Below are 72,089 nucleotides of genomic sequence, written 5' to 3'. Positions count from 1 at the left end.
AAAGTTTGGCCATCATTTTCATTTCCATTTTTTTTTTTTTTGGTAAGAGCTAGTTACATGGACATACCTAACTGTAAGGATTAGAATTTATAATTCTCTGTGTAAGCAAAGTTAGGGGAGAACTAGATACTGGCAAACATTGATTTTGTGGACCATGTAGACCAAGGTTTTCTTGATTAAATAAAGAGTTCCATCTGGCTAACCTGGGTGCTTTTCTCTTTGGATTAGTCAGATTCAGGATCATGGAGTATTGGTGAGAAATAAATTTGAAAGCTACAAGTTCAATTTAAGTCAGGATGTTTGACATGAATCCTAACAAATGACCATCAAGCCTCTCTTTTGCTCTTCCAATATTGGAGTCTTACGACCTCAAGAGCCTAAAATTCCATGCTGAGACAGCCTGACTGGAAAATTCTTTCAGTTCCCAGAACTACTTTCTGCCTTTAAATGGAGCTTGCTCTGTCCACACAGCCTCTTCTATGAACCTTCAAAATGCCTGAGGTCATCACCATGCCTCCTTTCAGTCCAGGATACACAGCCTCAGGTACCATCAGTGGCCCTGACGTGACTTCCATTACTCACTGTCCTAATCACCACTCTCTATATCCTCTTATTTCAGTGTGGAGCTCCAAAGTCTTACCATTGCCAAATAAGGTTATCACTGCTCTTTTCTGGACTCTGCACAGTTCTAGCAATGCCGCTAAGACAACAGTAGTTTTTAGAGCAAGTACATCATGCTCTGAGCTATCCATCTGGACCTATTGGGAACTACAGCCTAACACTTACCCCTCTTCCCTTCCAGGGTTCTGTCCAGTGGTTTGTAGACAAAAAAAGATGAAAATTAAAATGAAAAGCCCTTATTAGTGGTTGGGCATGCATCCCAAGATTGACAAAAGGCAGGCGTCTTTGATCTAAACTGGAACAGAAAATTCATTTTGGTTCTCCAGTGCTGAAGGATGACCTCAGCTCTCTCCATCTGTATTGAAGACAACTAAGAAAGAGTGTGAGGTTGACTTAACTCACTCATTCATTTTAACATAAAGAAGCTGAAAAATACAGGCATACACACACATTCTGTACGACGGTCAAGTGTGCTTACCATGAGGTGACCATTCAGACTTAGGAGAGAAGAGAGATTTCTAGTTCTTCTGCTAGCTGTGAAACAAGTTGTGAAAGTAATGAGTGAAGGAGAGTAAGGGGCCCTGTCCACTGGTTAAGGTTCTCAGTGAATGTGCTTTATTTCCTCTTCAGACCATTTCCTAATTTAACAGGATCATTTCAAATTATGATTCGATGATACACCAGACTAAGTGTGTTGTGTTAATTACTTAGTGGGAAAGGAACCATCACAGAGAAATGAGACATGCATCAGATTGCTAGGATTTTGAGATTACTTATAATCACAGCATAACCTAGGATACCCCACTAGTAGTCTTTCTAAGACAATGATTAATATATAAAAGTGGTCACATAATTATGAATTTCTTGGATTTAAAAGAAATTTTTACCTTTGTTTATATTATTTCCAAGGTTTTATTTTTATATTAATAATCAAATTTTATCAAATTCTATCAAATACTAATAATCTTAGGAGACCCTAAACTACATGTATGCACAGCATTTCAGAAGAGAAGGGGTCACAGATTCTGATTAAGGACTAGTTTGTATAGTCTACAGTGATCTAAACCAAATCACTGGCTGAGTTCCTTTTGATAATGAAGTTCTATTTGTTATATCCGGACTTAAGCCCCTGCCTTTTAAAATCTAAATCCAAAGATTTAATTTTTTGAAACTTGGTGTCATTCCCAGAAATGATGTATTTTTGAAAGTTTCTTATGGTTGGCAATACTTACACTATTGTCCCGTCATTATGATAAATTGACCTGGTCTATAAATATTAATTGGAAGCTTATGCATGCCTTATCAATATTGGATTATAATGAGTAGGGCCATCTCAAGGTTCCATACACTCAGAGATGAGAGATGGGGTGCATGCAACATTTGGCTAATTAATCATCTTGGAGCACTCTGTGGGATTCTCTGCTTAATTGCTTGCTGTGTAGACCACGAAAGCAATCAGTTGCTTCATTTTTCCTCCATCTGCTTGTTACATAATGCAGAAGCCATGTTTGGGGAATTATTTTAGTTTATTTATAGTTCCCTGTGTTTATTCTTTCTTATCTACAGAGGCAATGAGAAATATAACTCTGTACTTTGAAAACATCACAGGAAAGAACACTTTCTGCTTATTAAAAAGCAATAAAAATTTTAAAAATTCTAATGCATGGATTCTTTTATACATACATTTATGTTAACTTTCCTCTTTTGAGTATTGTTATGAGTTCATGGTCTTCCACAAAATCAATTTGTTTCAAGTAAGCTTCATTATTATTTTTGTTTTTATGCTCAGCTTGGTGGCTGTGATTTCTTCAAAGTGGTTCCTTTCTCCTTTCAACTACAGTTTTACCATCGTTTTTTTTAAAAACAACCGTATTTATCATCATTACCAATATCTTCCATATTCATTAATACTTTTCCTACCCTAAGATTTGAGAACAATAGCCGTGATGCCACTTGGTGGAAATTAGTATTGAAAACCCAAATCTGGCCCTAACGGTAAACAGGAGCTGTGGTAGGCCTTGATACCTAGCCTGTATCCTTTAGCATCTCCCTCTTTAGGACTCTGATGGCATTCAGGAGACAGTAGGCTCAGCTAGACACATTCACTCCTATAGATTTGCAACTGAGGATGGCCCAGTCTGGCCCTGTCTGGGCCACCATCATCTCCTGCCTTGATTATTGAAGTAGAATTCTGTTTCTTCCTGGTTCTCCTACTCAATTTTTCTCCTACAGAGTAATTCTCTCACAATGCAAGCCAGGTCATACAGCTCTTCTTTCAAAAATTTCAGTGGCCTCTGTCCTACGAAGTCAGAGCAACATCCACGTAGTGGCCTTCAAAGCCCTGTGTTATCAGAGCCTCACTACCTGTTTGACCTTCCGGCCCATTGTTTCCCTTCTTGCTCACTCACTTCCAGAACAACTGGTTTCTTTGCTTCTGGTCCTTGGCAGCCCAGCATGTTGCCGCACAAGACTTCTGTACTTCCCATTCCTCTGAAGGGACTTGCTGAGATGCCCCTCTCCCCGTGATTCCCAGCTGTATGTCTTCTCTAAAGAGATTTTCCCATGCTCCCTCCTTTCCCCTTAGCCTGCTCTGTGTATCTTTACAAAACGCGTCGCCATTTGTTTACTGATGCGTCCCCCAGATAGATGCTGAGCCTCAAGATGATAAATACACGTCTGATTTGTTCCCTGCCCTGGCCCCAACCCTAATGACAGTTAACACCCGATGTGTGGTAGGTCTTCCAAAAATATTTGTTGAATGAATGACCAATTAAATGAATGAATAAAGCAATGACATTTCATGGTTTTGTGCTGGAAGTGTGTTTTGAATATTCAACAACTCTGAGAATAATCTTCTCACCAAGTTCTGGGTTTTGTCGCTCTTCAGCCAAGACTCTGCCACGGCTTCCGCTGTCTACAGAGCAAGAGCTGCGTCCACCCAGAGTCCTCCAAAGTCCTGCAAGATCTGAACAGTGACAGCACTCTTAAGCATTGAAAAACACCTAATTGTCATCCTTAATTTCCTTCACTTCATTGTTCTTCAGCAAAGCGGCAGTGTGTGGGGAACCCTTTCCATGTCCTGAGGGCTCACATGGTTCTCCTCTACTACAGTGAGCAAGGTACTGGCTAACTCCCTCCGGATTTCACATTTCATGCTCACAGCACCCTGGAGCTTGTCTTGGTTAAGACTGTCCCTGTCTGCTGGTCCTGTATCTCTGGTGCCTCAGCAGAGAAGCACGCATGTGGAGAATGACCCACAGGCAAGGCTCATCCATCTGTTTTACTGCTTTGGTCCCCTTCTATGAGGGAGCACAGCACCGCCAGTGGGTAAAAGGGAGTTCAGCTTGGTTTCTTTCTTTCCTTTTATCCAGTGACTGATTGGACGGGGCTGCTTAGTATTATGGAGAGCTGCCCAATATAGGCCCCTAATGGAATAGGAGATTTTAAGTGGCAATGAGTTCCCCATCTTAGTGAGTATTCAAGTGCAATCTGAAGGATGGATTATGGAGGCTGCTGGAATAAGGTGCACCAAGAGCAAGATATGCCATGTGCTTCAACAGCTTTTCTCTCTAGAGTCCTTCTCAAGCCTGCCTCCTTTTGTGCTCCATTGTCTAAGCTAAATGGTAGTGTTGTCTCTCAAGAAATCCTAGAGAAACCAAAGCCCCCCTCAATCACCACAGGCACTCTCCTCAATGAAAGATAACTTCATGGCTTCCACAAACTCATTTGTTGACAGTGATGGAGCAATGTGGAGGGAAGCTAGAGAAAGGTACCTCTTGATCACATTACATTAGCATCACAAGATGCATTAGAGGTTAGGCTGCTCTCCAATAAAATGAGTTTGCTCTTTCCATCGTTTCTGAAGAAAGCCTCCCTCTCCATCACTTATTCTAGAGGACTGGTATTTAAAAGTTATTTTTGGTATTTGTTGACATACATGCCTTCCAGATGTTACCCAAAGGTCCCATCTTCTTTCCAAATGACATGGAATACTCAAATAAAGTCATACAACTTTGAAAACAGATTATATTGGTGGTAAGTCAACCCTGTGTCTTGAACAGAGTTTTATTTGCTAAAGGCAGCAAAGCAGTTTTAGCCTGTCCTCAACTCTCTACTGGCCAAAAATATTATTTACATTTAGAGAAAAATAATCAAATGCTTTTTTTTTTTAATTGGTGCTTACACTATTTTTCCTTCTGTTTAGACTGAGGTCAGTTCATCCCTGTTTTCAGCTAACCTCGACATCCCCAACCTCCTGGTCACATCTTTAATTAAAGAAATAGGTCCAGTGGCATTTTTAATTTTTTAAAAATCATTCAATAAGCAAAGACGTAATTCAAAACCCAGCATTCTATTTATTCTGAGACGTTCTCTGCTCCTTCCTGCATATTATGTGCCTTTAAAGAAGTTGCTGCCACCACCACCACTCTTTTTTAAACCTGATGTTCATTCTTCTTGGATGGGATGGAGATCTTGAGTTGAAAAACAGTGTCTCTTTTAGCTTGTCCAAATTCCTACAGAAATGAACAAAGTGGAACCTGGGCGTTCTTGGCTGGAAGGAATTTGTTGATGGAAATTAGGACCTCATGTTCCTCTTTCAGTTTTCAGACTCAGATCAAAAACCAGTCTGATTCTGGAAACTACCTTGTAGGAAAGATAGAAGGAAGACCTTCTTTGTTACAGTGTCTGATGTGTCAGACTTTAAATATGCTCAAGGATGTGTGCTTGCAAAGGAGTTTTGTTTTAACATATCTCTAGAGCCATGCCTGAGTTCAGCTGCATAATACTATTGGTGCTTGCTTTTTCCTCCCTGCACTGAAAACCGGATTTTGGAGATAGGGATAAAGGGGTTGGGGGAAGTGAATTCTCTAGAGGGAAAGGGAAGAATTCAGTTGGGTATATACATTTCAACTTCTCTGCTATTCCTTTTGTGGCAGACTGCATTTACAAAGAGGTGTACAATAACACCACCCATCCCACATGATCTTCTATAGGGTGACTTTGCCACCTTCACACGGTCAGAGCTCCTCTCTCCTCCTCACGAATCTAGTGGGCCTGTGAAAAAAGCAGAACAGAAAGAAAATGACAATATAACCTCTTCCACTGGAAACTGTTGCTGGAGTCTGAACATCCTGAGGCCTCCATCTTGTTATGAAGCCCAGTGACATGCAGAGACCACGTGTAGGAGCTGAGTCCAAAGGTCAGCTGGCAATCCCAGCCTCCAAACCATCACGTCACCCCTACCTGAACTTGGCTTCCCAGAAGAGATGGCAGACCTCGTGGAAATGAGACAAACCATTCTACTGCACTGTGACTGAAGTCCAGGCCCACAGTGTCCAGGAGCATGATAAAACGGTTTCATGCTACTGCATTTGCGATGATTTGTCACCAAGTAAGGAGCCAGCTGGAATACCCTGCTTAAGTCACATGAGCAGCTTATCTGGAGCACCACCTTGTGCCAGGATCTATGCTGGGCATTATGGCCATGGAGACTATGACACCATTCCTGCCCATTTGGCGGGACGGGACACATGGACAGATGTGCTAGTGTACCACGTGGAAGGATGGCCCCTGGAGGCAGAACCCAGCTCTGTGAGAGCACAGGGCTTGGGGCGAGGAGGACCGGGGAGTGGGTTGGAGTCCATCTGATGGGGAGGATCCCAGAAGGTACCTGAAGGAGATGCCATTAAGTTGACTTTGTTAGGTAGTTAGAACAGGAAAAAGGAGTCCAGAATGGCGGTGGTTAAAAGAAAAGGAAGGGAAAAGCCCACGAAAACAGAACAAAGGAAGGTCTGAGGACCGGAGCGGGGACCTCAGGTAGAACAAGTCGCACCCGGCTAGCCCAGTTTACAAAGGCCGCCCGGGGGAAGGAGAGAAAACATAGAAAAAGAGGAGCCAAGGGGCCGGGGCTCGCTCTCTTCTCTTCCAGTCTTTTGGGTCGGCATGCCCTCACGCCTCTTGGATGTATTTTCCTTTATTTTCTAAATAAAACTAAGCTGTAGCACGGAGCTGTGGCACTGTTACAGCTGTGACACGCCGAGGGCTTTAACGCCTGTCACTTCAAATTTTTGTTGTGAGGAGACAGAACCGAGGAAATTACGCACTCCCCTGACAACTTTGATAGGATTGGGTCAGCAGGAGAAAGTGAAACAGGTCTAGGTGAAAGACACAGCCTACTTATAGGCACTTAATCATGGAAGACTGAGGACAGAGAGGGATTCGACATTCTTCTCAGCTCAAGCTCAGTGCCCGTGGGGAGAGGTGGGTACAGCCGGACTGCATGGCATCGGACGGTCTGGACCACAAGAGACCAGGGTATCAGGCTAAGGGGGTGAGAGTAGGCCGTGGAGCCCTGCAGAGGACGAGGGGGAGGAATAGGAGCCCATGACCCGGGCAGTACGGCTCCTCCCCCAGCCTTTTGGCCGCCTCTTTATGGCCCTGGCAGGCTAGGACCCTCTGCCAGGCTTTCTGAAAGAATCCTGCAGCCTGGACTCACCAACTGACTCCCTGGCTCCAGCCACTCCAGCTCTGGGGTTTCATGGGGGCAACACCATTTCCTCCTTGCAGCCTTGCATGAACACATCCTCCTCTCCGGTGGGCAGTCCCACATCGAAGTCGTGTTACTTGCCTGAGATGGCAGAGGCTGGTGTCTGGGGGGCTCAGCAAAAGCTCCCATGTTATTCCTGTCTCCAGGAACCTGCCTGAGGCACTGCTGGCTCTCACACTCTTGAGGTGAGGAAGCGCAGAGAACAGCCCCAGCCAGCCTCAGGCAAAGCACCCCCCTTCCACCCTCCTCCCCTATCCCCCCACCTCCGCTGCCCCGCCCCACACAGGGTCTTGGGGCCTTCCTGCCTTTCAACAGCAGAGACTTCCTGCAGGGACCATGTCTGCACTGAAATAGATCTGTTTTGAGGCCACTTTGCTTTGAACTATAGAGCAACTCCAGGAGTTTAAAGTGCCATTTACCTGAATGACTGATATGTGCATTCGTGTGAGACATTCAGCATAATGGTTGATTTACATTTATGGAGGGATTGTACATAAATTCTCATTTATGAGCAACCCCTCTGTGCTGGACTGAGGTTCTCTGAGCTGCAAATATTGGGCTGCAACCCCTGAACCTTAATAACCCTCACTCTCCTTGACTTAGATTCTCTCATTCTAAAGAGGCCTGAGTCTGGTCTGATACAGGTCATCTAAAGCCTTTGGTATAAATCTGGCACTGGACAGAGAACAGGCTGCTATTTGCTGATGGCCACCTCCTCCATGGAAAAGCAGCCCTTGCCTTTGGCTTGGACTCTCTCAACCCACAGTCTGTTCTGCAGCTCCAGCAGTGAGGGAGACCAACCCTTCACTGCATCACACTTCCAGGTTGAGACCGAGTCTGCTTACCTGGAGCCCGCACATCTGTAATCATGGAAGGGAAAACGGTGGTTGCAGAAGGCTGGGAGGAGGGGAAGGAGAGATGTTTAGTGGGTGATGGTTTCAGTTTGGGATGTTGGAGTCTACAGAGAGATGGCAGGATGGTGGGGAGAGTTGCACAGTAATGTGAAAGCTCTCAGTGCCACTGAACTGTGCATTAATTACACTAGTTACACTAATGTACACTAATGTACGAGTTACACTAATTGCACTAGTTACATGGTCCATTTTATGTTGTCTGTTTCTCCACAAACAACAGACACATCCCCTGAAAGATGAGACTCAGACTCCTTAACTTGGTACATATGACCTTGATAGAAGTTGGTATGGTCAGGCTTCTGCCATCCCTTCCAGCCTCGTCTGTCTGTCTGTCAGGTCTGCTGGTCTCCCCATTATGCTTTGGCAATCACTCTCTCAGGCTTACATGAACACACACATCATCACACACACACCAGCACCACCAGTACTACCGTATCACTTTCTTTTTCTTGTCTGGGCCATCGTTCTGCCTGGGATACTCTCTTAAATCAACGCATGAATTCTGAAGCCAGCCTGTCTGGGCTGGAGTTCCAGCTCTACCATAACTACGTGTGTAACCTTGAGAAAGTTGCTTAACTTCTCTGTGCTTCAGTTTCCTCAGCAATAAAAGGAGGATAGTAATACCACCTACATCCCAGGTTGAACAGACCCATAGAACACGCTGTGTGGATCATGGCTGTTTTAATTATGATTTGTTTCTGGTATTGCCTGAGGAGCTGGCAGAGAGAGTTTTATAGTACTCTTCAGTAGCTGATCAGGCTGAGAGGTCTCGTCATTTGCCATCTTGGGAACAAAGCCAGGGCATTGTTGCCTCAGGACAGGTCATTTGAGTTTTTGGAGATGGACATGGCCAGACTGGCTGTACAGAGGGGTCTGGAGCCTGGGGCTTGCTTTCCTGCCCCATGTATGGCAGCAATCTCATGCCCTGGGTGGTGTTTGGGAGTCCAGGTTTATGGGTTGGGCCAGTGTTTGGGGACAGCAGACTGCACCTTCCCCTCCCTGTGCTGGCTGCCCTGAGCAGTACTGGGGGAGGTGGGGCTGCTGAGAGCCAGAAGATAAACATATTAACAGAACTTTCCATCTGTCATTTCAGAGAGTCATTTACTGCCTAGCTGTGGTTGGAAAAATTAAGTCCTTGTAATTTAGAGTCAACATTTCTCGTGGAATCATGTTAGACCAGTTGGCGGAGTTCTGCAGCCTCTCAGCAGAGTTGCCTACAATCAAAACAAGTTTGCAGCGGTATGCTGTCAGTGGGTAGGTAGCTGTCAGCTACCCGACCCGTTGCCCTGCTGACTGTCCTGCATCGAACACTAGGTGCTGCAGGCCACGGGGCAGGCCTGGGCATGTGGGGCCCTGGGCTGCAAAAGGTGGACTGCAGGAACTGGCTGCCGGGGAAGCTGCACGGTGGAGTTCCAGCCCACATAGGTCTGTCGCTTTCCTGACTAAGACAAATGAATCTTCCCCTGTGTATTGGTGAGCTCAGGCTACCGTAGCAAAATACAACAGACTGAAGGTTTAAACAACTGTCATTTTCTCCCAGTTCTGGAGGCCAGAAGTTCAAGATCAAGCTGTCGGCAGGGCCGGTTTCTTCTGAGGCCTCTCTCCTTGGTTTGTAGATGGCCACCTTCTCTCCGTGTCTTTGCAACATTTTCCCTCGGCTTGCGTCTGTGTCCTAATCTCTTCTTAGAAGGATATCAGTCATACTGGATTAAGACTCTGCCTAATAGTGACCACATTTTAATTACTCCTTAAAGGTCCAAATCTCCAAATACAGTCACATTCTGAAGTACTGGGGGGTTAAAGCTTCAACATGTGGAAATTTCAGGGACACAATTTTGAACACCCTATAAATTCAGGAGAAACTAGTTTGCTGGTTCTACTGTGTGGAGAAGGAAACTGAGGCTCTGGAAAGGCAATTGGTGCCTCCCAACTCCCACAGCCAGCAAAGGCAGATGGTTGGCCGAGGTGCAGGGTTTTAGGACCTCCTATTTTTACCACAGCACAGTTATGTCCAATCTACAACCACAGGTGAGCACACGCCAGGCACTGCACAGGCTCCTTAAACCCTCTGTCAGCTGAAAAAAAGCCACACGACCTAAAAGCTGAGAATTATTTTTTACTTGGCAGACTTTCTGAGGATTTAGGCCCAGAAGACAGCCTCTCAGGTAGCTCTCAGGTAGCTCTCAGATAGCTCTCAGGGGCTGCTCAGAAGAGGTAAGGGAGGAGTCAGAATATACAGGAGTTTTTGTGACAAACACCTAAAAGATGACTGTTGAAGGTGACTGGCTGAAAACCAGACATCTCAAGTGAATGGACTGAGTGCTTTTCTAGCTTTTCTACATATGTGAAGATACGAGAGTCTGGGCTCATCGAAATCATCACTTTGAGATGCCTCCCAGCTATCTAGGGCTAGTAACCTGCTTTTCTCCATCCTGAGTCCCCTCAGGGTGCACAGTTGGGCTAACAGCTTGGTGGCACAATGTCCTTTGTTTACTTGATATGACAAGCGACATTCTTTGTTGACACCCCCAAACACTGTCATGCAGGACAGGAAGGTTAGATTCCATCTGAGGCAGAACCGTACAGCAGAAAGTGAAATGAGGCCTCTGGGCAGCCAGCTTCCATCTCTGGGGAGGGTGGAGCTGAGGCCCCTGCTTGGGTTGGGGTGTTGTCTTCAGTGATGGGATTTTCCAGTGCACGGCCACCTTTTGCTAGGCTTACAGATTTCTCCAACTGGGGACTGGGTACGTCTTACCCAGAGATTTTCCTGTTCAACTGGGCTTCAGTAAGTAAACTTTTGAGGTTGCTAAGTACTGGATGTTAGGCCATTTAGTTAAAAAAAAAAAAAGAGAGAGAGAGAAATATACCAAGATGCTTCCAAGTCAGGGGGCTCAGCCCTGGATCTCGGGCATCAGAGTGGACATTTTAGGGCCAACTCACCTACCTTATTTTGAGATGGGGAATCTGAGGCACTGAATACAGCCTTGACTTATTGGAGCTGACCTGCGGCTCTGGCTCAGGGTTTGGCGTAGGCATATGGCCTGTTGGCCACATGGGGCCATCTTTGACTTACCTGACTCAGTGTGGCAAAGGCTGTCATTATGTGGGTGAGGTAGCAGGTGGAGGGAAGAGAGCATCACTTTGGACCCACCTGGATTCTGCCTTACCTTCCTCTGAGCAAAGCTGGGTGGCCACTGGTCCTGCTGTGCAGTGGAATGCCCAGGAACAAAAGGTGTGAGGAGCGGACAGTGGGCTAGAAATCTGCCTCCTCTAAGGGACCTCCCTCCATCCTGCACCCTCCTTCCTCTTCAGAGGGAGAAACTGAGGCTCAGAGAGCTTCAGTGTTTGCCCTAGACCAGCAGCCAGCAAAAAGGCAGGACTGGAACCCAAGGCCCCTGGGTCTAATCCCAGTATAGTCCCTAGGAGTCCTGGTTGCCTGTCTGCTCCCCCCATGGGTTCCCAGATGCCAGGGAAGAGAGTGGAGAAACAGCTCTGAGAGATGGCTCTGAACAGAAGCCAGGGAGTCTGTTCCCAAAAAGAGGGACAGTTTTCTGACACCCTTATGTCATCCACTCTCAGCCAAAGCCCTGCACACATCTGCTATCACTTCTCTGGCTCCCACTACCCTCTGCTTCCCCTGACTTGTGAGAAGAAAATATTAGCATGGCTGCCCCAGGGGTCTGAGGCCTGCAAGCACTCTGTGTGTGGCATTATCCTGCTTTGACAGCTCTGCCCTCCTCCAGGGCTGTCCTGGCCCTCCCTGAGCTCCCTTAGGAAGCAGCAGGGAGAAAGAAAGGAATTGGAAAAGTGTCTTCTGCTGGCTCGCATTCTCTGCTCTGGGATGCAGACGGCTCCCCTCTGACCAAGAGTTTGGCATGTAAGAACAAAGAATTGTGAGCAAAATATGGTTCTTTGCAGTGTTCAAGACAGCTTAGTGCAACCAGCTTGGAGGCTCCTCCAGCTTGGACTGAATCCAATGACCATGGAAAAGCAGAGCCCTGGGGTGGGCAGAATCGAAGATGGCCCCAAGACTGCTGCACGTGGGCATGCTTTCACTCGTACCCCCCCCTTTACTGTAGGCAGAGCCCATGAATACAATGGCATGTAGCGCCTCTCCATATGTGAGTCGGTTACAGTATATGGAAAGATGGATTGTACAGATACTATTAGGTTTCCTAGTAGGCTAACTTTGATTTAATAAAAAGGGGCCCCTTCCATTCAAATGCAACAGTTTCTGTACAACCCAGCACTTTCTCTTTCCCCTATATCTTCGTTTAAATCCATCCCAGGTATACGATGGCTAATGTTACATGTGACGTTGCTTGGGTCAGGATGCCCAGATGTGTGGTCAGACATTATTCTAGATGTTTTCATGACGGTTTGGGGATGAGATTAGGATTTAAATTGGTCAACCTTGACTAAAGCAGCTTGCTCTCCATAATGTGTTGGGCCTTGTCCAATCAGAGCAAAGGACAGACTTGCTTCAAGCAACAAGAAATTCTGCCAGCAGGTAGGCTTTGGACTTGAACTTCAACCTGGGTTTGCTTAGCTCCCCAGCCTGCCAACCTTTAGACTTAAACTGCAGCATCAGCTCTTCCTGGGTCTCTAGTCTACTAGTCTTTGCTGCATATTCTGGACTTGCCAGCCTCAGTGATGTCAAGATATGGAAGGATAGAAGATCCTCAGCCTTAGTCCCATCCAACAGAAACACTGCTAAGCAAGAATCCAGGATTGAGGGTTTCTTCATGAGAACTAAAAATCCCTAAGGAAAAGTTACAGCGCACCAGTGGAGCAAAATAAATTAGAAAAACCACGTTAAAATGGGTAAGAGGTACACTTCACCCACATCACCTGTTCCTCAAGCCACAGCTGCACGGTGCCAAGAAGGATGTTTTGGGTCTCCAACTTCTCCTGTGGGCGAAAGGGAGGCCAAGGAGGACATCTAACTTCCTCAGTATTGGACACTACCTTAGTGGCCCACCTCTGTCTCAGCTCTTGAGAACTATTCAGGCAAGGAGAGAGTAGAATGATATATTCAAAGTACTAAAAGAAAGCAGAAAAAAAATTATCAACCAAGAACACTATACTTGGTAAAACTGTCCTTCAAAAATGAAGGAGGGATAAAGATCTTCCCAAATAAAAACTGAGGGAGTTTATCACCACTAAACCTGCCCTATATGAAGTAGACTTGTCAGCATTCAAAATTATGTAAGTCAATTCCTGAAAATAAATCTCTATATGCATAAAAAAAAGAGGGGAGGGGATTCCCTGGGTGAGCCTGATCTAATCAGATAAGCCTTAGAGAAGACAGGGGGCAGAAGCAGCGGTCCTTCTGCCAATGGAGAGGACCATGATGAGGAACCACAGACTCTGTAGGAGCTGAGAGTGGCCTCTGGTTCACAGCCCTCAAAGAAATAGGGACCTCAGTGCTATAACCACTGGGTTCTAAATTCTCAACAATGCAAGTGAGCCTCAGAGGAGAATGCAGTCAGCCAACACTGTGATTTCAGTCCAGTGAGACCCTGGGCATTGGATTTCACCAGTCCCTGCCTAGACTTTTGAGCCTAGGAAACTGTGAGATGAAATTACCATATAAGCTTGTGGTAACTCATTACACAGTGATCAAAAATTAATGTATCCTCTTCCAGACTTCTATTGATAAATCTTTCAGGGCATGTGAAGTAAGGGTTGAGCTAAGTCTGGCACCTGGGCAGAGACATATCTCAGTTCAAGCATGTCTGATAGAAAAAAATTGAACATTACAACATACAGTTGAAACATGGTTCTGGAACAGAGGTACGCAGCAATGAGAGACAGAGAGTGAGAAAGAGAGGGACTGGGAAACTCCTATAGTTCCTCCGGACATTGTGCTTTTGTTACGTTAAACACTGGTGCTTTGCTTTGTCTTATTTATTCATTCATTTGTAAACCCTTTCATTCAAATAGTGACGAGAATGAAAAATTAATTTTTATTACTTCTGTTCTTTTTGGCCACACTATAGTGGTATGTGGAACTTCCCCAACTAGAGATTGAACCTGAGCTCCGTGCTATGGAAGCACAGAGTCTTAATCACTGGACCACCAGGGAAATCCTCAACCTCTGATTAGGACTATTTCCCCAGAGAATGGAGCATTTCTGCAGACTAAGAGTTAGGTCTGGAGGGAGAGCTAGCCGCAGACAAAGAGCCCATTTGCTTATGGACCTTGTGTACCTCTGGGTTGGTCTTGAACCTTGGGCTGTGTGGGTATGAAAATGCTGCGCACTCTATAAAGTGCCCAAGAATGAACAGTTTTGTAGAAGGTAAATATCTCCTTTTTGCCGCAAGAAAATGAAAGGAGGAGGGGAGAAAAGAAGTTTACTATGGTTTCTTAGTAAGTCTGGGACCAAATGACTGGTGTTGCCTTTCTTGGTGGTGGTCTTAGCTGAGCCATCAGCACCAAGAAATCTGCCTTAGAGATCTTGTAGCAGCATCAGGTGATGCTGTCGGAGTGCACTCTGAGTAAGGACAGTGAGGAGCACATCTCCTGTGGACCAGCTGTGGACCTGTAACCTGAGCGTGGAGTTGACTTGTGTTGTTTTGCGGTTGGTTGTTACTGCAGCGCAGCCGAGCCCATACTGGCCAGCGGAGTCGGTACAGCCCACCTGATGCAGGCCTTCATCCCAGATGTCTGCCTGGCTAGTGAGGCATCATGAACTAGATTGTGCAACAGTGCTAGAATTTTCTAGGAGAAGGTTATCCGGAAAAGCTATGCGTTCTGGTTAAACGACGTCTTTGAATTCTGAAGGCACGGGATTTTTTTTTTCTTTCTTTTACATAGATGCACACACACTATAAATGAATTGTTTCCTACTTTTTCGCTCATTTTAAACTTCCCTTTGTGTTGTTATAGGTTTTGTATGCACCATTTATAATGACTGAGTAAATATTTAATGACTGGATTGTGAAAGACCTCACTTAATCATCGTGCCCTGTGGTGGGATACTTAGATTGTTTGCAATACACATCTTTGTGCATAAAGCTTCATTTCTGTTTAATATTATTTACTTTGGCTAGGATTCTAGTAGTGGAACACCTGGACAGAAATGTCATGAAACTTTACCTTTTTCAAACATTCCTCTGGAAAGTAAAGCGTTCACCTACCCTGCTGCCACAGGTTGGCTAGTCTGGTGAAAGTAACTCACTCTTTCATTAAAGATTAAATGGAGTCAGGCCTGGGCCATCACCCTGCCATGTCACTCCAGGCTCATAGTGATGTAGACCAAGCCCCAGAAGACCAGGCCAGCCTGGGGGGTCTGGCCTAGGAACAGGTCCCCGACAACCTCAGCTTAGTACTCTCCAGCTCTAGTTCAAGTCATAAAATTCCCAAGGGTTCACCCCATCCCCATCTGAACACCTCCATTCCATCATCAGCCCCTAGGGGAGTTTTGAGGGTCCACCATGGCCCTTGCTTTCCCCTTGTGGACCCCACACCCTTTGCATTCCTGGAGCTCATGACCACTTTTAAGAGCCCTGGTTCTAGTCACTGCATCTCTCTCCAAGGGGCAGTGCCCTGCAGCTCACTGGGGTCTTACTGGCTGAAATGCAGGGTTGGGGAGGGTACTCCTTACTCACTCCTGTAAAGCATCTTGATCGGGATACATACTGAGGACCCTGGGGCTCAGCTTTTCCCTGCCATATCCTCCAGACCATTTCTCTAACCTATGGACCTTGCATATTCCCTGGGGCCTGAGCGACATCACAGTGACTTCTAGCAGTGCTGCCCTCAAAACTATTTTCTCCCAAGCCTGGTCCATGCCCCAGGCAAGCATTTTTATTTTCTTAATAGTAACAAAGTCCCCCCTCTTTGATCAAACTATAATCAGGCTTCTCTGAGCCGTCCTCCAGACTAAGCTTAGTCCTCGTCATGCAAACCTAGTTATAGCAAAGAATCCTGCTTAGTCAGTTTATCATGAATACGCCCCCATTCTCAATATCCAGTTAAGCTTCACTTCCCCCCAGCCATGGACATCCAACCAATTCCCTCTTCGTAATTGCCTGTCTTCCCCTTACTTTGCCCATTGGCTATAAATCCCCATTTGTCTCTGTTCACATTTGAAGTTGTGTTCAATGTATTTCCCCTACTGCAGTAATCTTGAACAAAGTCATTCTTTAAAAATCAAGGGTGAGAATAATTTCTTTTTGAAAGGAGATATTCTTTCCCATCCAGAAAACCCTCTTATGAGGAATCACCTGGTGGACAGGGAGAGGAGCTTTAACCTGGGGAATGGCTGCCAGCCTCACCCACCATATATGTGCCTCCTATCAAGGACACTGTTTGTTGGAGAGGCCAGAAACCCCGGTAAAGGAATGTTCTGAGTGTCTTCCCTGGAGAACTGAAAACCCACACCCAACACCCCAGCCTCACCTTCATCTCACAGCTTTATGGTCCATTCATTCATTTTTTCATTACACATTTATTGAGTTGCTCCTATATCATCTTGTCTTAAATTTTTGGTGGAGATTTTATATTTTCAGGGATATTCCCTTGTTTACTTTCAGTTTTATTTCATTTATTGGGCAAAGACTTTTGAGCAGCTGAGCATTCCTAAGGTTCTGGGGATACCACCAAGAGGTGGAGTATAGACTGAGGCCCTGCCGTTTTCAGCTCCCAGTCTCCGAGAGCAGCCTGCACACATCAGAGTCCGCATGCGAGGAGGGACGGTGCCCAGTCTTATTGCCAAAGACAATGGCTCCAGAGTAGAACATGAAGTAATTAGATAATTGCTTCTTTGTGTCTGTATGATATCATACATTTAGAGTAGTTAGATTGAGGTAATTTGCAAAACTGACCAATAATAAATCCTTAATATATTTCCTGCTTTCCTTCCCATCCCTCCATTTTTTCTTCTTCCTCCCGCTTTACTTTCTTTCTTCTTAGACTCTTCCTAGAAGGCTCTTGAGGTCATTCATCTCTGTCCATGGGCAAACTCCCCTCCACAGTATCCTGACAGGAAGCTAGGGTCCCAGACACCCAGCAGAAGTTGAGAGGAGATGTTCAGAATCTACCCACTGGGAAACCTTGCCTCATCAAGCTACTCCCTGGTCCAGTGATGAGGAGGCACCTGACTCACTTCCTTTCCTGGTGATGCTGGAGCCCAGTGATGCTGGATCAGGCGATGCTGGCAGATGTCTCGAGCCCAGTGATGCTGGATCAGGCGATGCTGGCAGATGTCTCGAGCCCAGTGATGCTGGATCAGGCAATGCTGGCAGAAGTCTCTCCCTCGCCAGCCAGCCCTAGTGCCCAGTCTTCTACTATTTACTTGATATCTTCTTTAAATTGATTCACTCATATTGCCTAAATAAATAAAATGTAAGAGGAAACGTATTTCACAGGATGAGATGGTTGGGTGGCATCACCGACTCAAAGGACATGAGTTTGAGTAAACCCAGGGAGTTGGTGATGGACAGGGAAGCCTGGGGTGCTGCGGTCCATGGGGTCATAAAGAGTTGGACACGACTGAGCAGCTGAACCAACTAACTGAATGGTTGTTCCTTGGGACTAAGAGAAAGCACTAAATGTAAGATAAATGCAGTTTCTTCTCTGTGGAGTTAATTATCTATCAGGAAAGAGAGAAGTTACAAGTAAATGAAAAAAATCTAACTGTAAGAAAGAAATTGAGCAAAGAAAGAGATGAGAGTGGAGTATACATTTGCCACAGGCGAGGAGTGATGAATCAAAGTTATTGTTTGGACACACTGAGTTTTGAAAATACTGATTTCAAGTATGCCTTTGAATGATGGCTTGAGCAAGGTCAGTGTGGAGAGGTTGGGACTGAAATGATCAAGGGAAGCGTGTTAGTTGCATCAGCGGTGTTTGAAGCCACAGGCTCAGATGCGATTATTTCAGGAGTGAATGTCCATAGATACCTGGGCCCCTGGTGCTCCCACACTAACGAGTCACAAAGAAGAGGAGGCCCAGTCAGGTGTTAAAGGAAGGCAGCCCACTGCGGTACTCTGCGGTTTCTTAGAAGCACGATGAGGGAAATGTGTTTACAGAGGATGGAGCGATAGCTACCAAGTGTCACTGCAAAGCTGAGCCAGATGAAGACAACGAGGTCACCGCTGGGTTTGGCAAGATGGCGTCATGGGCGTGGCTCTGGTGGAACAGTGGGGGCCAGCTCCTGATTGGAGTGATTCCAAGGGAGGACAGGGGGCGAGGAAGGGGTGGTGGGGAGTAGAGACCGTTTCCTACTCTTTCAAGGAATTGTGCTGGCACGGGAAAGCCCACACGTGCAGCTGCTCCTGGAACATCTCATGAGCCATCTGAAATCAAGCTGTGGACCACATGGCCTGGAAATTCATCCTTGAAAACCCAGACTAACAGAGCCCTTTTCCTAACCCTTACTGGCACCACTCCTGGGAGAGTGCCCTCGAGTTGCATTCTTCCCAGTACTCAGCCCCAAAAAGGTTTTTTCCTCGCTGGGGGCCAGCAGCCTGACAGGCCTGCACACAACGCAGTCACACACGGCAGAAGAGCTGGCGAGCACCAGGGCTGCAGGGCCGTACACAACCAGGGCCCTTATTCCAGAGCAGAGAGGCGCCGGGGCATGTCGTGCTCCAGCACAGATACTTGTTGATCTCGATTCGCACGGTCCAAGAAAAGCTTGGCCACAGAGATTTCAGGTCCAATCACAAGAATATGGGGGTTGGGCATGGGTGAGAGAGAAAGAGATGGACTTTTCAAAAATCTGTATTAAAAAAACTAACTCTGTATAAACCTGATTTCTGTGAGCCTGCTGCCTGCAGTAGTGAAATGCCCTGTTACTCTTCCGAGGCAGCAGTGAATAGCGACTCTGTTAGGAGCTGGCAGGGTCTCCAGAATCAAAATACACCAGGGAGATGGGAGAGCTGCTTTCCTGGAGTCAGTTGTGAGCAGAGCCTGCGAGGAAGTGGGCCTTCCTCCTGCAAGCCCTCTGCCTAAGCAAGACAGAAAAGTCCCCACTGGCATGTGCATTTCTATTTTATACAAAGTGAAGCTGAATCACACCCAGATCAGATTTGTATTTTCTCCCGGGCTATTGCAGGAGGCCGTCGTCAGACCGACCACATTCACAACCAACTTTTCTTTTGTATAATTGGCCACCAATATTAAGAAAAAAACCTGTGCTATCCATTGGAAAACCGTGGGAGCAGCCTGACTTTTTTGTGTGGGAAGAAAAGATCAGGACAATTACTGAGAGCCCACACTGCGCCAGGTGCCTGGTGTTTGCATTCTCCTTTAATCTTCACCGACTCTCGGTTTTGCAGACAGGAAACTAAGACTTAATGAGGAAGATGACTTGCCCAAGACCTTGGTAGGCTGAGGAATGGGCCCCCTCTGTACATGTTTTTTTTTTTTTTTTCTGATGTTTTCCGACCCTCTCTGACTTATTGGCAGCCAGTGGCGATTTCTTTGACTGTAGGACCTCTCATGTAATATAGAAGGTAATGGTATAGGCACCAGTTTCTCAGCGGTTCTGTCCTAGCTCCCTGAAGCTGGTATGCTTGGCTTGGGTCACACAGTGAGTGTGGTTCCTGCTAGAGGTGGTGGGATCATTTGTGAAGGTGAAAATGAATGTCCTCGGTCTGCACCAGCATCTGATTTCCACCACTATAGCTGCCCCCAGGCTGCCCCCTCACTCCTGCCTCTGCTGGTCCCCATGAGCACTGGCTTTGAGGCTTTTGCCTAGAGTTCAACTCATTTCCATATTCCTTTTCTCATACAAACCTTGGGGGCAATTCAGGGGCTCCAGTAACATGAACCTTTTTCTCTAAATAAGGAAGCTGAGACCCCCGAGAGATTTAGCCACTCAACCTTCTAAGACAAAGTTGAGACTCAAGATTTTGGACTCCCACAGCCAAGCCCATTCCCAGCTCTGCATGGCCTCTCTATGTGAGCCCCGAAAGCCTCTGTCTTTGCTCCTTTCAAACACACTAAGTTCCCAGGACTAAGTTGGAGAGGAGAGCTCCTGAGACCTCAGCCAACCAGCTCACAGAGCTACAGAACCTTACTCTCCTGCTAGCGGTGGCGTTGTTACCATCCTCAAGTATTATGACCCTGTTTACTAAGCATTTTATGTATTTTCTAGTGGATTTCCTCCCAGTGATGAGAGACGGATATTGTTATACCCATTTTACAGAGGAAGAAAGTGAGGTAAAGGAATTTGCCCATGGTCGCATGGTTAATAGGCGGTAGAATCAGGATGAAAATCCGGATGCATCTGCCTCCACCAGCTTTGTACCACACCCTGCAGCTATCTGATAGGCCCCATGACGTGTATGGAGATAAGAGCATTTCATCGTACCATGAATGTTGCCTTATGCACGCACGTGTTTCCTTCTTTGTATGAACACCGTGTGTCAATTACACAGCCGTGTGGGAGATCTGGACAAACCCTGAGCAGCACATTTCATGCTATTCAATGTTCTACTGGGTATGCCGCTTGCTTTATTCGAGTCAAGGCCTAACAGCCCCTCCCTCTTTCCTTGCCTAGTTCATGGCTTTCCAGAAAGACCATGCTTCTTTCCGCACGTCTTCCTGGCCACCACTACTAACTTTAGAGGAGCTGAGTTCAGGTCCACGTTCATGCTCCACTGCCCTGAACTTCAACATTATGCATTGACAGTTTAGGGACCGATTCAAACTGCTAGCTTTGGGGACCACTGTACCTCTCTTCTCCATACCTTAAAACCAGAAGGCAAAGTCATCACTTCTCTGCCAAAGCTTCATTTCCAGCATCTCCAGAGAGCAGTCCTGACAGATGAGAACCTCTTGGTGGTGTTAGATCTGTCTCAACACTGCTAAGCTCCATGGGGAGCTACAAGCGAGCATGAATCATGCAGAGGCTGAAGATGTAAAGGCTTTAACGTCTCCTATGAATCTCTGAATCTGGGGAGAGATGAGACTACTTTCTCTGAAGCTGAGCTTCCACTCAAGTTCTTATGGCTCCAGTGTTACAGACCCAACAAGAACCTTCTGAGACGCCAACACATTTACTCTTGGCAAAACGCAGCTTCCTCTCACAACAGAAATGAGAGCGTGGAAGGCTTATAAAGTTGACTCCAAAAGCATCATGCATATCTGCAAACTCTTCATATCCAGCATTTGGACGAGCTGGGTGGAGATGGATCAGAAACACATGGATTGGATTTTCTTTAAGCTACACTATGGGCCTCTGAAATTAAGGGAAAAGTCCTTGGCATGGTCCATTTGGGATTTACGGATCTCTGAGCACTTGAAGCATCAGCAAATGCTCCCCAGGCAGAAGGTCCTTTGGCCGACTTCCCCTGACCCTCAATCCCCTCCCAGTGGGAACTGCTAAGGGGGAAAGGAAACGCAGACTCGAAGAAGAATGAATGAGTAGGGGAAGGTCCTCAGAAAGGGGGACTGTGAATCTGGGGGTTATAAAGATGTGGACAATTTGAGAGGTTTGGGAGGAAGCGAAGGTAGGTTCTTAAAATCCATGTCTGCAAGTAAGTTCTATTAGCTTCTCCCTCAGCGATTCAGTCAAAGTTCCTTCTGAGCTGGCCGTGGATCTTGCAAATGAGCGTGCACATCATTGAAAAACTATTCACTTCCTGGAGCGGCCAGAGCCTGTGGAGTGACTGAAACCGTGCAGAACATTTCCATGAAGCCTGGTAACACGTAGGTCGTGCTGTCGTCTACGATTACTCGGTTGAAGTTTGAAAGCATGATCTGTTATTTTCCACCTGTTTACTTTTAACACAAAGCTCTGTTGACTAAGTAAATTCTATTTTGAAGTCCTCAAATGAGGCATTGAGATGGAGTCAACTTTGGACATCCAGCCAAGACCAGATTCCTTACGTTCAAGGTTAACGACCATCTGCTCTAGAAAGGGCCAGACAGATAACAAGATGTGTGGAAAATACGCTGAAGACAAGCGCTGACTCTGAAGCACTTGCAGACCCACCCAAGAGCTGACAGCCTCTCACCAAAGGCACCGTGGCATGAGTTGTCCTGATTTGCCATGGTCTGTCTACAGGTCCGCGTCTGGTGCTGGCTGCCGAGTCCCAAAGAAAAAAGTCCTGTTCTTGTTTATTGCTGGGTAGGGGGCAGTGTGGAGCAATGGGCAGAGTGCACGTTTAGGCACTGGACTGGCCTTGGACTCAGTCTCAGTTCAGTCATCCAGCTTTGGGAGAATCCATGGCTCACTGTATTCTTACTTTGCTCTTTGGGGCGTGCGGCTCAAAAAGATTTCAGTTCTGCCACCATTGATCCTGGGTCAGAGGTCTGAACTTCCACATCTGCCTTAAACCTGTGGGCTTTGAAATCAGGGTTCTTACTCTGTCTCTCCCAGCTACACATATGCAGCGAGAAGGCAACTCGGGCTCTAAGTGTGTTGTGAAATTGGCCTCTCGCTGCCATTTTCCAGGGGCTTATCAGGAGGGTGGGACCATAGGCAGAAGACAGAAGCCTCTGGGAGTGAGGTCCTGAGGCCGTATCTGCTTCAGACATGCCTGTGAGAGTGAGTGGGGTCCTCACATCTCGCTCTCTCTAGCTCTGCAGCCAGCCGTGCTCTAGACGACAGGAGGGCAGCACACCCCCTCCAGGAGCAGCCCTGACGTGGGGCAGACCGGGACACAGACACAGGATGCCTGAGATACGCACGGAGGTAGCTGGGTGACAGGGAATAAACATTTCTTTTTCATTTTTTTTATTGAAGTATAGTTGATTTACAATCTGTGTTGGTTTCTAGTGTACAGCAAATGAATCATTATATATATGTGTGTGTGTGTGTCTGTGTATGTATATTTATATGTGTATTCTTTTTCATATTCTTACCATTATGGTTTATTACAAGATTTTGAATATAGATCCCTGTGCTATACAGTAGGACTTTGGTGAACAACAAATTTTATATACAGTAGTTTGTATCTGCTGATCCCCAAACTCCTAATTGATCCCTCTGCCACCCCCTTTCCCCTTTGGTAATAACCATAAATTTGTTTTCTATGTCTGTGGGTCTGTTTCTGTTTTGCAAACAAGCGCATTTGTACCATATTTCAGACTCCACATATAAGTGGTGCCATATGGCATTCGTCTTTCTCTTTCTGATTGACTTATTTCACTCAGTATTATAATCTCCAAGTTCATCCACATTGCTGCAAATGGCATTATTTCATTCTTTTTTAGGGATGAATAATATTTCATTGTGTATATACACATCTTCATCGATTCATCTGTCAACGGACATTTAGGTTGCTTCCATATCTTGGCTGTTTTAAATAATGCTTCTATGAATATTGAGGTGCATGGATCTTTTCAAATTAGAGTTTTTCCCGGATATATGCCCAGAAAGGGAATTGCTGAGTCACATGGTGTTTCTATTTTTAGCTTTTTTAAGGAGCCTCCATACTGCTTTCCACAGTGGCCCCACCAGTTTACATTTCCACCAACAGTGTAGGTCTTTTTCCCACACTCTCTCTGGCATTTGTTATTTGTAGACTTTTTAATGACTGGTGTGAGGTGGTACCTCACTGTAATTTTGATTTGCGTTTCTCTAATAATTAGGGATGTTGAGCATCTTTCCAGATGCTATTGGTCTTTCTTTCTTTGGAGAAATGTCTATTTAGGTCTTCTGCCCATTTTTTGACTGGGTGGATATGTTCCTGTGCTTTCTATTTTACAGTAAACATGCAGCCCTTTGGTAATTAGAAAACAAAGGACTGAAAGTTTGAAAAAAGGACCATGGAGGAGACAGAGGAGGAAGTAGAGGTGTTACCATGGAGTCAGGTTTAACTACTGGGTTCAGGGGAGTCTAAGAGAAACAGGATGAGTGGGAGCAGTCTGCAGACACATGGCCTCCACCAGCACGCGTCCCCACCCAGGAGACAGGACGGCAGGGCCTGGAACTAGGATCAGCGCTGAGCTGCTGAGATGCCCAGGAAGGAGGGGCAGAAAACCAGGAAGAAGAGGCTGGGCCCTGATGGGAGAAGTTCTGTGTATCCATTGCCTTTTCATCCCGGAGGAAGTAATAGAAGGTAACCAAGAGCATTGCATTTTAGAGTCTCTTTGGTGCATGGAAACAGGCCTGGGGGCAGAGATGAGCTCATCAGAGTTTATTTTTAACCTGCTCCTAAAGGCCAACAGTAAGATACCCCATTTTGCTAGCGGGCTGTGTCCAAAAAGAGCAGTTGGCGCCTGCCTCCCCCAGGCTCCTCGCAGTCCCTCTTCCCACTGTGGGGAAAGGCCCAGCAGGCTTCAACGGGCCATCATTCTTCATTAGGTCGTGCTTTGTCTTCAGGAGGCACAGAGCTCAGAGAGGCTGCTTGATGGAAGCACTGTGACCTCAGGGTTTTTAGAAATAAAGGCTAATTGACCATAGGAAAATCAAACAGATCTCATCACTGGTGTCTGGGCTGTCTCCCAGTCGCACTTCCAGCTAGGCCTCAACAATGGAGATGCCTGCTGGGGCTGGCCCATCCTCCCACCCGTGGAACTACCCACAGACAGGAGAGATGCCAATGCCTTTGGCTCTCTCCCCATGTGGGCCAGAGCCTGTCCTCTAGGGCCTGGGGTCTTCGCTGCCAGTCTGGCCCCACGGAACATTCCATCCCATCATTTGGAGACTTTCATCAGAGTAAAAATCCCACTGCTGGAAGGAATCCAAACACTGGGCCACGTTTGGTGTTGTATATTCTTGCCTGGATGATAGCATTTGATTTGTGTAGAGATGGGCCATTGGCAAAGTGCCTTCTCATACGTAATTTAGTGAACTTTCAGTGGGCTGGCGAAGACTCGCAGAGGTGAAGACTCGGCTTCCAAGCAGCTCAGAGTCACTGTCAGTGTGTGTGCACACAGAGTGCCCTGAAGAGCAGGAGTCACCAGGGTTTCCAAGTCACCCTTGGTTTCTAAGGGAAGTTCGAGAAGGGATTGAGAACACGGGTAGGGTCAGCTAACTAGACCAGGACCCCATCCTGCAGTCAGGGAAACTGAGGCACAGGTAGCCTAAGGCCACACAGTCAACAGAGCTTCCAATCCAATTTGAACTGATGGCAACTGATGCAGGCCTCAGAGAACTCCGTTAGTGCGTGTGTAACATCTTGAGGGATGCAAGCTCCCCAGCAGAGTTGTCACCAGACATTGCCTGCAAACTGGCCAGTGCAGAATCCAGTGTGAGCCCACAGTTGGGCGCCACTGCTGTTCTGCTCTAACCCTGGGTGGGGAGAGTGAGAAGCTTGTTCATCATCTCCAAGGCAGAATGTGCTTCAGGGAAGGCAATCGCATGACTTTCCGCAACCCCTGACTTCCCACACTCAGCCCTGACTCACAATCAACAGTTCAGCCCTAGCTCTTGTGTCTGATCTTCCTTTGTGAAGTGCGTCGCGAGCTTTTCATAGTGTGTGCCTCGACGCGGTCACATCCCCCTCCTATCTGCCCACCTGTCAGTCACTGAAGCAGCATTTCTGAAGTGTGTATCATCATCTTCTAAAGGACTTAAAATGAGACTGATGCAACGCACCCAGGCTTTCTGATTCAGTGGGTGTGGGCTGGGCCCTGAGAACGTGCGTATGTGACAGGTTCTCAGGGATGCCGATGCTGGTGGGGCACACCTGGAGAAGCCCTGCTTTGGCGTACCATCTCATGAGAGTAACATCAGAGGGAACTAGTTGACAGAAACAGACCCATAGGCAGAGCTACCTTGGAACAGGGTGAAAAAGAAAGAGAAACCCAGAAACTACTGCCACACAGGGAAACCTGGGCAGGGGTGGTTTATCCTCAGAGACTTAGTTTCTGCACAGATCCAGCTGAGTCTGAGTATTCCCAGGAAAACTGTTGGTGAGTGATACTGAGTGGAATTTACATTATGAAAAATCTCAAATGAGAAGGGAGCCACAGGGTGTCCTGTGAAGCGGGGGAAGGAGCAGGGGTTGAGTGTGGGCTGCCCCTCCACCATGCACAGCATTGCGTGGCTGACATACACTGTCTGCGTGAGAGTCCCAGCAGCCTGGAGACTGATGCTATGACCCCCATTGTACAGAAGAGGAAAAATAGGGCTCAAAGAAGCTAAGCAACTTGCTCAAGCTTACCAAAGTAGGGAATTGAAGAGCCTGGGTCAGAACTGACACAGTACGAAAGAACTTGGTGGAAACCAGGAGGAGCCACTGCTTACGCTAGGATGGACAGAACTTGAGCACCATAAGTTTATTTGTGGTGGAGGAACTGAGACAAGCTGTTATGGTCTGAAACAGGCTGATTGCACACCCAGTGAGGTGAAAGAGTCCCAGATCAGGGACATGTGTGAGATGTATTCTACTCTCATCTATGAATAATGGCCTCTGGTCTCCATGCGCCTGATGCCCGAGGCGCTGCTATGGACTGAATTGTGTCCCATCCAATTCATATGTTGACGGTCTAACCCCCAATGTCACTGCATTTGGAAATGGAGCGTTAAGGAGGTGGCTGAGATTAATTGAGGTCATAGGGTGGATCCTGGATCCAATGGATTTGGTGTCCTTATAAATGAGAAAATGGCAGCAGATCTCTCTATCTCTCTCTGCCATGTGAGGACACAGTTCAGTTCAGTTCAGGCGCTCAGTCGTGTCCAACTCTTTGAGACCCCATGAATCGCAGCACGCTAGGCCTCCTTGTCCATCACCAACTCCCGGAGTTCATTCAAACTCACGTCCATCAAATCGGTGATGCCATCCAGCCATCTCATCCTCTGTCATCCCCTTCTCCTCCTGCCCCCAATCCCTCCCAGCATCAGAGTCTTGTCCAATGAGTCAACTCTTCACATGAGGTGGCCAAAGTACTGGAGTTTCAGCTTTAGCATCATTCCTTCCAAAGAACACTCAGGACCGATCACCTTTAGAAAGGACTGGTTGGATCTCCTTGCAGTCCAAGGGACTCTCAGAGTCTTCTCCAACACCACAGTTCAAAAGCATCAATTCTTTGGCACTCAGCTTTCTTCACAGTCCAACTCTCACATCCATACATGACCATTGGAAAAACCATAGCCTTGACTAGACGGACCTTTGTTGGCAAAGTAACGTCTCTGCTTTTGAATATGTTGTCCAGGTTGATCATAACTCTTCTTCCAAGGAGTAAACGTCTTTTAATTTCATGGCTGCAATCACCATCTGCAGTGATTTTGGAGTCCCCAAAAATAAAGTCTGACACTGTTTCCACTGTTTCCCCATCTATTTCCCATGAAGTGATGGGACCGGATGCCATGATATTAGTTTTCTGAATGTTGAGCTTTAAGCCAATTTTTTCACTCTCCTCTTTCACTTTCATCAAGAGGCTTTTTAGTTCCTCTTCACTTTCTGCCATAAGGGTGGTGTCATCTGCATATCTGAGGTTATTGATATTTCTCCCAGTAATCTTGATTCCAGCTTGTGCTTCTTCCAGCCCAGCATTTCTCATGATGTACTCTGCAGATAAGTTAAATAGGCAGGGTGACAATATACAGCCTTGACATACTCCTTTTCCTATTTGGAACCAGTCTGTTGTTCCATGTCCAGTTCTAACTGTTGCTTCCTGACCTGCATATGGGTTTCTCAAGAGGCAGGTCAGGTGGTCTGATATTCCCATCTCTCTCAGAATTTTCCACAGTTTATTGTCATCCACACAGTCAAAGGCTTTGGCATAGTCAATAAAGCAGAAATAGATGTTTTTCTGGAACTCTCTTGCTTTTTCCATGATCCAGCAGATGTTGGCAATTTGATCTCTGGTTCCTCTGCCTTTTCTAAAACCAGCTTGAACATCTGGAAGTTCATGGTTCACATATTGCTGAAGCCTGGCTTGGAGAATTTTGAGCATTACTTTACTAGCATGTGAGATGAGTGCAATTGTGCGGTAGTTTGAGCATTCTTTGGCATTGCCTTTCTTTGGGATTGGAATGAAAACTGACCTTTTCCAGTCCTGTGGCCACTGCTGAGTTTTGCAAATTTGCTGGCATATTGAGTGCAGCACTTTCACAGCATCCTCTTTCAGGATTTGAAATAGCTCAACTGGAATTCCATCACCTCCACTAGCTCTGTTCGTAGTGATGCTTCCCACTAGACTTAGCATTCTAGGATGTATGGCTCTAGGTGAGTGATCACACCATCGTGATTATTTTGGTCATGAAGACCTTTTTTGCACAGTTCTTCTGTGTATTCTTGCCACCTCTTCTTAATCTCTTCTGCTTCTGTTAGGTCCATACCATTTCTGCCCTTTATCGAGCCCATCTTTGCATGAAATATTCCCTTGGTATCTTTAATTTTCTTGAAGAGATCTCTAATCTTTCCTCTTCTGTTGTTTTCCTTATTTTTTTGCATTGATCGCTGAGGAAGGCTTTCTTATCTCTTTTTGCTATTCTTTGCAACTCTGCATTCAGATGCTTATATCTTTCCTTTTCTCCTTGGCTTTTTGCTTCTCTTCTTTTCACAGCTATTTGTAAGGCCTCCCGAGACAGCCATTTTGCTTTTTTGCATTTCTTTTCCATGGGGATGGTCTTGATCCCTGTCTCCTGTATAATGTCACGAACCTCCATCCACAGTTCATCAGGCAATCGATCTATCAGATCTAGCCCCTTAAATCTGTTTCTCACTTCCACTGTATAATCATAAGGGATTTGATTTAGGCCATACCTGAATGGTCTGGTGGTTTTCCCCACTTTCTTCAATTTAAGTCTGAATTTGGCAATAAGGAGTTCATGATCTGAGCCACAGTCAGCTCCCGGTCTTGTTTTTACTGACTGTATAGAGCTTTTCCATCTTTGGCTGCAAAGAATACAATCAATCTGATTTCGGTGTTGACCATCCACAACAAGAAGGTAACTGCTTACAAGCCAGAAAGAGAGCTCTTACCAGATGCCAGTCCTGGCTGGAACCTCAGCTTCCGGTCTCTAGAATGGTGAGAAAATGAATTTCTATTGCCTAAGCCACTCAGCCTACGGTATTCGCTAAGGCAGCCCTAGTGGACTAACACATTCCAGCAAGGACACGGTCCCTCGTTTGAGGGGCTGGTTAAAAATCCAGGCCACAGAGGGTTGCAGAGTGGGATGGGCTTTCCTTCTGAAACCCTCACTCACTTTTAACTTTATAGATATGGTCCCATGTGGTTTAAGAAAGGGGACTCTGTCTTTAAAAAGACCCCTCATTTCTACCTGAAAATATAATTAACAACATTGTATCCAAATGTCTTTCTGTTTCTTGGTTGACATACTATAGGTTCGGGTTTTTTAAGGCAATGTTTTCCAGATGTAGCCAGAGGACCTTACATATAGCCTAATGTACAACTGTTTACCACTTGGGGAACACCATGCTCCCTTATTGGTGGATTTCATTAACCTTCAGCGACCTTTAACTTATTGATGTAGTTTGGTCATGGACAAAAACTGTATGAGGTCAGCAAAGAGTTTTTCTTTTGAATCACGGATCAAGATTATAAGATCTGCAGCATGAATCAAGAGGAGCCATCTCTTGGCAAAAATGTTAAGATTTTCCAGCAATAAGAGTAATTCAAAGTGACTGACTGTTTACTTTATCTGTCGTTGGCCTATCCGCTATCTGCCTGCCCACCTGTTATTATCTTTGATGCTCCTTCCATTTCTCGTGCAATGACAATGAAGGAACGCAGAACGGGGAAATTTCACGACAGCAGTGAGAATAGGAAGAGCACGCACTAGCAGATTAAAAAGGACTGTGCTTGACTCTTTAATTATCATCATGATTCGATCATAAAGAGGAACAGACAACCAAAGACCGTCAGATCCTTGAGGAAAACATTAACCAGCTTAAACACACTGCTGGCAAAACCCCTGTGTATCCTAATCCCAGAGACAGATGAGTCACCAGGTCCTGAGTCTGCAGCGGACAATGGTGGACTGGCCCTTAGGCTTAATGCTGAGCCATTTGGCATTTGTGGCTTGAGGTTCTGCTCAGCCATTTACTGCTTCTAGCTTCCTTTGTAACTTCCAACATTCTATTGGCATTAACTACTCCCTTATATCTTTAAAAAACTGTGCTTTAAAAAAAATGACTATCATTTTAACAGGGTTTGGTGAGGAAGCAGAGATAAATGAACATGTTTAGTCAGAAACTCTCGGAGTATTTGCAGATCTGGAAACACACTTTCTTCTCACTCTTCTGAAAAAAAATTACCTGAGGATATGTTACAAAATAATGAAGAAGCGATCTAATGAAGAGAAGAGGTATGCTTTCGAGAAGTTGAAGATATAAATCAGTTCTCAATGCTGAGAAAAATCTAAAGACAGAAGATATGTAGGTGGTGGGTCTAGGAACGAACTGGTCCAACCAGAGGTCTTCGGGGAAAAACAGATTTACGATATATAATATGCTTTGGATGGGCTTCCCAGGTGAGTCAGTGGTAAAGAATCCACCTGCCAATTCAGGAGATCTGGGTTTAATCCCTGGGTCAGGAAGATCTCCTGGAGAAGGAAATGGCAACCCACTCTAGTATTCTTGCCTGGAAAATTCCATGGACAGAGGAGCCTGGTGAGCTACAGTCCATGGGGTCATAGAGCTGGACATGACTGAGAGCCTGAGCACCAGGCACCAGCAATATGATTTCGGGACGAGACAATCTTAGTGATAAGGTGAGTCAAAACATTCTTTTTTAAAAATGATAAGAAAAATATATACAATAAATATTCCAGAAAAGGTGTATAATATAGTCATATGAGGAACACTAAAATGTTGTATATTTGGAGGAAAATTATGAACAGTAAGAAAAGAGAACCTCTCTAACATGGGACAATACCACTTGAGTAGCACAGATATAGTGACAAAAACTTTTCTATGGTCCTAATCAGCCTACTGGAATATTACACAGTAATAACGTTATAAAAGTAGTTTATTATTATTATTAGGATTAATCGATCAGCAAACACAGGAGACTACCATCTTTCATAAATTCATAAAAAGACACACTTTTTAAAAAATGGAATCTCATTGGCAGCATTTTTTAACTTAACGGAATATAAAACCATTTTGTGTCATAGAACTGATGACATACTATATGCAATAAAATTTTATATATTGACAGAGGAGAAAGAAAATGTTATAAACCTTAACACTTTGAAGTAAAAATAGAAATGACAGAAAATGAGATGGGGAAGAGCAGGGAAAGCAGAAGTCTTAATTTCTTTAATTTACATGATGGAGATTCAAAAAGGTGCCCTGGAAAATAGAGATTAAGAAATAATTGAGTATTTTTTTTTAATTCAAGAATAATTGCTTTATGATGTTGTGTCGGTTTCTGCCATACAGCAACATGAATCATAGGTATGCATATATCCCCTGCCTTCCACCTCCCACCCCATCCCATCCCTCTAGGTTGTCACAGAGCACAGGGGGTGGGCCCTCTGTGTTATTTAACAACTTCCCACTAGTTATCTATTTTACATATGGTATTGTATATGTTTCCATTTGGGCATATTTTTAAATCATAAGGTAAGCTAAAAGAGCTAACAGAGAGCTACTATAATTATATATAATATAAATAAAGCTTTGGCTGAGTAAAATCTGATGTAATTAATTTGAATTTTCTATTGTTTTTTAAATAGGGGGAGCCAAGAGACACTGTTGAGAATTAACAGGTCAAGAAATAGACCTTTGAACATGTTATTGAGAGCGTTGAGGTCACAACCAAGAAAATCAAAATTAGAATCTTTGAAAAGTGATTACCCTTAAAGAGCTGCATAAGGAAAGCAAATGAGGGAGAGGTTTTTTTCTATATTTTTCAGCATTGTTTGGATTTTTGCTACTAAGTGTATCACTGTTATTAAAATTTTAGAAAAATACATTCTAGCACTGGAAAATATACTTCCAAACTTACTTATCCATTATCTTATACAGTCCCAGGAAAGATGGACATGTAACTGCCTGGTATACAGGATGTAAATAATGTAAATACATGCATCCTCCTCTATGCAGCTGATGAGATGTAGTATCTCCTATTGTCTGTGGCCCAGATGACTATGTGTTATAGCTATGCATTGCTTGAAAGCCGAACCAACTATTCAAAAACTCAAGTTATAGTTTTTGTAGACAATTCTTAACCTAAGTGGTTTACAAACAAGACTCTCTTTAAATAAATAATTCACTTCACTAAAAATTCTTGGGAAACAGCATTGTTCAGCCTCAAGTTTGGAATACTTTATGAGATTATTTGATTGATTATTTGATGAATAGAGTTTGCTAGCTCTGAGTATTTTCAAGACTAAAACTATTGTGTCCATTTAATAAGGTTCATGTATGTTGGGGCCTTGATCTTTCATTAAAGTTTGCATTTTCTAGCGGATTCAAACTAGTTTTCTACGGAGGACTATGGAACACACACACACACACACACATGCGCACCCTCCCCCAAGCAAAAACTGGGGCCTGACTCATTGTTGGGCATCTCAGCTTTCCCGGGAGGAGGCCAACACTTCCTCTGCTCAACTTCTTGCCAAAGCTTATGGGGTCTGCATTTAATCAGCAGCTGAGAGCAGCTGCCCATTCTGTAGCTGTTGGAGAGGACAGTCTTCAATTTGTTGACATGTGATAGGGATAATTTCTTGAAAGATCATTAGTTATGTCATTCTTCCCAGTATTGTGAAATCTATATTTACACCAAGCCAGCTAAGCCAGGAGTTGGGCACCTGGAGTGCACAGGCAATCACTTTTACTAACTTGCTCTGTTGCGTGATGCTATGTGTCTAGCCTGAGAGGTTGCCCTATGTAAGAACTGATACTATTTCCCCAGGACATCATTCACTATCCCACACTGCGTTCTCTTTAAAAAACACTTCCAGGCTTAATGGCTGCCTCATCTGGGTACCATGAACTATTGACATTCTTCTGTATCGTCTTATGACCTACATGAAGTGCAGAAAAAAACCCTGGTTTTATTTTCATATGTGGCAAGAATGCTTACAGAAAAGAACTCTTCACCCTTAGAAAGTCAACTATCATTATGGAATGTGGCTGTTGGCCTTATTCTTGAATTCATTTTCTACCTTCTCTTTTGACGTTCTTCTCCCTTTTATTTCTATACCATTTTAGTCTATCCTATGTATCCCAAGAAGCTCTAATAGTTTTATAACAAAAAGGATACATCAATAACAAAAATAACCTTCACACCAAATCCATAAGGTGAGTGTCTTGTTCCTGTTTCACAGATAAGGAAACTGATCATTGAAGACTGAGTCTGCCAAGAAGGTACCAGTAGAATCGTTGCTGTAGCATCCCCAAGTCCAGTGGTCTTGGCACCCTTTCCTGTCATATAAGAAACAGCACCTGTAAAGTTCTTAGGAGCAATTCTGTTTCCCAGAGATTGCAAGGAAATGAGTGATGAATATTATATTGTAAAGGATATTTGCTTATAAGCCACTAAAGCTAAGTGACAAGCTTGGTGTCTTCTGTGTGCGACCTCCATCCTGACCATGATGGTCAGCAAGACCAGTTGTCTGTGTGGGCCCCGGTATGACCAAGCTGCGGCGCCCTTCCTGGCGAGAGTCAGACGTGGAGCACACCCATCCGCCTAGGGAGTGCGGGAGCAGGCTCCCCACTACGAGGCCTTCAGGCCCTCAGCGGCTCCCCTCCTGCTGCTCCTCACTTCCCCTCCTTGTCCTACCCCAAGTTTCTCTGTCCTCGTGTGGAGCTCCCTGAGGTGCTAAGAAATGGTTCAAAAGCAGCGGATCTGCCTGCAACAAAGGAAGAGAGAGGGATGACTCAGGACAGTTCACCTCGGCTCTGGCGAATACACCTCCCTTTTACCGACGGAGGTGAGGATGAGGACAGAGCATCGGCCCAGGCTGGCATCGCGGTGCACCGGGTGCACGTCCGCGCGCACTCTTTTCCCTCTGTGCTGTGTAGCTACGGTCTGGGAAGCCTTTCTGCACCAGCTGCGACGGGACTCGGCTTGCTTCTCTCTGGCTCTGGATTAGCCCAGAACCTGGCACATAGTAGGTGTTCAATAAATAACAGTTTCTTCTTCCGGTTTGGTCCTGGACTTAGCCTGGCAATTCTGGCGCCTCAGTCCTCCCCGAGTGGGGCCCTAGGTCTCCACCTCCTCTGCCTGGCGTCTCCTCATGCACCCTGGACCTGATAAAAGCTCCAGCATGATTTATCAAACACCTCTCTCCTCCAGCCCCAAGACCCGCAGGGATTTTGAAAGGAAACAGGCTCCATGTGCTTCCAATCGTGCTCCATTTAGCTCATCACGTTGCTGTTCAGTCGGAGCTGGGGGATGTGCGGACACCCTGGAACTGGTTCGTGACTCTGCTGAAAGATGTTTTTCTTAGAAGCAGGAAGTTACGTCCTGCCAAGAAGAAATGAAAATAAAGCCCCCGAGGGTTCACACGGGGTTCGCTGGGAGAGCTGAGCTGTTGCAGTGCTCTCTGCCCTGCTGGGGAGGAAGCTGGAATGAGGCCTCTGTCTGCTCCAAGGATGCAGAATGGGCCCTAGCGGGGCACTGTCTGGGGCAGAAGGAAGACATACGTTCCCCCCTTGACCTGGGGGACAATGTGCCACCCCTCCTGCTCTTGGCTCACCTGCGTGGTCAGCCCTCCTGCTCTTGGCTCACCTGCGTGGTCAGCCCTCCTGCTCTTGGCTCACCTGCGTGGTCAGCCCTCCTGCTCTTGGCTCACCTGCGTGGTCAGCCCTCCTGCTCTTGGCTCACCTGCGTGGTCAGCCTTGTTAGCTGCTCTATCCTATCCTCTGAATCTCTGCTGGAGGCTGAGGGGGCACAAGGAAAGGGCCCAGGCAAACCTGGAATCTAAATTCTGGCTCTCATCTGATGAACGTGCCATCCTGAGACAAACTGCTTCCTTTCTTGGGGTGGCAGGTCTGAGCTGTGAACTCAGGTGTACTCTTTTCTCTGCCCTACACTTCCTGACCCCTCTCCCTCTTAGCTCCCTCACCTTCCCAACCAGGTTCAGATCAGACTATTTATTCAAAGACACTCATTGGATAAGTGGAACTGAGCAAACAAACATCCCAGGAAGAAAGAAAGTGAAGTCGCTCAGTCGTATCCGACTCCTTGTGACCCCATGGACTATATAGCCTACCAGGTTCCTCCATCCGTGGGATTTTCCAGGCAAGAATACTGGAGTGGGTTGCCATTGTCTTCTCCAGGAGATCTTCCCAACCCAGGGATTGAACCCGGGTCTCCCGCATTGTAGGCAGATGCTTTACCGTCTGAGCCACCAGGGAAGTGCCCAGGAAGGAAGGGTTTCTTCTCCAGGCTGCTCAGGCAGACCCAGGGCAAGAGGATGGCAGATCCCCTCAGGAAAGGGCTAGGGGGGCAATTGCTTTTGAACCTTTTCTCAGTAGCATACAATGCTGTTTGATAACATTTTACCCACAATAGAGCTTCTTTTAAAATTGAAGTTCATCCTTTCAAACCCTCTCACTGCTTCATCAACTGAATTTATGTAGTATTCCAAATCTTTTGTTGTCATTTCGATAATCTTCATAGCATCTTCACCAAGAGTAGTTCCATCTCAAGAAACCACTTTTTTTGTTCACCCATAAGAAGTAGCTCCTCAACCATTAAAGTTTTATCATGAGATTATAGCAATTTAGTCACACCTTCAGACTCCACTTCTAATTCTAGCTCTTTTGCCACGTCTGCAGTTACACATCATCATAACAAATATGACCATAATGAAAAGGTTAGAAATATTGATAGAATTACCAAAATGTGACGCAGAGACACAGTGTGAGCAAATGCTATTGAACTGGTGCCAATAGGCTTGTTTGACGCAGAGTTGCTGCAAACCTTCGATTTGTAAAAAGCACAATAGCTGTGAAGAACCATAAAGTGGAGCACAATGAAAATGAAGTATGATTGTATTTTTGTGATTATTCTCTATTTATGGCAGGTGATACCTGGTTTTCATTTACGGAATAACAAGCATAAACTTCCATTTTAAAATAAATATACCAAATGTGATACCATCTATAATTGCTCAGAAAAAATGAAATACTTAGGTATGAATCTACCAAAATATATATAGGACTTTCATGCTAAGAACTATGTAGTAAGAATATCAATTCTCCCCAAGTTGACATGCAGGTTTAATGACACTTTATCAAAGTCTCAGCAAGATTTTTTTGTGGATATAGACAAAATTATCCCATAATTTATATGAAGAGGCAAAGGATCTTGAACTGTTAAAACAAAACAAAACAAAAAAATGTTTTTAAAGGAATAATACAATGGAAGAATTAGTTTACTTGATTTTAAAACTTACTACATACTTATGGTTTTCAAGATTGTGTGATATCAGTGGAAGGACAGACATACAGAGATATTAGTGGAATGGGGTAGAAAACTAAGAAACAAATTCATTAGAATATGGATATCTGAGTTTTGACAAAAGTGCAAAAAACAGTGGAAGACAGTCTTTTTTTTTTTTTTTTTTTGGAAGATAGTCTTAAACAAAATAGCTGGAACAATTGGACATTCACAGCCACCCTTTACAAAAAAGGGAAAGAAAAGAAAAAAAGAACTTAAGCCTAAGTATTACAACTTTAGAAAAATTAACTCAAACTCAAAACAGATGATAAAATTAAATGTAGAAAACAGAACAAAAAACCAACAAGAAAAAAAAAAAAACAAAATACCCAAGAAAACCTCCAGGAGCTAGTTAGACAGAGTTCTTAGACTTAGCAAAAGCACAATCTATAAATGGAAAAAATCGATAAATTAGACTTTATAAATACAAAAACTTTACTCCACAAAAATACTCTCTTAAGAAAATGAAAAAGTTACAGGCTGGGACAAAATATTTGCAAACACATACCCAAGAGTGAACTAGTATCTAGACTATATAAAGAACTCTGAAAACTTAACAGTAAAAAGTCAAGGAAGAAGAGAGGAGGAGGAGGAAATGGAGGGAATGGGGAGAGGGGTAGAAGGGGGAAAGGGGAAACTGGGCTCCATGTCTCATTATCCAGGAGGTTTCCAGATGTAGTCACATGGCAGTGGAGGTCCAAGAGCAGAAGGGGAGCGCTACAGGGCAAGTAGGTCTCTGTTTGTCTCACATGAGCTATTATCCTGCTAGCCAAAAAAAGTCTCGAGGCCAGCTCAAGGTGCTGAAGAAAGACTCCAACAATGGATGGGAGGAGCTGTAAATTACAGAGCCATTTTGTAATCTACCATAGGAAATGAGCTTAACAAAAATAGCTGCAACTGAACAGCTCACTCAACCGCATCTCTGCTGGATTTCTGGACTCCTCTGCCCTTCGCTTGGGCACTGGCATCTCTTCTTGCCTCTCAGTATTTATAACTTTTAACTTGACCTGGGGCCTCAGCTCCCTCTAGCTTTTCATGCTTCTATATTTATTAGAGGGCTTCTCCCTTTTCTCGGGTTCCTGCCCTCTCTAGGCATGGGCTCGGTTGCAAACCCTCACTCACACAGTGGGGGGCCTTTCTCCAGGCTGCTTCTCCTGCGTTCCTTACTATGAGTTGGAGCTCAAAAGGAAGGTTGGCAGCCAGGGATGCCAACATGAAAGGACACAGATACCAATTTTATGTGGCTTGTGTACCATTAAAACGCTCTCTCCCTGCCCTCCTACCCCTCTAATCATAGAGGCAATGTGTCCATGGTTCTCAGCCAGCCTTTTGGTGACTGCAGAAATGCATGTTAGTGAAGCCCCAGAACACAGACCCCCCTTCCACCTGTCCCCTGGCCCCTCCATCCCCCATGCTTATGACCCCACTCGGCACATCTAGGACCCCAAGCCTGCGTGCCTAGTGGTCAACGGGGATCTAACTGCAGCTGCCCTTCAGATGCCCCAACTCAGTTTAGCCTTTTAAAGTTATACTTCCGGTTCAGTTCAGTTCAGTTCAGTCGCTCAGTCGTGTCCGACTCTTTGCGACCCCATGAATTGCAGCACGCCAGGCCTCCCTGTCCATCACCAACTCCTAACAAGTTCTAACTGTTGCTTCCTGACCTGCATATAGGTTTCTCAAGAGGCAGGTCAAGTGGTCTGGTATTCCCATCTCTTTCAGAATTTTCCACAGTTTATTGTGGGGTACAACCATTAGAACTGGACATGGAACAACAGACTGGTTCCAAATAGGAAAAGGAGTACGTCAAGGCTGTATATTGTCACCTTGCTTATTTAACTTATATGCAGAGTACATCATGAGAAACGCTGGACTGGAAGAAACACAAGCTGGAATCAAGATTGCCGGAAGAAATATCAATAACCTCAGATATGCAGATGACACCACCCTTATGGCAGAAAGTGAAGAGGAGCTAAAAAGCCTCTTGATGAAAGTGAAAGAGGAGAGTGAAAAAGTTGGCTTAAAGCTCAACATTCAGAAAACGAAGATCATGGCACCTGGTCCCATCACTTCATGGGAAATAGATGGGGAAACAGTGGAAACAGTGTCAGACTTTATGTTTTTGGGCTCCAAAACCACTGCAGATGGTGACTGCAGCCATGAAATTGAAAGACACTTACTCCGTGGAAGAAAAGTTATGACCAACCTAGATAGTATATTCAAAAACAGAGACATTACTTTGCCGACTAAGGTCCGTCTAGTCAAGGCTATGGTTTTTCCAGTGGTCATGTATGGATGTGAGAGTTGGACTGTGAAGAAGGCTGAGCCCCGAAGAATTGATACTTTTGAAGTGTGGTGTTGGAGAAGACTCTTGAGAGTCCCTTGGACTGCAAGGAGATCAAACCAGTCCATTCTGAAGGAGATCAACCATGGGATTTCTTCGGAAGGAATGATGCTAAAGCTGAAACTCCAGTACTTTGGCCACCTCATGCGAAGAGTTGACTCATTGGAAAAGACTCTGAGGCTGGGAGGGATTGGAGGCAAGAGGAGAAGGGGACGACAGAGGATGAGATGGCTGGATGGCATCACGGACTCGATGGACTTGAGTCTGAGTGAACTCCGGGAGTTGGTGATGGACAGGGAGGCCTGGCGTGCTGTGATTCATGGGGTTGCAAAGAGTCGGACACGACTGAGCGACTGAACTGAAATGAAGTGACACGATTTCAAAAGTCCCCAGTGGCCACAGCCCACATTAAAGAATGCACCCTGTATTCCACCTGGCTAGACCTATTTTCTGCCAGGTCTCTGTGCCAGGGAAGCATATGCAATCATGGAAAACCCATTCTGTCCACAGTGAGATTCTGGATGGCAGAAATCAGCACAAGCAATTGCCACAAAACACAAACAGCACAGAAGGCCCAGGACACTGCCAGTCGCATCTCCACCTGTGTTCCCAGGTGCCCGAGGGTCCCTGCTATTGTCGCCACAGAGAGGGAGGAAGGTCACCTGCTGTGCTGCGCATTTCTGTATCCATGACCCCGCTTCTTGGAAAGCCCCTTAGTGTGTACGAATTCCACAGTGGAGCAGTGATGGCAAAATTCCTCCCTTTCCAAACCATTCTAATGTTTTTGAGATCCTGGCTTCAAACACCACCACCTCACCAGCAATACCCTGAGCTGGGGGCGTGGGGCCTCCTGGGGGCTGTCACTTGATGGCTGACATGTGTAAAGGCCCAGAAAGCTGCTCTTTCCGTAACTTACTTGGAGAGATGAGGAGTAAGTTGAGCCAAAGTTCTATTGACAGCAACTTAAGAAACTGTGGGATGAGGGATCCCGGATGCTCCCTGATTCTGTTAGCAGGTACCAAAATGTGATCTGTAGACAAACAGAGCCTCGTTAGAACTCAGACCTCTGCCAGAGAGCATCCTACAGCCAGCTGTGGCCTGGGGACTGCTCAGCTGATATCCAGATCACCCTGGGAATTAGAGGCATGGTGAGGGGCTTGCCAGCACCAGGACCACACCCCCAGACCTAAATAAATTATGATTTAATTAAGGGCTTGGTCAAGGAGCCTCACCCTTCAGGTTTCCCACGTGAAGGTGAGCTTCCTGACCCAGCATTAAGCAGTTGGTGAATACAAAACTGTTTTGTTAACTTGAGAGAATGTGCTTCAAAGGGAGGATGATGGAAAGCAGATGAAGGCAGGAGTTGCTTGATGGCTCTCCTCCTGGGGAACATTCCACTTGGGCAGCGGGGCCCGCCAGGCTGGGGAAGTCTTTGTGTCTCCAGCACCAGCTTCAGTCTGGCCAGATGCAAAGGGAATGTTCCTGTGTTTCCATGTTGGGGGAACACACCAAGAGCAGGACGGAGAGTTCCAATGCTAAAACTTGTTGTTCATACCCCCGGACGTCCCTGATGGCCAGCTCCTCCCTGGAACCATCTGTGGTCACAGATGGGCTCGGCCCCACCCCCTGGATGGAAGACTCTTACTTTCACAAAACTTGAAATAAAGACAGCTGGTCACCACCTGACACCTCATTCTATGCCGAACAAGCTCTCATTCACTTTACAGTGCACTACCCATGGGCACCTCCCCTGAGAAGGCTTCCTTCCAATCAGTCCAGGCGTGACCGCTCTACATGGATCACATGGCGTCAGCAAAGGTGACTGAAGTGCTTCCTCCCCGACTGGGTGCCCCTTGCAGGTGGATCAGCGCTGAGTCTCTCTGCATCCCCAAAGTCTAATTCTGGTTTTGCCATAAAGTACGTGTTAATAAGCATGTATTTGATCCATAAATGTATATTTTTGCGATGGTTTCCTTGACTTCAAAATAATGGAGGCAATTCATAGGGTTGGTGTATAACATGAAATCTTACCGCTTCTAATATTAGCATTTTAAAATTGCTTGCGTTTGCCCTCCTCTCTCCCTCCCCAAGAAGCTTCCTTTCTCCTGGGATCAGGTCATCATCCACCCTTAGAACTCAGGGAGGCTGGCCCAGCCCCAGGTCCGCTTGGCCACTTCCCCCGAGTCTGTCCTTGTGATACTCTCTTCTGGACATTGCTCTTGCTGCTTTTCTCCATTTCAGAAACCCTTGTCGGATGCAGAAACTCAGGAGTCTGGTGATGTGGGGACACGGAGCACTAGGTCAGGGCAGGAGGCAGGGAGGGAATTTTCGCCTATGCTCCACAGTGGATCCGTATTTGGTGGATCTGGACCTCTCATGTTCAGTTACTCAGATAGACAGCTGCTTTGACTTACATACACACAGGTGCACACAACACCCACAATCACGTGCACCCCGTACATGTTCCCAAGACATGCTCAGGTGGGCCTGACAAGACGATGTCCAGCCTCGGCCATAGCGTTTCCTGGGTCCTATGTTGGGCCAGCGTGACCAGTTCTATCCTCTCTGCCCTCACAGTGCATCTCCTGTTAGGAACTCTTCCATCCTTTCCCATCAGCTCTACCAGTAAGCCCCTAAATCTACTCTTTAACATTAAACCTCGAAAAAAGGAGCCTAGGAGCTTGTCGTTTTCCAGAACCAAGAATAATACTGAGAAGAATGACCTTCTCAATGCAAAACAATAAACATAAGCAGAGAGCATTTATTTGCTACCATCCAGTAACCAAGAACAAAGAAAGTCAGCTCCAAGGTAATGTGGTGTCTCTACTGATAGCCGGTAGTGGATCTCACTAAGACAAACTAAAGCTCATCCTCACTGGACAACCTCTCCTATACACTCATAACATAAAACAGAGACTCAAGAGAATACTGGGACACATGTGCAAGAGACAGCGCTTGTGAGCTCTGCATCACAAAAGCCAGCATTTTATTCTTGTTGCTAAAACCATGGGCGAAAAGAAGAGAAATGCCAAGCACATGCATCTCCATTTTCTGCACTGCTTGTTTCTGTTTGGTTCTGACTAAAAGGGCCATTGACTGAATTGTGTCCCCCTAAATCCGTACGTTGAAACCTAAGCCCCCGATCTGATCCTGTTTAGAGACAGGACCTTTCAGTAGGTCATCAGAAGGGGGATCCTTTGTGGGCTTCTCCAATTGTTCAGTGATACAGAATTTGCCTGCCAGGGCAAAAGATGCAAGAGACTTGGGTTCGATCCCTGGGTCAGGAAGATCCCCTGGAATAGGCAATGGCAACCTGCTCCAGTCTTCTTGCCTGGAAAATTCTCTGGACAGAGGAGCCTGGTAAGCTACAGTCCATGGGGTCTCAAAGAGTTGGACATGACAACATCTGAGTGTGTGCGCACACACACACACACACACACACTAATCCATTACAACCGATGTCATGAATTAGGAAAAGGAAGAGACATCAGAGCTCTGTGTCTGAGCTCCATAAAAAAATAAAATAAAAACGGGAACAGTGTAGTAGAAAGTGCGGATATTTGAAAAAGAGGTTAAGGTATACAGAAGGGCATTGAAAATCTTCCATCATTTCTTTAATGCAAGCTCCAGAAGTAAGGAGTAGATGGAAAGGAGAAGGGGGACTGTTTGAAGTGACAATAGATGAGTTGTGACAAGCACTGGGTTCCCCAAGACCACTTTCTCCTCATCATGCAGAGGCAGGGGCGAGTGGCCAGCAGACAGATCTTCTCATGCGATGCTGCCTTTAAGGTGTCGTGCCACTCACGTAATTACTCATCCAGCTGTTTATTCATTCCTTCAGCCTTTTCTTAGCACCTGCATTGTGCTAATCCTTTGTTTGCCATCAGGGAAATGGAGAATAAAACCTGGTCTGTTCTCTGTGGATTAATAGTTTAGATTGCAAAACCGGCACATAGAACGCAACGAACACTGAAGTGCAACCGGCTGCAAGGTTTCTGGGATGTGAGACGTGAGCTGGCCACTCCATGTGAGGGAACCACGGCGAGCTCGCTTGGGGAAGCAGCATTATCATTGGCGAGTCTTGAAGAATGACGGGGGTCTAGTAGAACGCAGCTAGTGGAGGGACCTTCATACCAATGGCCAAATGCATGGACCCATAAGGTCATTGGTGGGTTATAAGATAAATGGAGGTGGCTTCGTCTTTCACATTTTTCACAGGTTTGGAAACTGAGGGCTAGAGAGGTTATGCTGATGTGAAGGCAGAATCAAGCTCTCCTATCCCCAAGGCCTTTGCTCCTTTTACTATTCCGACTACATTCACCCGTGTCTTACTTTAATTCAAAGAAATGATAGTGAAAAAGTATAATTCTCTGGAGTAATGCATTCAGGGTGTGTGCATGTACATGTGGGTGTGGGTGTAAATGTGTTGCAAACGACTGTGGTTCTGGGTGCTCTGTGAGCCAGATATCCATTAGCCGACCTCTAAAACCATGCTGTTGTGGGTGACAGATGTTTGGATTCAATTATGATGATGAGAAAGTTGCTTTTCCTTCCAAGGAAAGAAAGCATTATTTGAGGGTGAAAGACAGCCATATATAACATTGGTGATGAATATTGTTCATTGTGGAAACACTCTTTAAAAGTGCCCTGTTTCAAAGAGGGTAATGCATTCAGAAGCTTTTAACCCACTGGATTTAATTGCAGCTGAGTGCCAAAATAAACCCCCTGTTAACAAACCTCCAACTTTCTGCTGACTTCTCGCACTTGCCCCAGCTGTGAGTGGAGAATGGAAGTCAGATGCTTGGATTGCTTGCAGGGCATTTAAAGAATTCACATGTGAGCCTCTGGCTGCTGTACAAACAGCAAGGTGTCCTTTCATGAAAAGGATGTCCAGGCATGGGGAGGAGGCGAAACATACCTACAGCGTTATCCATTGACCAGCTCTGGCTTTTTACATGTAATCAAGACTTAGCTAAATAACTGCCAATTACTGAACTGAATATGAGTAATTTGCAGGTCACCTAAGGTTCATTAAGGGTAAACACTTTTCCTTAAGCATTTGTGTTCCAAAGTTGTCCCAAAGGGCTTGAGTTTAGTTCAGTTTGTATTAAAGTACACTTTGTTCATCTTAGCAAATATTCATCAGCATCTAATATGTGCCAGACAAACTGAGCTGCCCACTGCTCTTCCTCAGAATTACAGGAGATTAGGACACAAAAACCTAGCACAAACTCTTTTACTGTCAATCCTGATTAGTTCAGAAACTAGCATTTTAAGGAGGAAGAGTAGATTGAAAAAGTCGAGTGGGGAGTAAGTTGGCCCGATGTCACTGTTAAGCCTATGGGCCTCCATGCTTTCTGGCAGCTACAGATGCATGCTGACATGTTTAGAGGGGCATTTAGGGTGATATCAGAGATGGTCCACCTCTGGCTCTTCCTCTGACCTCATCTCCATTCTCGTCTATGTGCTCTTCCAACCCGCTAATTACATGCAGTGTTTTTGCTTATTTCACTCCCACTGTTTAGATACACTCGTGTCTGTCTTCTCAGATGAGGCATCCCTCAAGACACACGATGTGACCTTCTGTATTTCCTTGCGCTAGCTTCTTACAGGACTGATCCCTTTTATCATTACACAGTGTTCCTCTATACCTCTAGAAATGTTCTTAGCTATGAAGCCTTAGTGATCTCAATATAGCCACTCCTACTCTATTTTGATTAATGCTTGCATGCTATATCTTTTCTCCATTCTTTTACTGTAAAGTTGCCTAGAGAAACATCTACTTTACTCAGTCTCCTAATTCACATGTTAATCTCATTCAGAAATACCCTCTCAAATACACCTAGAATAATATTTAGCCAAATATCTGGGTAGCCCATGGCCAAGTCAAATTGACACACAAGATTAACCGTCACCGTTGGATGCTGCCGAGGGGTCACGTAAGGTGAGAACTGAGCAGAACTTTTTGGATGGTCTGTGAGCCAGTCACTGAGGACTTCTTCTAGGACAGTTTTCTCAATGCCATAGGATGAAAAAATTTAATTGCTATGGCTTGCAGGCTGGCTGAAAAAAGAAAGGAATTATTATTTTCATTTTGCTGACTAGAAAGCGAAGGTTTTAGAAGGTTATCTAAGATTATCTAGATGATATATCTAATGTCACTCAACTGATAAAGTGACAGCAAGAACATAAATTCAGATATTCTAAAACCAAGCTTAGACTTTTTCCCTTGCAGAATAGGAAGAGAAGGAAAGGAGCATCAGTGATGAAGTAGTCCCATCACTACGGTGACTGGGATTCCAGAAGAACTCCAGTTTATGCTCATTATTCTGACATACAGATTAATAGTGTTCCCTGTTTCTTTTAAAATTATTCCAAGCTGAACAATAAATTATATGATCATACCACCCATCTCCCAATTTGACCTTCAGCATTGCATTATCTGAACATCTTTGTGGCTATCACCATTTTCATTTGCTATTTGATAAACCATCCAAGCTCAGTGGTGTAAAACAAGAGCTGTGTGATTATGGTCACAAATTTGTGGGTGAGGAATTTGGACAAGGCAGAAAGGAGTTTATGAGTGGTTTATGCTCCCTGCTAGCCGGACTCAGCTCGGGCTAGAACCACCAGGAGAATTCTTCCCTTGTGTGCGGTGCCTGAGTTGAGATGACTAGAAGGCGGGGCTGCCAAACACGTAAATTTTGGTTGCTGTGCAGCCGTCAACTGCCTTTTGTTTGGGTTTGGACTTCTCACACAGCATGGCATCTGGATTCCAGGAAAAAATGTTCCAAGAGGCAGTGTTGGAGAACAAGACAGGAACTGCAAGACAGGACCTCTGCTAACCCGTCACCAAGCCAGGGAGCCTCACTTCTGTTCCACTGTATTGGTTATAAGCAAGTCACTATGTCCAGCGTGGATTCAAAGTAGAGGGGGATTGACCTCCACGTCTTCATGAGTTCGTGCATGCTCAGTCATGTCTAGCTCTTTGAGACCCCATGGACTGCAGACTGCCAGGATCCTTCTGTCTATGGGATTATCCAGGCAAGAATATTGGAGTAGGCTGCTATTTCCTCCTCCAGCCTAGGGATCCTCCAACCTAGGGATTGAACCATGTCTTCTGAGACTCCTGCATTAGCAGGCAGATTCTTTATCACTGAGTCACCTGGGAAGCCCCTGCCTCCTTATGGGGGGCCAGCAAAGTCTCACCACAGAATTCTAAATGGGACAGAAGCTGTTCATTGGAAATTGCACCCTGTCACCACTTGATTCTGCTTCCAGAGTCACTAGGAAAGAAGATGAAGTGGGAGTGATGAGTCTGCCTTATGGGTGCTGTGGACCAACCTCAAAAAGACCTTGTGTTAGAACATCCTGATGGCACAGCTATCATTGGGGAGCTCGTAAGCATTTACCTGAAGGAGCTCAGAGCAGGGCCCCCACCCGGCCTGCTTCGTTTGAACACTGTCCAGAGGAGTGTGAATTTATTCTCATAGAAAATCTTTTAAGATGTTATAAAGTGACCTCATGATTTGGTGTTCATATAACAAGTCACCTTCCTAAACCCAGTATAGATGGGATGAGATCACACCCCAAGCCCTGTGTGAAGCACTAGCTCCTGCACATCACCACTGCCTATTCCATGAGGAGGGAGAAACATGGTCATTTGCCCAGGTTACGCGTGAGGAATGGTAGGCTAGACTGTGAGCTCTGAACCTTCAGTTCTTAAGTGATACTCTTCTGGGTAATGGGTGCAGCTTCCCAGGAAAGAGTCAAGAAATTCATGGAGGCTCAGGAAGTCCCTGAGAGGCAGTGACATGTTTATGGGTGGCTCCAGACTGTCTGTGTGTGTGTGTGTGTGTGTGTGTGTGCATGCACGTGCACGCATCCCTGGGAGCACATTTTGCTGTGAATGTTTTCCCCAGATCCCAGAGCCTTTTCCTCATTTCAAAAGCCCCAGCACACAATCGGCACATTCAAAGGGAAAGCAGTTTTGGGCTCCAGCAGGGACTTCAAAGGGTTTTACAAAAGTTCTGTTATTTGGTTTATAGGCCTCTAAGGCTTCATGCGTTTTTGTTTTTTTGTACCAAAGGGTGGAGAACGTAATTAAATGTGAACATTAAAATGTCAGGTAGTAATTAGCAAAGAAAAAGAGCTTGTGCTGCCCGCTGGGGGTCCTTCTGCTTCAGGCAGGCCAGAGTGTTGTAGGGCATGGCCAACAGGAGTGCAGACAAGGCCTGGACCTTCCAAAGAATACTACCCCAGCCCCCAGGGAGGAGCTGCCAGGACCCACGGTGCTGAGGCCAGAAGATCGCCCCTTCCTGTGTGAGGCTGATAGTTACCAGGCATCTGCTGTGCTGTGTGGGAAGTCTGCACTGGACCCTGAGACACCTGATCCCACTCTTGGGGACCCAACTCAGCAAGCTCTCCCTAGACCTCCTCAGAGCCTCACCAGACCTAGTGAGGGTCTCACTAGGGCCGTCCTGGCCTCACTGCCTCTTTAGCTTCCACTCCTGATGCTCCTCAGGGACAGTGTAGCCATTCTGCACTGCCTGCTCCTCCAGGCTGGCGAGATTTACCTCCTCAGATGTTTGGTCTGTGCTGTTCTTTCTGCTTTGAAGACTTTTCCAGACTCTTTACCCGACCAGTTCCTACTGGTTTCTCAGAATTCAACTTAAAGTCACCTGCTTGGAGATTCTGCTCTGATTCTCAGTCTCATTATTAATAAGTCCCTCTGCCCACCCCTGACCCCATCTTCCCATCTTTTTCTCTCTTCCGTTCCTTCCATACACATACCAGTTTGTTAAGTAATTTTTCTGTGTGGCCCCTGCCCGCTGCCACCCCAGAGGGTGGAGCTTAGTGGACAGAACCAGAGCAGAAGTGTCGGTGCTGCAGTTACGGGCCCTGCTGGCAGGTTTGCCTGGTCCTGAGCAGGCCGTGGGCTCGGTCACTTCTGCGGCAGGTGGCAGCCGGGTGCTGGGTTCTGTCTTGCCTCTCTGTCCCTGCTGCCCTCCTGCAGGCTGGCCTTGATCCAGCCTCCCCTCTCCCTGCTGGAGTGGAGCCACAGCCTGTTCTCCTTTCCCCACTCCAGGCCTCTCCTCCCCACACAGGAAGAGTTCCCTATGGCTGCCAAGGTCATCTTTCTTGCAGCAGAGTCTGTTTTAAATCCTTCAGGGGCTCATCCTCTGCTGCTACCACAGTCTTAGCCTCTTCTCCTTGAAGGCCACCAATTATGATGTCCTGAATATGCCACTTTGTCCACCCTCTGGGCCTTTACTCGCACCCCCCCCCCCCCCAACTGCAGCCCTGAACCATTACCAGAGACTGTCCTTCTGCTTTAAGACAAAGTTCAAAAACTATTTTTAATTGGGACTCGCGTGAGCTGTCCCTTCTCTCCAGGGAGAGCTGGTGGGGGTCACTATTGGTCTACTTCCCTACTCACTAAGCCAAAGGAAGTCAAAGGCCCTAAAGGCAGGCTGGCCCACTGTGGCATTTTGGTTTTGGAATCTGAGCTCCAGGTTATAGTTCAGGCTCTGCTTTAGGGAGAAGATGAGGTGTAGCTCAGGGGTTGTCATGCACACTGTCACAGACGGGTGGATACGTTGCTCTGACAGGTGGTGTGATGCAGGGAAGGCCTCCTGCTTCTGTTCTGATTCCAGTACAAACCAGGAATCCTCACATCTTCTCTGGACACTGAGAGGTGCACCCAGAACAAAGAAGTGTTGACTCCCTGCACAGTCCAGTGAAACTCTATAGCTACAATACTTAAAAACCACCCTTCTAAGATGACAGAAAATTCTAGAATCTGAGTGCTTTAACTAAATCCCCATGGGCCTGGCGTTCCAGCATACAGCACATGTTCCTGCCTCTGGCACGAGGCCCTGGGTACCAAGGCTCCCGCGCTCATGAACATCACCATCTAGTATGGGAGGGAGGCAACTGTTATACCGGAAGGGACTCTCCCGCTGAAAAATTTTTTAAAAGTATAGTTGTGACGTGTGTACACCCACGCACTTTAGGGTTGTTTGCTAGTCACAAAGACCCAGTATGAAGGATGAAAGAGAAAGCCACGTTGAAAGGAGAGGAAAAACAGACTAAGGGACCACAGCGGCGTGTGTAAAGGTTCTGGGGCAGATGAGGGTGCGGCGGGTGATTCAGGAAGGAAAAGCCCAGGGTGTCTGAGGCGGGCAGCGCCAGGGAGGAGGCGAGAAAGGAAGGCAGGGCTGTTCACACATGGACTCTGGCCAGTCCAGAAGTGACCAAGCCTTGGCCTCCATCCCACAAGCAGCAATAAACTCAGAAGTGATGGAACAGGCATATGGCTGCTGCACGGGAAGGGGGTGTGGGCCCAAGACCAGGGGTGGCCACAGAGGGAGGTGAACGGCTTTGAAGGGCTGGAGCGAAGCATGGCTCAAAGCTGGACTGAGCGTGGAGTGCAGGAGAGCAAAGGTTGTGAATGGCGGTCTCCGGCGCACCTGTTTGTGGATGGTGGCGCCCTCTACCGACCTTGGAAAAAAACATTTCTCCAACTGGTTTCGCTTCAGCAGTGAAGACTGTTAACTCTGACGGAAGAACTTTCTCCCATCTCTGCTTCTCTCCTTCTTCGCTGCCTCCTTCCTCTCCAAGACAACAACCATCTGGGTTCCCAGTTCCTCTTCTGCCCCTAGAGCAGCGTTTCAGGAGCCCTCCAGGGAGAAATCATGATCCTTGCTTGACAAATGAGGAAACTGAGGCCCAGCCAAGTTGTGACCTTAGCTAAGTCGGGCCAGCCACGCAGCCGCGGCTTTGGGGCTCCTGTCCGCACAGCACACTGCCCCAAGGAGGTGTGCGGGACCCTGGCAAGAACAGGCCTTTCTAGCTCCCGATCCTGAAGACTCAGGACAGATCTCAGGGCCCGGTGAGCCACAGCCTGGGCACTGACTAACCTAGGTCTGGAGGCTCGGGTGGCACACTGACCCCTCATATAGTCCAGCCTCAGTGAAAGAGGCTGAAAGGCAGGGGTCCTGGACCAAGAGAACCAGGCCAGGTTGGGATGCTTTTTGGCTGAGAATTTGAAACTGGAGTTATGATTTCTTGGACATTGTTTAGAAAACACACCCTCTTGAAAGGCATCGTCAGAGGTCGTGGCAGGCACTCTAGTCCTGTGGGGGAGGGAGGAGGGGAGTGGCCCCTTGCCCTGCCCCTTCTTTCATGTCTGGGAACCACGAGAGTGCCGTTGTCTGACCAGCCCATGTGGCCAGAGCATCCCAGGAGGGCCTCCCCGGATCTCGCATGAAGGACATCGTGTGCGCCACCTGGCCTTCCACAGCAGGTAAGCCCCGCTCCACCCCGCGCCCCGCTTTCCTAACCCGCTTCCCTTTCTGCTTCAGGGTCAGGTTATTCGCCTGGGATGGCTTTTGAAGAATGTGCACTCTCACCACTTCCTGCATCTGGAGACTGTCAGGGGAGGATGTTAAAAGTGAAATATGTCAGGTTTAAAATTCGCTACATCCTCTCACCTCCAGATCCTCCCACAGATCGTGGCATTCTGCCCTGGAAGGTCTTTCTTCACATCTGCCAGCTTGGGCCTCCCTCCTCCCTCTGCTCTGCTTCCAGGCTCCAAGAGAGGATGAGAAGGCCATGGGACCCACCAATCGGAGCTGGAACCCTGGGTTCCAGTCCCAGTGTCCCAGAACTGCAGGCCAGATCACTGCTCGGAGTCTCAGGCGCCCCCTCTGTGGTAGGAGATGGCAATGGTACCTCTCTCACAGAAATGAAATGCTGAGAGGAGTCAGTATACAGAGCACCAAAGACAGAGCCTGGCGCATGAGACAACCAAACACATGTCTTAGTTTCCTCCTAATTTCTCAGGTGCCTTTTAGGTGTTGGTGGTTTTGTTTTTTGTTTCTACAATGCAAAACAGAACACATGCATTTGCATGCTCAACAATGAATAGGATCCAAGATGTAAAAGAAAAAGAAAGCAGTCTTCTGTCTATCGGAGACCAGGATTCTTAAGCATAGCTTACATTCTCTGCTTATCCTAACAAATCTTCTCTACAGTTGGGTGAGGTGAGAGCTGCTGCTGCGATTCTGCTGATTGGGATCCCCTGGTTGCTTAGTGGCTGGGTGAAGTCAGCGTTGTCACCTTAGAAGGTTGGGATGACCCGACCATCAGCTTTGCAGAGAAGTGTAGTCACATGTTGGGTGAGCTTAAACTGTTATTGATCTTCTCTGAGGCTCAGTTTGCCAATCTGCATAATGGGCAGGTCATGGAATAAGGAGTTGGTATCATGCCTGGTCCGTTATAGATATCCATACAGATTCCTGCCCAAGGCTTAGAGAAGGCAGGGCCCCAGTGATTGCAGATCCTGGACAATGGACTCATCGGGACTCCACAGTGCTTCTCATCCATAGCCTCTGATCCCAGGGAAGGCGGAACAAAGCAGAGTGGAGACAGAGAAAGTTTGTTTGCAGTAAAGAGCACCCCCATATACCATCTGCAGGATCTCTCTTGGAATGGGCCTTCTGCTCCCTCCCAAGTAGGGAGCTTAAGAGGTGGTTATGGCCCTCTGGGTCCACTGGCTGGATGCCTGGGGCATGTGACCAAACCTCTCTGGATCTCATTTTCCATACTGCCCTCACAGGGCTGTTGTGAGGATGAAGTGTGTGCCTGGCACAGGGCATGAGCTTGATAAACAGTGGCCTTTTGTGCTATTCTTGAGGGAGGCCTCTCCCTGCTAGCTCACTGCCCTCTGAAGATCCTGCAAGGTTTATGGGCTGACCCCTGCTGGTACTCTGCTCTCGTGCCAGGGGAAGGCTGGCAGGTGCCCAGGATACCCACAGGTCTTGCGAGTGCAGGAGGCAGGAAAAAGACTCCTCCAAGGCAGAGACAGTATCTGGGCCCCATCCTCACCAGTGGGACAAAGGAGAGAGAGAGCCCAGACACCTGCCTGTCAGTTTTCACTGGGTTTGTGATGCTATTCACAGTAGGGAAAGTAGAGGATCAGAGATGACCTGTCACTTGCTCCAGGCCACACACACATCAGTTGCAGGGCTCAGTAGATTCCAGGGCTCATTTCCTAGCGCCGGGCCCTTCCAGCTAGAGACACTCCCAGCATCCTGTGTCTGCATTCATCCGTGCCTATTCTTGGTCCCTGTTGCACTGTTTTCACGAAAGTCAAGGGTACTGGAAAGCCCTCTGCCAGCCTTGCAGAAGCCCTGCCTTCCCTGGGACAAAACATCACAGCCCAGAAATCCTGCTGTGGGACGAACACAGTTGCATGCTTTCTCCTGAACATGGGTAAAAAAAAAAAAAAATGCACTTGTATTTTCTCTCCTTTCTTTTTTTGGCCAGGAATAGAAATATGTCAACACAATATATATTTTTTTTAATTGTTGAGTTACTATCATAAGCTTCAGCAGCATGGGGCAGAAGAGGCTGTTGTGTTTCTACAGTTTGATTACAGGATAAACTTTCCCGTGAACTGTGGTAAGTTGTTTCTGGAGCTACAGCACCTCCTGGGAGAATTGCTTTAGGAGGCATGGACTGTTTTGACAGCCTCCTGGGGAGGGAATTTCAGTTGGGCTACACACTCAGGAACCTATGGTCTTGCAGCTTGAGGCCACTGAGTCCCAGGCTCGCCTGCTTAAAAGAGAGCAGTTATCCTTGGTCAGGGGCATGAGGAGGTAATTACTGAGTGACTGTGGCTGAACTAGAAGGATGAGACTGGGAAGAGAGGAGTCCTATATGTACAAAATGTGCCCACAAGGAGCCACACTCTACCAGGGACCTTCCTCACGGCCCTGATTGTCTCCATTTACTTGGAACATGAAGGTATCATTCACTTGGCAAAGGAGCCCAGTTATCAAGTGAGAGAACCTAGATTCAAATCTAGGTCAAATCAAATCTAGATGTGACCCAAACACTGTGCCTTCACGAAAAGAGGTCCACTGGTTGGTGTGGGAAGAAGAAAAATTGATTGAGAAAACCATCTTTTTCAGGACGTATGAGGCAGCAAGCCAAGTGTAGTGAGGTGGAGTGGGAGCATTGCAAGCTGAAGCCAAACTCCTCTTGCCTTTCAGAAGGGGTCAGGCTCGGGGGGCTGGAGAGAGGCAGAGGAGAGTGATGGGAGAGGAGGCGGCATCACAGCTGCTGTCCTGCTGGCCCCAGCAGGTCCCCTGGGCGGCCCGGCAGGGCCCAGGCAGGAAGTGGTGTCCTGCCCATCCTTCCTGACTCTCCCAACAGAGTGCAGAGTAGGAGAAGCTTGGATAAATGTGAAAGGAAGCAGAAGTGTTAGTCATGTCTCTTTGTGACCTGATGGACTATAGCCCACCAGGCTCCTCTGTCCATGGAATTCTCCAGGCAAGAATACTGGAGTGGGTAGCCATTCCATTCTCCAGAGAATATTCCCAACCCAGGGAATGAACCTGGCTCTCCTGCATGGCAGGTGAACTCTACCACCTAAGCCACCAGAGAAACCCAGGATTAATGTGGAGGGTAATAAATTGATGGGGCTTCCCTGGTGGCATAGCTTCCTGAACTCAGTTCCCCTGCCCTAAGTGAGGACTGCCATCCCAGGATAATGTAACGTCAACTGGAGAAATAAGAGGAACTGATTTCTTGGTCTTTCACTTCACATCCACAAGAACTCCCAGAAGGTACCTAAAATGGCATTTTCCATGACTTGGTGAGTTCCTGCTCACTCCCAGACTAGCTGAGAGAAGTCAGAGAATGTCAGTTCCATTCTGAGATGTAGTCTTTCAAACTCACCCAGGTCTTAGAAGCTCACAGAAATTTATAAACAAATCCTCTAATGTGTGTGTAGTCGCTCAGCTGTGCCTGACTCTTTGCGATGCCATGGACTGTAGCCCATCAGGCTCCCCTGTGCATGGAATTCACCAAGCAAGAACAGGGGAATGGACTGCCAGTCCTTCTCCAGGGGCTCTTCCCGACCCAGGGATTGAACCTGGGTGTCCAACATTGCAGGCAGATTCTTTACCGCCTGAGCCACCAGGGAAGCCCAAATCTGCCTTGAATTATCTCCATAGTAATTGTCTAGGGACAGACATACACTGTCATAGACGCAACAGTCATTCTGAATGACTATCCTGGCGATGCCTGATGCAGAGTCAGAGCTTATAGTAATACTAAACATACATAAGTCAACCTCTAAGACCTCAGCTCTGCCCTCTGTCTTTCTCCTCTGGGATCTCAGAAATATCTTTTGAATTTTCTTGGGATCGTCTCTCTTGAAAGATATTTTTGTTCCAAGGTTATGAGAGTCATTAAAAGCATAGGAGTAAGCAGTGGAGAGCTTAATAATTGTAGACAGTGTACATATGTGGCTAGAAATTAAGGAGTCTGGGTGGGCCAAGCATAAAGTGGGGTTTGGACTCTGCCTAGATTTGGGGGTTAGCTGTTTTTTTCAGGGATCCAGAGGTCGAGTATTTAGTCTTACTGCCACATTGTTATAATGAAAAAGTCTGAAAGAGGGCTGAACAATTTTTCTGGACAGATAAGTGAGGCCAAAAGACAGAACCGCAGGCCCTGGATAACAGTAGTAAAGAAGCATATCAAAAGATGGGTCCATTTCTAGTCCTCTTTTTACATCTGTCTGTCAGAGACCTGAGTCATGGGGCAAGACTGGGGCAGGGGGAGGGTGTGAGGGTCTGGAATGTTCGATGACGTAGGAAGCCAGTTAGCTACAGAGAATCAAGTGGAAAACCTTAGCCAGCTAGTGTGGCTTCACTCTATGTCCATTCCAGGAGTGAGGGTGTGGGTGAGCAGGCACTGCCCAAGTGAGGCAATGTCGTTGCCAGGCCCTTGAAGCCCTCTTGCAGCCAAAACCCCTGCATGGCGCAGTGCTGAGGCTAACAGAAGCCCACCAAGCCTGGTATGTCTGATGAGTGATAAGGAGACAGAGCAGGCTCAGCCTGGCCTGGCATTTAGTCTCCAGGCAGAAAACCAAACAAACCCAGAATGGGTTAGTTTCTCCCAGGGCCAATCTCTTCCCTCTGCAGGCAGAAAAAAACAAAGTGTGTTTGTGAACTCAGGCAAGAACTAGGGGTCATTAATAAACATGTTTTGTCTGAGCCCTGTGTGAAGGGTCTGTACTAAGGACTTAATAAAGCGAAGGTCTCATCTGGACAATCTAGTCAAGTCCTACGTGTCCTGCTGAGACAACAGGACTAGACATAAGAGCGGCAGCTTTGGAAAGGGCTCATGCATTCCAGAGCAGCGCACCTGAAGTTACCGAGGATCTCTCGGCTGGAGAAGAGCAAATGCAGGCTGAGGACTGATGCACAGGGAAGAAAACTTGTTCCTTATGACACGTATGGATGTGAGAGTTGGGCTGTAAAGAAAGCTGAGCACCGAAGAATTGATGCTTTTGAACTGTGGTGTTGGAGAAGACTCTTGAGAGTCCCCTGGACTGCAAGGAGATCCAACCAGTCAATCCTAAAGGAAATCAGTCCTGAAGATTCATTGGAAGGACTGATGCTGAAGCTGAAACTCCAATACTTTGGCCACCTGATGTGAAGAGCTGACCCATTGGAAAAGACCCTGATGCTGGGAAAGATTGAGGGCAGAAGGGGACGACAGAGGATGAGATGGTTGGATGGCCTCACTGACTCAATGGACATGAGTTTGAGTGAACTCCGGGAGTTGATGATGGACAGGGAGGCCTGGCATGCTGCGGTCCATGCAGTCACAAAGAGTCGGACACGACTGAGCGATTGACTGAACTTAACTGATGACATCCAGAAGTCAAGTTGGGGCCTACACGTGCAAGTTAAAGGAACCTCAATTCCAGTGTGACCTAAGTGTAACGTTGGGGTTCACCCAGGGAAGAGGGACCAATAGGAGATTTTATATCTGTATATATTTACGCTCTGTTGTAGGGAACCTCTCTAACCCAGTCACGGGAGGTGGTTTGGCTAAGCAGTCTCTGCATGGCTGTTGTCCTCCAGGCTGATGCTGGAGCTTGCAGTCCACAGGGAAGTCTGTCAGGGAGGGACGATCACAAGGAGGCTGGAACCTACAGGTGGGAGGCTGGGCTAAAAATGTGTCTGTTGTCCTCCAGGCTGATGCTGGAGCTTGCAGTCCACAGGGAAGGCTGTCAGGGAGGGACGATCACAAGGAGGCTGGAACCTACAGGTGGGAGGCTGGGCTAAAAATGTGTCCGCTCTTGGTGTCTCTGCCCTGGTGACAAGAACCTGCAGAAGCTGGTCCCTCCATCATGAGGTTAAACACATATATTTGGCCTTGAATTTAGAGGAATAGATCAGACTATGGCTTCATACCATTCTGGTAAATCAGTAGTCAGCAACAAGTGTCTGCTGCTACTTCCCCATCAACCCTCCTCAGTCAGTCAGTTCAGTTGCTCAGTCACGTCTGACTCTTTGCAACCCCATGGACTGCAGCATGCCAGGCTTCCCTGTCCATCACCAACTCCTGGAGCTTGCTCAGACTCATGTCCATTAAGTTGGTGATGCCATCCAACCATCTCATCCTCTGTCATCCCCTTCTCCTCCTGCCTTCAATCTTTCCCAGCATCAGGGTCTTTTCCAATGAGTCAGTTCTTCTCATCAGGTGGCCAAAGTATTGGAGCTTCAGCTTCAGCATCAGTCCTTCCAATGAATATTCAGGACTGATCTCCTTTAGGACTGACTGGTTTGATTTTGCTATCCAAGGGACTCTCAAGAGTCTTCTCCAACACCACAGTTAAAAAGCATCAGTTCTTCAGTGCTCATCTTTCTTTATGGTGCAGCTGTCACATCCATATAGGACTCCTTGAAAAACCATAGCTTTGACTAGACGGACCTTGGTCAGTAAAGTAATGTCCCTTCTTTTTATTATGCTGTCTAGTTTTGCCATAGCTTTTCTTCCAAGGAGCCTCTTGTCAACCCTCCTAGTCTCCCAAGAATCTTCCTGTGACCCACGCTAATCAGAAACATAGCTGAAAATGAATTCTGAGAAAAGGAGTTGGACTCATCCAAGTTGACATCTTCCAAAGTTACAACAGTACTGAAGATTTTCTTACTGTCCGGGCTATCCTGAGGTGAACTGGGATGCTTCTGGAATAAGGGCCTCCCTTCCAGTCCCGTCCAATTGGAGGCTGAGCATCTGCTTGATGGGGATCATTGGGTTTGATTCCGCTTCCCAATTGCACGTGGTGGCCACATTGGTAAACCTCAGTCTTTACATCTGCCAATGAGGAAACTAGACAAATAGTCAGCACCCCATCTACAGGACTGGCTACCAAATATGCAGGACCTTGTGTGAAAGGAAAATGCGGGGCCCCTTATTAAAGAGTTATTAAGAAACTCAAGACAGAAACGCCAGAGCATTAAGCTACACACGAGGCCCTTCTGAGCACGGGGCTCAGTGGGGTTGGATGGGTACTATGGCCGTGAAGCTGGTGCTGCCAACACAGCCCCACTGTCCCCCACGGTGTTTGCAAAGCTTGTGACTATGTGCTGTCACTCAAAAGAAAAAAAAAAGGAGACAAAAATGCATCAATGTATCGCATCACACATGCGTCAGTCTATTGCACTGGTGTGTGTGTATATACATATACGTATCTGTATGTTCCCTACAATCTTACAGACCAATAGGCTTGACCTCTCTGTGATCCTTCTATCACATATGCAATGTAAGAAAATCTGATGACAATTGTTAATGGCAGAAAAAATTTGTTGATCTGGTATACAAATGAATTAAGATTTATATGATATTGTAATCATTCGTCAATTTAAGAAAGTTTCAAAAGTAGTTAGGAACCAAGGAAAGCACACAGTCCTGATTTTGTGACAGAAGTTTTAACTTTTTATGCTTGATATATCTTTTTTCATTGGCCAAAATGAAACTTCATGGTTTTGAAAACCTTTGTTATAAAAGATGGAGTGAGACATGGCCTCTGACTGAAAGGCAGTCTTTTCAGCTATGAGAGTCTTAAGGAAAAACATGCACCGTGTGTCCAACAGACAAATAATCATTTTAAAGTCATGATGGTTCTTTGGCAAAAACACTTGTGAATACCAGGTGCTGCCAAATGAAAGTGTGGCTGAAATGGCTCGAGCTGGCTTGGTGAAACATAAAAATATAGTGTAGTCAATAGGGCCTACCTCCCTGGGTATGTACTAAAATTTTCCTACTCATAATTTATTATGTATGAATAAATGACTTGCTTAGCTGATGAAATGTGCAGAAGCCCTTGACAGACAGCTAAGTGGGTTCTCTACTCCTTCCCCCCATCTCAAAGCTTATGAAAGCACACACAGAAAAGTAGTCTTGATAACCTCATATCCCTGAGAAACTACAATGAGCTGAATTCCATGCCCTGAACTTGACATGTAACAAGAGTGAGAAACAAACTGGTGCACTGACTCCCTGAGAGTTAGGAACCGTTTGTTATTAGGATGGAACCTAGACCATACTGACTGATACAACCCTTGAGGTTTATTTAACAGTCTTGATCAAGAAAGCTGCTACTCTCTACTTGGCTAAGTAATAAGAAAACAGAACTCAACGATGCAATAAAACATTAACTAAGTCCTCCCTTCCATAACTTATTTAAACTTTTAATCATTCAAACATTTAATTGCACTACATATATTACTGAGAAGTTGTAATGGATATAATCCCATTACCAATATATTCATGGAGAAATCTAGCAACTAACATCCAGGAGTCATTCGGTCACTCATGCTTCCATGAGGCTTATCATTTCCCTTGTTGATGGTGAGGACAAAATGATATCACCGTAGTGAGGACTGAGGACCAGCTGATAATGCTTAGGCAAAGATTGGTCGTTAGGGCGATCAGATCTACTTGAGTTCCAGAATCTTTCGTTTTTCTCTTCCCATGCCCCAGGCCCACTTGACCATTGCACGTATCATTATGTCTATCCTCACAAAGAAACTTTAAGCTGAAAACCCTTAGCAAAATTCCTGGCCCAGAGTGATCATTCTATAAATGTTATCTTTCAGCATCAGTATTCATATTATATTACTATCCCCATTTTCAGATGAGAAAGCTCATACTGATTAGTTCAATTAGCCTAAAGTTGTAGGCTTGCTAAAATTACTAAACTAGGATTTGAAGTCAGGTTTTCCCACAGCCCATGTTTTTCCACAACACTGACTACCTTTCCAGTAGCTCATGTCTGAGCTCGTCAGTGACTGCTCTCCAAAAACAGATGTCAAGGAGCCAAAACTGAAAGGCAAGTGTAAATGACTAGAAAAGAAATGATTGAGCCCTTGAACCAAAATGTAAAAATGATCAGTCAGGATTTCTGCTTCTAGTCATCACAAAGTAATTGGTTCTAAAATTGTCCTCCTAATGAAAAGAACTATCAGGCTGCACAAAATATATGAGGAAAATGTTTTCGAGTATTGAGCCAAGGAAAAGACAGGTCTGTGATCTTTTTTAAAAAGGAATCCATAGAGTGAGCTCCACATTCACCCTGGTTTTCTGCCTAGAAGCAAATTTTAGCCATCATACAAGGAGGTGGAGGCGGAATTCAAACAGAGGATGTTTCACCGAGCTGAGGAGGCATAAATGATATATTTGGGAGACTCTTGCTGCTGCTTAGGGAAACATTTATATCTTTTAATATTTATATGAGAAAGAACGAAGATTTAAAAGTCAGCAATCTAAGTCTCCGCCTTAAAAACTTGGAAAAGTATAAAAAAGCAAGTAGGAGGAAGCCTTCAGCAGATACTTCTGCACAAAGAAGTTCAAAATGGTACAGCCACTTTGGAACCCATTTTGAAGTTTCTTCTATTATTAGTCAGCAATGGCTCAGCAATTGGACTCCTAGGTATTTACCCAAGAAAACGAAAACGTATGTTCAACGAAGGACTTATATAAGAATGTTCATAGCAGCTTCATTCACCTCCGTTCAAAAAAGCATAAACTGGAAACAACCCAACTGTTTACCAATAGGACATGGTAAATAAACTGTCACATATTCATGCAATGAAATTTACTCATCACTGGAAAAGAACGAACCAGTGATCTGCACAAGGGTGCAAATGGATCCTGCAGGTGTTCTGGTAAACAAATGAAGCCGATCGTAAAAGAATACAGACTGTACGATTTCATTTTCTTAAAGTTTAAGAGCAAAACAAATCAACAGTGATTACGTTAGTTATTTATTGCTGCATAACGAATTATGCCAGAAGTTATTAGCTTAAACTGTCAAGCATGTATTATCTCATGTTTTTGAGGGTTAGGATGTCTTTAGTTTAGATTCTCGCAGGCTGTTTCAAGGTGTTGGCCAGGGCTGCAGTCATCTCGAAGTTTTACTTGAGGACTGTTTGTTTCCAAGCTCACTGGCGTGGCTGTTGGCAGATCTAAGGTATTTGATGGTTGTGGGCTGGTGAAATTAGTTCCTTGCCTCATGAGCCTCTTCTAAGGGACCTGTCCCAAGGCAGTTGGCTTCCTCCAGAGATGGGCGTCCAGGAGAAAGTGCAACAAACACAGAAGTCGTAGTCTCCGTAACCCAACCTACCCACAGAAGGAGTAAGACGTCACTTGGTGCAACACATACATCATTGGAGGGGATACACAAGGGCATCAATACCAAAATGGACGTCTTTGGGAGGCAATCTTACAAGCTGGCCGCCACAGTTGCAGGAGTCAGAACAGCAGCTGCTTACAGATGATGGGATTTACTGGAAGGAGGCACAGGTAAACTCTCTGGCGTGATGGAAATATTGGATAATGTGACTGTATTGTTGGTTGTATGGGTGTATCCGTTTGTCAGATATCCTGTATTTATGCCCTTAAGACCTGTACCTTTAACTACATGTAAATTTTTCTTCACTTTAAAAATACTTTTTAAAAGGACGATTTGCCATTTTAGATATCCTTCGAATGAATGCAGACTCTTATACAGCAGACCAAATGGAGGTAACCACAGAAAAACACATTCATTTATCATGCTACACTTCAAGTATAGAAACTTCGTAAAGTCAAAGGCACACAACTGCTGTATTTTTACAAGGCTCTATTTACTCTCCTCTGGGAAGAGTGTTCAAGGTTGTTAGCCAAACCTCTAAGACTTGGGTGGGGATCTGAGGACAACCAGCCACAGCCTCTTCTTTTAAAGTCCCTGTCTACGTCTGAAAGAGGGGGGAAGACAGGCAGTACTATTTAGGACCTTGGAGCCCTCCAGGGTGATGAGAGGTGGATCTGAAATGAGGGCAATTGCCCAGAACCAATTCCTGACTTAGGGTGCAGTACTTCCAGCAGGGGTCACAAGGACTTTTGGACAACAAATACCTCTTAAAACAAGAGTGTTTTCACAAATCAAGTATAAGTGAATCAGAAACAGGCAGCTTACATTTCTCTTAAAATAGACCAGGATTTAAAAATTAAGACAGGACTTTCTTGGCCGAGTACCTTTGAAGTTTTCCAGACCTAAAACATTTAGAAAAGCAGCTTCATCTCCTTTGAAGACCCAGACTGCACGCAGATTGTCATCTTCTGGATCGGATCCACTGAAAACGAACTATTTTGCTCCTTTCCCCTTTGCCATTCTTGAGTGATGACAATGGATAGGTCTATTATCATGGGTTCAAGGGTATCCCTTTAGTCGCCAAGAGCCATCTGTGCGTCAGGTACCTCGCTAAGCATGGTGAAAACCAACCAGGCAGCTCCTCCACTCCATATGACAGACTTGCCCAGAGGAGGGGCTTGAACCCTCCTCCCAAAATCAGATTGGTTGAACATGCAGTCAGTTCCCATGGTAACCTTGAGATTTTTTTTTTCCTTTGGTGATTGGGTTTTAGCAGGAGAGACTTCAAGCATTGGTCTCCAGTAAACCAGTGACCTTGGGGACTCATGGCATAAAGATCAAATATTTCCAGGGTTACTGCACCCATTAGGTCATGTATCAGAAAGGAAATGTGCAAAGGCTTATGTGTATATTTGTTAAGTCTTCAGCTGGGCTCCATCCTCCCCCTCTGAAGCAGTGGGGAAGGCTGCCTGACAGTGATACAAACTCAAAGTGAAGCGTGGTTTTGGAAAATCACATCCAATATCTGTGTAACACAACCCTGGGGCTGTTTGAAAGCCAGAGAGAGTTCTGACTGGAGGAGAGTAGCCCTTCTCAATCTCAGTAGTGGTGAAAGGAACTGCAAGAATCACAGACAAGTCTCCTGGGACAAACATAGTCCCACCTCTGATATCCTCTCAGGATCCAGTCCTTCCAGCAACTATAGCAGACATGGGACAGTCTGGAGGCAGTGAAGTCCCAGCTAGTGTGTTCTCATCATCCTCCTTCTCCACAAACAAGTGCACACGCGGGAAAATGTGAGTAACCTATTTTCAGCAGATCCTAGACATACCTTCAGTGCCACATTTCAAGGACCCTCTTACTTTCTGTAACATTTTTTAACAGCTCTGTGTCGCACCACACTGCAGCAGAGAAATGCATGGGCGTTGGCCCACTCCCTGATGAATTTCCTTAAGAGGTGTATCTTCTCTGAGCCTCGGAAAAGTGGTACTTGCAAGAAGTCAAAGACAAGAGAAGGGGCATCTCAAGACTGGAAATGGGTTACCATGAGGGCCATCTTATTGCACAATTCTAGCAGGCCCTGTTGACATTTTATTCCATGTAAATGGTGTCCCTAGGATTGTGCAACTGGGTGCATTCACAGGCCCAGGGACCAGGACTTCCTCTTCCCAAAGGGTAGGAACCCTGAGCCCTTTCATAAGACTTTGTTCTGAGATACAGACCACAAGAAGGCTGGCTGAATTTGGAAAACCACCATGCAATAAGAAAAGAATTTGGAAAGAAAACTTTAAAAATAATAACCAGAAAAATAAAACCCACAGCAAGATGAGCCTCAAAGCCAAAAGTATGAAACAAACAAGAAAGTTTACCATTGTGAATGACAGTTAACAAGCCCAATAAATGGGAGAACTAACCTCGAGAGAAAATGAAAATAACAAAGTCATTTGAAAGGACTTTGAAATTGGTAAGCTTAAAATTCCTCTAGAGACAAAGGAAGGAATAAATGTAACTTTTAAGAATTTACATTCATAAAATAAGAATAGGAGGTTATGATCAAACAGCAGAGGCTATACAAGAGGATAGGAGCATGCAAAAAAATTAGAACGCAGAAAGTAGAGTTGTTGAAACAAAGAGAAATGATGTTAGAAGAGATTAACAGAGACATAAGAATCAAAGACAAGTGATGGTTGAGAAAACCAAACTGAAAAGTCTTTAATAAGCTAGACAGTAAAAAGAAAAAAAGAGAGAGAGAGAGAGAGAGATGGAAAATATAACAAAGAAGTTAAGACCATGGGGGATAGATTAAGAATCTTCAACACGCAACTAACAGGAGTTCTCTAATAAGAAAACAAGAGAGACAATATTTAAAGGGGTAATAGCTGATAGTATTCTAGAACTGAAGAGAAAGCTTACAGAAGGCCAAGTTAGATCATTTTTAAAAATCAATCTGGTACAATTCCAAGCACCCACAAGGGTATCTCACAGAGGAAAGACCGCTGAACCAACCAACGCCCACCAGAATGTCCGCCTTATGCTCTACACATAGTCAGCCCCCAGCTGCATACCCCACTCCTCCTCTCCAGTGGGCACCCATACCCTGTACCCCCCGACACAATGCCGCCAATCATGCTCATCGTGTGCACCCCTGCCATCACTCCCCTGGGGCACATCTGCTGCACACACCCGCGAGCACCCTCAACCGTGCAAACCCCGTTTAGTCACTCGTGTGGTATAGCATTGTCCTCATGCTGGCCACTCCCTTTCAATGACCCACACAGAACCTCGCTTTGGCATCACCATCTTCTATTCCCAAATTCTATATCTCCCTTCATCAACCTCATGTATTCTATGACTATTTCCATCAGAAATGAATCAATGATCGTGAGTTTTAGTTGGTAGAAGTGTTAGGGGAAGCACACTGATTGAGACCGCCCACCCTGGCCAGGCACCATAGTAACCATTTGCATGAGTTGTTTTATGACAGGAGATCCTGGTAAGGAATACGGAACTAATAAGCCGCCACCAACCGGAAGAGTTGGGGAAAGGTCTAAAGGAGACACCGCGTGTCCATCCACTTCCCAGAATCCCTCTCGCTAGCATCCATCTTGGCTGAGCAATGTGTGCACCACCAGGAAAGACTCTGAATTAGAATGATTGGTCAAAGACCACCCGGAAACTAATCCCATCACCATAAAACCTGAGACTGTGAGCCACGTGGCAGAGCAGTTCTCCTGGGTTCCCTTACCCTATTGCTCTCCACCCAGGTGCCCTTTCCCAATAAAATCTCTTGCTTTGTCAGCACATGTGTCTCCTCGGACAATTCATTTCCGAGTGTTAGACAAGAGCCCAGTTTCGGGCCCTGGAGGGGGTCCTCCTTCCTGCAATAGAAGGAGATGTTTTGTAGTCAGAAAATTTCCGACTTCCCCCGGAGTCTTTCTTGGCAGCTGTCATCTTTCTACCTATTGAATTCATACAATCATAGGATTTCTAGGTGGGCCAGTCTCTGGACGCTGTGTGCATTTCTTCTGAGTGTCCTCAGCAGAGGTTTATCCAGTCCCTTCTGAAACAGTTCAGTGACAGAGGACCTCTACATTCAGTACCTCTAGTGTTAGTTACTTGGAGAAGGCAATGGCACCCCACTCCAGTACTCTTGCCTGGAAAATCCCATGGATGGAGGAGCCTGGTGGGCTGCAGTCCATGGGGTCACGAAGAGTCAGGCACGACTGAGCGACTTCATTTTCACTTTTCATTTACATGCATTGGAGAAGGAAATGGCAACCCATTCCAGTGTTCTTGCCTGGAGAATCCCAGGGACGGGGGAGCCTGGTGGGCTGCCATCTATGGGGTCACGCAGAGTCGGACACGACTGAAGCGACTTAGCAGCAGCAGTGTTAGTTGCTCAGTTATGTCTGACTCTTTCTGACCATGTGGACTGTAGCCCACAATCCTCCTCTGTCCACGGAATTCTCCAGGCAAGAATGCTAGAGTGGGTAGCCATTTCCCTCTCCAAGAGATCTTCTGAACCGAGGGATCGAACCCAGGTCTCTGGTATTGCAGGATTCTGTATCATCTGAGCCACCAGGGAACTAGTCGGGGGGTGGGGGGTGGATTTGTTTCTTAACATAGAAGGCAGACTCTCAGTCTATAAATCCAATTCTACTTAATTTCTATTTGAAAGTTTCATGCTACTAAGTTTATGAAAAAACATAAATTTCATCAGTTGTCCTTTCTTTCCCTCACCAAGGTCGTGGTTGTTTAAGAGGAGACTAAAAGCTAAGCAGTGCACAACCCTTGAGCGCTCTTGGATGTCTGCCAAGATGAGCATAGTCTCATCGGTTCCTGACCTTGGGTCTCCACGGTCCCCACTGAGGCCCCTGCTGCTTGTTGCCACGGCTCCTGCAGACCTCAAGCTGTCCCCAGCTCATCTGCACCATCATTGTGCCTCCCATCACTTGGAGTCTGCCTGTGCCTCTGAGGCGCGTTCTGGGCACAATAAGCTTGTGACATTCTCTGTCATGCCTCCAAGCACTCAGTTACTCTTTGGGGGCTTCACTGCCTCCTTGAAACCCCAGCAGTCTCTGCCCAGGAAGTAGGCATGTCCATTCTCACCATGCATCCTGGTCTCTCCATGTGCCCACTCCCTCCATGCCTATATCACCAACCAAGATCTTTTCTACCCTCTAGAAGAAGCCCTTTTTTTCCTTAGCAGTAACAGTCTTCTTCTCATAGGCACAAGATATTGTTTCTATAACAGACTAAGGTTTTGAGAAACATTAAAGTCAAGCCATTTCTTCATTGCTCCCAAACTTGGAAGCTGAGAGAGAAAGGGGAAAATACTCAAGAAAACAGACATTGATGGTTAAATGTGCAAACATTTAAGTTAGCACACTTATACTGAGTTGAATGTATTAGTCATGATTCTCCAGAGAAACAGAACAAATAGGATAGCTACATAGATACATCAGTTCAGTTCAGCCACTCAGTCATGTCCGACTCTGCAACCCTGTGGACTGCAGCATGCCAGGCTTCCTTGTCCATCACCAACTCCAGGAGCTTACTCAGAAACATATCCATCAAGTCGGTGATGCCATCCAACCATTTCATGCTCTGTCATCCCCTTCTCCTCCTGCCCCCAATCCCTCCCAGCATCAGGGCCTTTTCCAATGAGTCAATTCTTCACATCAGGTGGCCAAAGTATTGGTGCTTCAGCTTCAGTATCAGTCCTTCCAATGAATATTCAGGACTGATTTCTTTTAGGATTGACTGGTTGGATCTCCTTGCAGTCCAAGGGACTCTCAAGAGTCTTCTCCAACACCACTGTTCAAAAGCATCAGTTCTTCTTCACTCAGCTTTCTTTATAGTCCAACTCTCACATCCATACATGACCACTGGAAAAACCATAGCCTTGACTAGATGGACCTTTGTTGGCAAAATAATGTCTCTGCTTTTTTAATATGCTATCTAGGTTGGTCATAGCTTTTCTACCAAAGAGCAGGCGTCTTTTAATTTCATGGCTAGAGTCACCATCTGCAGTGATTTTGGAGCCCCCAGAAATAAAGTTTCTCACTGTTTCCATTGTTTCCCCATCTATTTGCCATGAAGTGATGGGACCAAATGCCATGATCTTCATTTTCTGAATGTTGAGTTAAGCCAACTTTTTCACTCTCCTCTTTCACTTTCATCAAGAGGCTCTTTAGTTCTTCACTTTCTGACATAAGGGTGATGTCATCTGCATATCTGAGGTTATTGATATTTCTCCCAGCAATCTTGATTCCAGCGTGTGCTTCATCAACCCAGCATTTCTCATAATGTACTCTGTATATAAGTTAAATAAGCAGGGTGACAACATACAGCCTTGATGTACTCCTTTCCTGATTTGGAACCAATCTGTTGTTCCCTGTCCAGTTCTGACTGTTGCTTCTTGACCTGCACACAGAGAAAGAGATTATTATAAGGAACTGGCCCATGTGATTATGGATGCTGAGAAGATAATGATCTGCCATCCACCAGCTGAAGGCCCAGTAAAGTGGTGTCTAAACTGTCTAAACCGGAGGGTTTGAGAATCAGGAGCACAAATATTGAAGGGCAGAAGATGGATGTCTCAGCTCAAGCAGAGAAAGCAAATCCATCCTTCTTCCACCTTTTGCTTCTATTCAGGCCCTCAGCAAATTGGATGATGCACCTGCATTGGGCAGGGTGGGTCTTCCTTACTCATTTCACCAGTTCAAATGCTAATCTTTTCCTCACAGATGCACCCGGAAATAATGCTGTATAGCTCTCTGAGCTGGAGAAGGCAATGGCACCCCAGTCCAGTACTCTTGCCTGGAAAATCCCAGGGATGGGGGAGCCTGGTGGGCTGCCGTCTGTGGGGTCGTACAGAGTCGGACATGACTGGAGCGACTCAGCAGCAGCAGCTCTCTGAGCATCCCTGAGCCCAGTCAATTTGACGTGTAAAACAGCTATGACAATGTCCCTCCCTTTAGCTCCCACTTGTGATGTCAGCTGTTCCCCAGGGCACGCCCCCTTGAGTCTTCTCTCAGCCCTGTGACAGCCCTACGATCCTCCCCCAACTTGGAAAAATCTTTCTAAGAACGTTAGGTGACCCTGAGTGGCTTCTTTCTCTGTAAGAGAGGGTAAGAATCGTGCAGGCCTTGTGCACTGCTTTGAGCTCCGTGACTGGCATCATGTGGCACTCAGATGGCTTCTCTCCCTGAAATGTTCCCGTAGGTGACCTGGATTAACTCGCTGAAACTTTGCAAAACCCACTAGAGGAAGGCTATCATTATCCTCCCTATTTTACGGAAGGAACCAGGCAGAACGGAAGTTAAGTAGCTTGGAGCAACAAGATTCAGATCCAGCAGTCTGGTTCTGAAGGCACCCCCCGACCCCGGTCCTTCCCCCAACCCCCCACACCAACCCCACTCCCTCACCCCCATCCCCGGGTGTTCTGTTTACTTTCTGAAAGTGTATGCTGTGGCCTCAAACCTTTATAATTACTCCGAATTTTCATCAGCCTTTTTTCATCTCTAAGTATGTCAGCTTCTATTTTCTGTTAAAAATCGTTCCTTGTGGCTTTGTTAAACATTTTTTCTAGGAATTAACCCACATTAATTTGCTCTCTCTCTTTCTAGTTCAGTTTTTTCCATGCCATTGATCTTTCTTCCCCACCCCTCCTTTTGTTCTGTGAATCAACATCTTTGTTTCTTTGTTAATTTTTTAGGTCATTAAAGCTCCTTTAGCATTTTTTTTTTTTCAAATTGCCATCTAAAGAAATGACTTTCCCTCTGAGAATGGTGTGGTCTGAGTCTGCACACTTTGTTATTTTAATTTTAATTTTAATTATATTGTCAAATGCTCTTACTTTCTCTGAATTTCCTCCCTGCTTGGCTGATATTTAGGAAACTATTTTTAGATCCTTTGTGGTTAGGTACTTTTAGGTCCTGGCTTTTCTGTTTATTTCCAGGTTTATTGTTTGAGGCTTAGAATGCATGCTCTGAGAACTTCTTGGAAAGTTCCCTTGAGCACATTTAATCCCTTGCAGAGCCCACCTCTGGCCTTCACCACTTCATGTTGGATGGCAGGGGGCCACTTCCCTGTGAATTTGTCCCAGTTGCATTAAGCCTCCTGAGAAAGGGGTAGGACAACCACCAGGCAATGCTGGGGCCATAGTAGTGGCCAAGCCAGGGCTGGACACACCGGGCAGCAGCCACCAGAACATGCCCAATGGGGAATGAAGAGGCCACGCTGTAGTGGTTGCAGCCTCAGAAGCCTGGATCCCTCTGCAGACTGTGGGCAGATGACCTGGGGCAACTGTGACTGTGATTAGGAACTGAGTGTTTGGATTCTGGGGGGGAGTTCAAGTGGCAAAGATGACGTGGGCTTCCCATGGAGCAGGTGGTCATCCTGGGAATCCACAGAGATGAGCAAGGGCTTGGCCAAGCCTTTGGCCTCTGACCAGTCATGCGTCTTCTCATTTACTGACTTACATCTGTATTCCCACGCGTAAATAGTGAGTGCGGGGTGGGGGAGGGGGTCCCACCTTTCAGGGATCTTATAAGCATTAAACTGGAGATGAAAGAGAGTAAAGCATCCCGAACCATAGGCTGAGTGGTTGTTTTCATCAAAGCAGAAGCCTGTGAGCAGACCCAGCCATGCCATGGCAGGGAATCCAGAGTTTGCAGATAGAGTGAAAGGCAATCCACGCTCAGCTTGAAAATCCTCTTTCTCCAAGAAGAACCTTCTTTCTCCAAGAAGAGCTGTGGTCTTTCTCTTGTGAACTGATTTCATTTCCAAACTGTCAAGCGTTTTAAGCCATAATCACCTAAGTGAGAAGGGAAGCTGGGTGCAGGAAGGGTGTGCCCGACCTGTTTCAGTCAGCCTCGGCCCCTCTGCTCTTCACACCCTAGTCCTGATGTCAAGTAGGGGCTTTTCGGTAGTCCTAACTCTTCACTTAGGGCTGTGTTGAGGGTCACAACTGCTGCTGGTCTAGCTCTGGCCTTGTGTTCTCTTTCTGGCAACTGAGTTTCTAACTGCTTCATAAAAGATGATTTTCAATGAATCCCAGCTCTTCTTGAGTTAGAGCTAATTTTGGCTCGAGAGAGTAGCCCCCCCAGACTGGAGACCTAACTCTGAATCTTGCTAGGGGTTTAGCACAAGCCTACCACCTCCCAGCCTTCCTGGAAGTCTAAATGTCACCCACCCCGGCCACCATACACTAGCTCTTAAGACTCGTGCATCGGGGAGCCAGGCCTGCCCCCTCATGGTCTGCCCGTTGCTGCCTATGCCCGCCATGCCACGTCACTGGGGGCTGTTGTTTTTCTTATAAAGCCAGATTCACCACGCCACCCCCACTAACCCTCACTGTCTCCCCATCCCCGTTTGGCAGGTGAAATTATAGACCTAGGACATGTCTGTCATACGTGGTCCCTCCATGTGCAGCTAATAAAGAAACTGTCTCCGTGTAAGTACCAGGGGGAACCTGGAAGTAGCCAATAAACAAGTTTTAAGAATTTCAAACTCAATGGCTCTTTTATACTTTTCGTAGCTGACTTACAAATGGAGGCATGATTTATAGCAGTCTGAAGGTCGGACAGGGAAGTTCTGGGACCACACCAGAGAGGGGAGCTCAAGAGTGAGGAGGCTTAGCTACCTAAGACCTTTACTACAGGAAATAAAGGAGCAGGGGCGTCGGGCATTCTTTCATTCTACCTTTTAACAGATATACCAAATTAGAACTGTATTCCAGGTTCTAAGTTGGATACAAAAGGAACAAAATAGACAGGGCCCCTCCAGGGCCTTCTGGGGCTCACAGGCCAGCTGATTTCTTTCCCTCATGGGAAGGCGAGAAGGAAGAGGTAACTCACATGTGGAATAAAACCAGAACCAAACCTGAAGCCCATTACTCAGAAAACCTGAGGCACAAATCAATAACTTTGAACCACTGTCACTAAGACCTCCATTGATTTTACAGTTGGGTTTACCCCTAAGACCCCAGACCCTTTCTTAGGTAAGCTCCTTTCTTATTCTGATTGTTTCAGACTAATCTGAAAACCATCTCAGCAACACTAAGACAGCTGCAGATCACTGGAGGCTACAGAAAAAGTCAGAGCCTGCCTTGATTTCTAATCCAATTCTAAACCCACAAAGAAACATGAGACAGGGGGAATTTGCCCAATTTCAGATTTTACTGCAAAAACGTTTATGTACCTCTGTTGAATTGTGTTGGCAATTTGGCCTTGAAATGGCTCTTTGGAAAAATAAATTAATGATCCTTGCTGAGTTGTTTCTTCAAAGGGACATAGAATCTAAAAGAACCAAAATGTAAGTATTGGCTAAAGAAGGCACTCCTTCTGTCTGTTGAAATCCTGCTGGACTGGGGGTTCTGGCCCTTTCTCAGATCTTTGGAAATCAGAGCTTGCTCACAGGAAACCAACACAACTTCCTGTCCTGAGAAAAGAACTGTCCAAACCTTCAATAACTCTTTCACAACAGCTTTAGTGACTGAAGGGTAAATGGGTTGGAAACATAAGGCTTGCATTTCCCTTGAAGTACAAAGGGGTTTAAAAATTAAGAGGCGGTCTGGAGGGAAAGGATTTGCTGACCCTAACACATTTTATATTTCCAAAACAGTCTAAAAAGGACCATAGGCCCAGAGCCAGCTGAGCTCAAGCACCTCAATTTCATACTAAGCAGATTAAGTTTGTACTGTTTACTACATTTTCCATATAGATAAGAATCTCCTAGAATCTGTCAGAAGAAAAGAAAAGGAGCCATTTTATGGTCTTCCCTTGGAAAGGAAAGCAGAACTGCTCCATAGAATGACTGCAAGGCATTTGGTTGACAGTGCCTGCCCTAGAGAGCCCAGGGCCAGAAAGGGCCTGGAAGATGGCGGGCTCCCCTGGGCCCTGGCATGGGGAGGGCTGCATGACCAGCCATCTCTGATTCCATTTCACCTGGACCTGCAGAACAGTCAGAAAGATGCCCTGAGCAGCACGTGCAGCATCTCTTTGGAGCCTCCAAGGACACTTTGCAGCATGCGGCACCGGCCCCTTACACAACGAGGGCACCGAGGCCCTGGGAGGAAGTCAGGGATTCTCCACTGGCAGAGGTCTGTAAGTCCTGGAGCTAAATTCACTGGTGTCCAGGAGCGTTTTCTACGTAATGTCAATTTTAAGACAGGTTCTCAGGAACCATCTGTCTCCAGAGTGTGAATAGGAGGCATTTGCTGAGCCAGAGCTGGCCCTGGGAATGCAGTGAGAAGAATCGGGAGGACTGGGTTTGATTTTCAGCCCCACCTGCTTCTGACACACAACCTTGCACAACGTATTAGCCTCTTTGACTGTTTTTCCTCATCAGCAGATTGAAGAAGACGGGACATGCAGAGTTCGCGTGGAGATTAAACGTAGTGTGGCCCCAGGCTGTGCCAGCACAGAGCGGGCCATCAGTCACTGAGCACCATCGTCCCCTTCTGGGCGCCTGCTTGGCACCCACAGCAGGCCTCAGTCCCACCACGGGACCCCCACACCCAGGCTTTCCTACCTGGTCTAAATAGCCGCTCAATCACTTTGATTTTGCAGCAGGAAAAAAATCTCTGCCTAGCTTTCAGCATCCTTGTGGCATTTGTCTTATAATTAAGTATATATTCAAAAACTGAAAGAAGCCAGTAACAAAAGGTGTATGATTCCATTTATGTGACAATCTGCAAAAGGAAAAATGACAGGGACAAAAACATAAATCAATAGTTGCTGAGGCTGGGGTAGGGGTCAGGGATTCTTCAGGATGTTGGGATTATTCTGTATCCCCCATGTGACGATGGTTTTAAGAATCTATCTACGTACACTTATGTACATAAAACTGTAAGAATTATACATCCAAAAGAGTTAATCT

Source organism: Budorcas taxicolor, chromosome 5 (genome assembly GCF_023091745.1).
Source record: "Budorcas taxicolor isolate Tak-1 chromosome 5, Takin1.1, whole genome shotgun sequence".
Taxonomy (NCBI): Eukaryota; Metazoa; Chordata; class Mammalia; order Artiodactyla; family Bovidae; genus Budorcas; species Budorcas taxicolor.
Note: the sequence above shows the minus strand (reverse complement) of the source record.